At 39.3% G+C, this 72,089-nt stretch overlaps 4 protein-coding genes across 4 annotated transcripts; 1 reads left to right on the forward strand and 3 right to left on the reverse strand.

The window, feature by feature from the left end:
- Positions 1-20,271: 20,271 nt before the first annotated feature.
- On the reverse strand, positions 20,272-21,219 carry LOC122482489 (olfactory receptor 6M1-like). The gene has a single exon (XM_043578807.1). The coding sequence runs from the start codon at positions 21,217-21,219 to the stop codon at positions 20,272-20,274; it is 948 nt and encodes a 315-aa protein (XP_043434742.1).
- Positions 21,220-31,629: 10,410 nt separating this feature from the next.
- Positions 31,630-32,579, reverse strand: LOC122482490 (olfactory receptor 6M1-like). Its single transcript, XM_043578808.1, has one exon. The coding sequence runs from the start codon at positions 32,575-32,577 to the stop codon at positions 31,630-31,632; it is 948 nt and encodes a 315-aa protein (XP_043434743.1). The 5' UTR covers positions 32,578-32,579.
- A 12,874-nt stretch (positions 32,580-45,453) lies between these two features.
- On the reverse strand, positions 45,454-46,400 carry LOC122482491 (olfactory receptor 8D4). Its single transcript, XM_043578809.1, has one exon. The coding sequence runs from the start codon at positions 46,387-46,389 to the stop codon at positions 45,454-45,456; it is 936 nt and encodes a 311-aa protein (XP_043434744.1). The 5' UTR covers positions 46,390-46,400.
- Positions 46,401-64,194: 17,794 nt separating this feature from the next.
- Positions 64,195-68,709, forward strand: TMEM225 (transmembrane protein 225). Its single transcript, XM_043578810.1, has 4 exons — positions 64,195-65,930; positions 66,546-66,692; positions 67,180-67,314; positions 68,022-68,709. Exons 1-4 carry the CDS (start codon positions 65,753-65,755, stop codon positions 68,246-68,248), a joined length of 687 nt encoding a protein of 228 aa, XP_043434745.1. The 5' UTR covers positions 64,195-65,752; the 3' UTR covers positions 68,249-68,709.
- Positions 68,710-72,089: the final 3,380 nt, after the last annotated feature.

The following is a 72,089-nucleotide window of genomic DNA, read 5'->3' on the forward strand; positions in this document are numbered from 1 at the left end:
TCAAATGAAAGAGAACCTGTTTTGGTCTCTCCTCGCATTTGTGATTGGTATCGCATGAGTCTTAAGGTGATCTCTGGTTGTCCCTGAGTTGTTCTGATGTGATAATAATTGATCTCCATAAGGCTGCATTGCTTTCTTTGTTTTTATTTCTTATACTGATATAAAGGTTTTGATGTCTACACTGTTAAAGAACAAGTAGTTGCATGATATATGGTTCATCATTTGCATAACCTATTTCAGACATTTGAAAAACCTCTACTGGGAAAATGATCAGTGTGTTTCTTTTTTGTTCCCTGCAATGCCATGTGTATGGCAGGATCCAAAAGAATACCAAAGCTTTTCCCTTCCATTCCTTGACTGGGAATTCTTACAGGTTGTCTTAAATCGGTCTCTTATACCTCACATTCTTTTCAGCAATTTGAACAATCAGCTTGTTAACAGTAGTGAAAGAAAGATGATGGAGTTTGCAACGCTCATCTTGGAATACGGCTCAGGTTTGCTGAACATGTACTGCATGTCTGTATCCTTCAGTGAAGCTCTGCCTTTTGGTGTTTTATTTTGTAGCTAATCCTTTAGTTTTATGTGAAAATGACCAATTTATTAACTGAGCTAGGTTTTCTCTAGGTTTGGAACCCACTGAGTTCCTCTTGAAAGAAGGTCTTTTTCCTCGGGCGCTCTCTCTCTGAAAAGTAATTCCTAGGAGTCTTTCTTTGCCTTAAAGACTTTTTTGGGGGGAGTGGATTTCCATTTGAAAAGTTTGCTGTGACTTTTCTGGTCCTTGTAGTTGCTCATTATTTGTATTCACCATTCATTTATTTCAAGACCAAACTGCTTTTAAGTAATCACAGGACCTTAAAGGGTCTGATCTATTGAAATAGGGTCTTGGTACCAGCCGGTGCTTTTCCACCACTAATACGATAATATTGTTCCCTCCCCCCACTGCTGCTGCATCCAGGTAACAAACTTCCAGACTGATTTCTACAGCACAAGAAGGCATAACCATATCTGGGTGGACATGTGTTAATGTTACTAAGGTCTAATACAAAGACAGAATAGAGCATGGTACGTGTACAAGTAGAAGTGCTTTGAAATTCCCTTTCATTTCCCCCTTCCCGCCCTCCTTACTGACAACACCAGAGATGAGTGGGTGTTAAGACACACTGATGTGCATTCTCACGAACTGCCTGTCATCTACTCCATTGTTCCTTCCATTCATCTAGCCAATTGTTTCACAACATCTGTACTGTCATCGTTTTCCTTCTTGCCTCTGTAGTCTTTGATGAGCCTGATGGGAGCTTGATTCCTGTCTGGTATTGTAAGAGTCAGACAGTTTGGGATCTTCAAAAACACCGTGCCAGGTTTTAATAACAAGAATCTGGGAGGGTTGGACACAAATAGAATTGCTCTTTGCCGTGGTTGTCATTGGGTCATATAGGACTGGAAAAAAGGGGCCTGGAGAGCTTTCTGTTCTGCTGAATAAGGGTCAAATAAACTTCTCTGAGACGAACTAAAGCTGTAGCATTGCTCTCCTTTGGGCAGTCTCTTCAGTTCATGATAGTGGAAAAGAACTCAGCTTTGTGTGGGTCTTCTCTAGATGACCTCTGTGCTCTCCAGAGCCCCTCATGTCTAAGGGGAAATGGTTGTGGATTAGACCATCTGTGTCTGACAATTTAATCATAAGTTTGCCAACTTAAGGCTTTCATTGGGGGAGGGGAGATTTTTTTCTTCATTACCATTTGTGGATCCTTAAAAAATGGCATTGAATTGCATATTTGCATGTTTCAAGATGCCGGATTTAGTGAGATAAATGTGGACTAATGGAAAAATCATAGCAGATTTTCAGTCGGAGAACCTGTGTGGTTTGCTTTTTTCTCTTGTGGCCACTTGAGTGAGTGGCCTTTAATGAGACTCATAAGTACCCTTTCTTGACTGTTTTCTCTCTAACGTTAGGATGATGACACTCCAGGTTCAGGTCTTCAGCTAGGGCCCAGCCCAGTAATGTTTATATACTTGGCGTTCAGTACATGTTTGTTAAGAACATGGGGATGGGGAAGCAGAAACAGAAAAGAACTAAGATGTAGTGGGGAATGGGGGTGAGAGATAATTTGGGATCTTTGCTGCTGTCAGTAAAATGTGACAAAGTTTAATTGTAACTGAAGTACATTAAAAACTTTCATCTTCAGACTTAGGGTAGAGCTCTAATACTTGACGTCTGCTGACAGTAGAAGTTTTGGCAAAGCAGTAATTACACTTTAATTCGTCAAATATACATGTAAACAAACGTAGTGAGACCCAAACTGCTCAACATATAAATACGGATAATTGCATATTATAGGATACTTACATCACACGGATTGTGGCACAGTCGGTATTTTCTCCATTCAAGTATGTTAACAAACTCAAATCTGGGTATGTTTTTCCTCCTGCATCCCATCCGTTTTTCTTTAAATTCTGTTATTGCTTCAGTGTTGGATTCTGTGTAAATCTCAGTCTTAGCCTGAGTCTGTTTTCCCACGTGGTACTTAATCGCCCTTTCAGAACCACACCAAATGGTTATCGCTGTTTGCTGAAGTGTTCCATCCATCTTCCTCTGAATGGAAAACAGTCCTTTTTAGTAATTTCTATCAGTTTTTTTCAGTTCTTTTTTGTATTTCCACAGAAAAATTTAAATCTTGACTTACACCAGGATGAATGCAAGTGGTATATTATCATTTAATCTTTCATGTTACACGTCCAGTGAGTCTCCATCTCAGGTATTCCTCTGAGTTTCAAGTGATGTGGATTCTGAAGCACATTTTTGCCAAGAAGAGCAGAAGAGCGAGGTTTGGCGATGAGTGGGGGAGTCCCAGACAACCGAATCACGAGCAGGTCCTCTGACTTTTATTTTGGATCTCTGGCAAAAGTGACCAAAAGCTTCTCAAATTTCAGTTGGGTTTTTGTCTCTTTGTTTGGTTTTAGTTGCAGGAATGTAATTTCCTCTCTATTTAGTGAATTTCTCTTTCTTCTGTGGATGCACCCAGAAACGTGGAATTATTCAAACACAGGACGTTAGAGCAGAAGAGAACTCCACAGGCGGATGAGTCAGCTGGCCCCCAAATGTCTCCACCAGGGTACTGCCCAGTGATGCTAAACTCACTGTTTCTTGAGGCAACTCATTCTACCCTCATGGGCCTGACTGTCAGGAGAATTCATATTTGCTTTCACTGGAACATCTCTCTGAACTGTCACCCTTTGTTAGGTCACCCCTGTTCATTCACTGGGGATATTGTGACTTGACTGTAAATGTAACCGTCTGTATTTACTCTCTGCAGAAAATAACATTACTCTGCCTCTATTGAATATGAACTTTGATAGTTAATGAGATTCTGTGTTCACCTTCAGAGATTTGGTTTGCAATGGCACCTGGGATTATGGCATAAAAAAAGGTTAATTATGACTACTGCAATCACAGAACATGAGAATTGAAGTAACGAATCTGTTATAAAGTTAAGGTCTCCTGGGAGAATCTCTTGGTTGTTTATTTTATTTATTTAGGGAGAAATTTATAGAGCTGGTTTAAAGCCTTAGGGAACTAGAAACTTGGAAAACTTAAAGCATGTTTTTTCTGAAATGACCATAATGTACTGAAATAAGCTTTAAGTTGCTTTCCAAACAGATCATTTACATAGATTTTTATGTCTATGTACATATTTTAAATATATTTTATTTTGTGTGATGTACACATAATAGAAAATTCAAGTGTACAGTTGGTTGAGTTTTGACACGTAGATACACTCATTTAGCCACCAGTACCTTTATGATGGTTAACAGTATTTCATTCTCCTAGAAAGTTCCCTGTGCCCTTAGTAAATGCACTCCCCTACCCACCTCTGCTCCTGATAACCACTGATGCATTTTCTGTCAATGTAATGTTGAATTTTCTGGAAATTTCTCTAAATGCAGTCTTACTGCATATAGTTTTTTACGTTTGTTTTCTTTCACTTAATCAGATGCTTTGAGATTAATCCAAGTGTTTCTGGTATCAGAAGTTTCTTTCTTTGTATAACTGAGGATTATCTATAATATAGATTGTGTAGATATATCACAGTTTGTTTCTCTAGTCACTAGATGATGGATACTTGAGTTTTGTTAATTATTTGGCTATTATGAATAAAACATCTATAAAGAGTTCAGTTTTTAATGTCTATTTATGTATTTTCACAGCGAGAGAGAGAAAGAGAGAGTGAGAGAGAGTAAGCACACACACAAGAGCAGGGGGAGGGAGAGAGAGAGTCTCAAGCAGGGTCCCTGCTGTCAGCTCACGGACCACCCAATTTGAGGTTCGACCCCTTGAACTGTGAGATCATGACCTAAGCTGAAATCAAGGATTGGAAGTTTAACTGACTGAGACACTCAGCTGTCCAGAACAGTTCATGCATTATCTGAGCATCTGCTTTCACTTCTGTTAGATACATCCTAGAAGTAGGATTCCTATGTTTCATGGTAAGTAAATGCTTATTTATAAGAAACTGTCAAGATGTTCTCCAAAGACATTGTGCCATTTTCATTTGTACTGGTAATCTACCAGACTCTCCTAGTCCCATACCCTTGCGTGTTGGTGTCAGTCTTTTACATTTTAGCCATTTTAGTGCACATTTGGTGGCATAATCTAATGTATTACATTAAAAAAAATTTTAAGCTTTATTGATGTATGATTGATAAATGAAATGCATCTATTTGAAGTGTACATCATGAAGATTTGACATAAATATATATTTTGGAAAATTATTGTCACATCCTTCACCACATATAGTTTCCTTTCCTTTCCTTTCCTTTCCTTTCCTTTTTCTTTCTTCCTTCCTTCCTTCCTTCCTTCCTTCCTTCCTTCCTTCCTCCCTCTCTCTTTTCTTTCTTTCTTTCTTTCTTTCTTTCTTTCTTTCTTTCTTCTTTCTGCTTCTTTTTGGTGAGCATGTTTAAGGTCTACTGTGTTAGCAAATTTCAAGCACATTGTACAGCATTACTAACTGTGGTCCTCATGCTGTATGTTAGATATACAGAGCTTATTCATTTTATAACTGGGGGTTTTGTGTCTCTGCCTAGCACCTCTCCATCTTCCTTCATTCCTTAGCTTCTGATAACCACCATTCTACTCTCTGTTTCTGCAAGTTTGGCTTTTTTTTATTGCATGAAAAGGTGAGAGCACATATAGTATTCTTTTACATGTTCTATTTTCACTTAGCATAATATCCTCTAGGCTCATCCATGTTATTGTAAGTGGCAGGATTCTCTTCTTTTTTAGGCAGAATGATATTTTATTGTATATATACTGCATCTTCTTTATCTACTCATCCATCAATGGACACTGAGGATGTTTCCGTATCTTGGCTATTGTGAATCATGATATGATGAACATGAGAGTGAAGATATCTCTTTGAGACACCGATTTTGTTTCCTTTGGATATATACCCAGCAGCGGAATTGCTGAATCTTATGGGCTTTCTATTTTTATGTGTTTGAGGAACCTCCACAGTGTATTCCATAGTACCTGAACGATTCATATCACCAACAATAATGCTCAAAAATGCCATTTTCCCACATCCTTGCCGCCATGTTATCTGTTGTCTTTTTGATGACAGCCATTCTTTTTTTTTTAATGTTTATTTTTCTTTTGAGAGAGAGTACAAGCAGAGGAGGGGGAGGGAAGGAGAGACAGAGAGAGAGAGAGAGAGAGAGAGAGAGAGAGAGAGAGAGAATCCCAAGCAGGTTCTACCCTGTCAGCCCAGAGCCCAATGTGGGGTTGGATCCCACGAACCATGAGATTATGACCTGAGCCGAAATCAAGAGTCAGATGCTTAACCTACTGAGCCACCAGGAGACCCTTGATGACAGCCATTCTAACAGGTGTGGGTGATTTCTCATTGTGTTGTGATTTGCATTTCCCTGATTAGTGATATTGAACACTTTTTAGTGTATTGACCATTTGCAGGTCTTCTTTGGAGAAATGTCTATTCAAATACTTTGCCCATTTTTCAATGGGTTGTATGTTTTTGTTTTGTTTTGTTTGTTATTTGTTTGCTTCGCTATTTGAGTTGTATAAGTTCCTTATGTATTTTGAATATTGAACCCCTATCAAGATATATATAATTTTCAAAGATTTTTCCCATTCGGTAGGTTGCCTTGTCACTCTGTTGGTTGTTTCCTTTGCTGTGAAGAAGCTTTGTAGTCTGATGGTAGTCTCGTTTGTTTATTTTTTGCCTGTGCTTCTGATGTCAAATCCAAAAAAACAAAACAAAACAAAACAAAACAAAACAAAACAAGACAAAAAACAAACAAACAAACAAAAAAACCAAAAACCAAAAACACACTGCCAAGGCCAATGTCAAGGGGCTTTTTCTCTATGTTTGTTGTTTTGTTTTGTTTTGTTTTGTTTTCCCGGGAGTTTGATGATTTCAGGTCTTACACTGAAGTCTTTAATCAATTTTGAGGTACTTTTTGTGATTGGTGTAAGGTAAGGGTCCAGTTTCATTCTTTTTCATGTCGATGTCCAGTTTTCCTATTATCATTTTTTTGAAGAAGCTCTCCCCTTTGTGTGTTCTGGGCACTCTTGCAAAGGATGGATTGATGACATATGCATGGGTTTATATCTGGGCTTTGAATTCTCTTCCACTGGTCTATGTGTCTATTTTTATGTCAGTACTATATTGTTTTGATTACTAGAGCTATATTTATAAGATAGCTTGAAATAAGGAAGTGCGATGCCTCCAAATTTGTTCTTCTTTCTTAAAATTTCTTTCGCTTTTTGGGATCTTTTATGGTTTCACATAAATTTTAGGATTGTTTTCCTATGTTTGTGAAAAATGCCCGAAGAATTTTAAGAAAGATTGCATCGAATCTGCAGATCACTTTGGTTAGCATGAACATGTTTTCATATACATTCTTCTAATCCATAAACAGCTTTCCTCTAGTCACTGATTTCCACGTATTTGTAGTTTTTCAAGTTCTCTTCTTGTGATTGATTTCCAGTTTCATACCATTGTGGTTAGGAAATTCTGGTGCCTGGTACGATTTCAGTCTCCTTGAATTTCTTAGGACTTGTATCGTGACCTGACATAGTCTCTGTCCTGAGAATGTTCTATGTGTGCTTGAGAATAAGATGTGTTCTGTTGCTGTTGGATGCGATGTTTTGAAGCTGCTAGTTCTGTTCAGTCTAACGTATAGTTCAAGTCCAATGTTTTCTTACTGATTTTCTGTCTGAATGATCTTTCCATTGTTGAAAGTGGGAAATTGAAACCCTCTATTATTTTACTGTATTGTTGTCTAACTTCTTCCTTCAGATCTGCTAGTATTTGCTTAATTTATTTAAGTACTCTGATATTGGGTGCATTTATACTTATAATTGTTATATCCTCTTGATGAATTGACAGCTTTATCACTATTATCAACCACTCTTTCTAATCTCCCTCCTCCAACCATGTCAACACTGGTTATTGTCTTTATATTTTGAGATTATCTGAGTTGATCAGGGTAAGTTGTCTTGCTTCTCACGGAGATCTCTGTCTCTGAACACTTACATCTTAGCTTAGCTTAGCTCTGAGACAATAGTAAACAGTTCTTTATCCTCTAAATATTGTTATAATCTCTTATCACTTTAAAGAAGCCATTGCATCATATACTGGCCTTCTTTGTCTCTTTTTTAAAAAAAAATTTAATGTTGATTTGTATTTGAGAGAGAGAGAGAACAAGCAGGGGAGGGGCAGAGAGAGAGGAGACACAGAATCCAAAGCAGGCTCCAGGCTCTGAGCTGTCAGCACAGAGCCTGATGTGGGGCTTGAACTCATAAGCTGTGAGATTATGAGCTGAACCGAAGTTGATGCCTGAGCCACCCAGGTGCCCCATGGCCTCCATTATTTCTGATGAGAAGTGAAGCATAATGCTTTTTGTTGTCTATTTTTTAATATTGTCTCTTTGTTTTTGCATTTCGGCAATTTCTAGTGATTTCTTTTTTTTTGAATTTATCCTAATTGGGCTTCCTAAGGTTCTTAGACTTTTGGGCTGATATGTTTCATTACATTTGGAAAATGTTTTCTCTTCTCTCTTCTAATAGTCTTCTGTTTTTTTTTTTCTGTATTCTATTCTGGAACTCCACTTACACATGTGTAAAACCTTTTGCTATTAGCCCATATGTCTTGGATACCTTTAAAAACTCTTCTTTTTCTTTGTATTGTAGTTTGAATAGTTTATACTAAGTGCTATTTAAGGTTACTGATCCTTTCTTCTGTTAACACCATGGAATGACTTGTTGGGATGAGCATTGGGTGTTGTATGGAAACGAATTTGTCAATAAATTATATTTAAAAAAAACGCCATTGGATGGATTTGTTATTTTTCATAGTATAGCTTTTGCTTCCAGCCTTTCATTAAATTCATTTTATATTCTTTTTTTAAAGTTTATTTATCTTGAGAGAGAGTGTGAGTGGGGTGGGGGGCAGAGAGAGAATTTCAAGCAGGCTCCACACTTGAGCCTGACAAGAAGCTCCAACTCACAAACCTCGGGATCATGACCTGAGCAGAAACTGAGAGCTGGATGCTTAACCAATGGAGACACCCAGGTGCTCCCATTAAATTCATTTTAATATTGCCCATATCTCTGGGTAAATTTTACATCTTTTCATGGTTGTTTTCCACCCTTTTCACTAATTTCTTTAACAGATGAACTGTAGTGAGTTTGAAGTTCTTGTCTACAAATTCTAGCACCTGGGAATATGCTCTCATTGACTAATCTTTTCTCTCAATTTGGGATTATTTTCTTGCTTATTTGCATATCTCATACTTTAACATTTTATGTTCAACGTTATGATAAAAGATCATGACAGACCAAAGTAGATCACATGTATCCAAAAAAGACCATTTCCCTTTCTGTCAGGTCACCAGGAAAGACTTCTGGTTTATTGATTTTCTTTGTGATTTTTCTCTATTAATTTTACTGGTTCCTCGTTTTTGCGGTTTCTTTCCTTTTGAATTAATTTGTTCTTCTTTTGCCAGATTATTAAGGTGCAAGCTTAGATCATTGATATGAGACTTCACTTCTTTTTGAATCTAAGCTTTATATAAAAATCAATTGATTAATTCTTTTAATTTACATCCAAGTTAGTTATCATATAATGCAATAATGATTTCAGGAGTAGAGTCTAGTGATTCATCCCCTATGTATGACACCCAGTGCTCATTCATCCCAACAAGTGTCTTCCTTAATGCCCCTGACCCATTTAGACCATTCCACCAGCACAATCCCTCCAGCAACCCTCTGTTCTCTGTATTTAAGAGTCTCTTATGTTTTGTCCCCCTACCTGTTTCTATATTATTTTTCCTTCCCTTCCCTTGTGTTCATCTGTTTTGTATCTTAAATTCCTCATATGAATGAAGTTATTTGTCTTTCTCTGACTGATGATTTCATTTAGCATAATACCCTCTAGTTCCATCCACATTGCTCAAATGGCAAGATTCCATTCTTTTTGATTGCAGGCTAGTACTCCATTGTGTGTGTGTGTGTGTGTATATATATATATATATATATATATATATATATATACCACATCTTCTTTATTCATTCATCCATTGGTGGAAATTTATGCTCTTTCCATACTTTGGCTATTGTTGATACAATGTGGTGCTATAAACATTGTGGTGCATGTGTCCCTTCGAAACAGCACACCTGTATCCCTTGGATAAATATCTAGTAATGTGATTGCTGAGTTGTAGGGTAGTTCTATTTTTAATTTTTTGAGGAATGTCCATACTATTTTCCAGAGTGGCTGCACCAGTTTGCATTCCCACCAGCAGTGCAAAAATGATCCTACCAATCTAGGCTTTTAATGCTATATTTTTCTCTTTAAACTTTCCCTTCGTTGTCTGCTACTAATTTTGTTATATTGTGTTTTTATTTTCTTTGTCTTTTCCTTTGTCTTTTCTAAGATTTTGTTTTTCAAGTAATCTCTACACCCAACGTGGGTATTGAAATCACAACCCCGAGATCAAGAGTCACAGGCTCCCCCGACTGAGCCAGCCAGGTGCCCCTGTGTTTTTATTTACATTCAATTCAAAATATTTTAAAATTTCCCACCCGACCCCCTCTTTGGACCATAGATCATTTAATGTCTTTGTTTTATAATTTCCAAATATTTTGGGATTTCATACATACCCCTTTTATTAGTTTAACTCTGTTTTGGTCAGAGAATATATTTTGCACAATTTTGAATATATGATCTTTCTCCTTTTTAGTATGACTATTGCTATTTTAAGTTGAGTGTATTGCTGCCTGAAAAAAAAAAGAGACTATTTCCTTAATCTTTTTTTCACATAGGTGAAACTATGTGACTAATACTAGCCTAACAGATGCAAATAGAATTTTTGAGTGGCTCTACTACTAAGGTTTCTTAAAAGAGAGGGAATAATCCTTTTCTCCTTTATTCCTTCTTGCATGTTTGGGGGTTAACATGTAATAGCTAGAGTGACAAAAACCATTCAGGACCACAAGTTGACCTTGAGGATGGAAGTGGTTTGTAAGGGTGATAGAGAAAAAAGATAAGAGTTTTCCACTCATGTTGTGCTTGAATCTTGCAAAACAGTCTTACTTTTTATTCATTCCATATACCTTCTAATTTTTCTTTTTTCTTACTCCATAGGCTAGACTTTAATGGATGATATTTAATATTTAATAGAAATAGTGATATGTTTTCTCATTTGTTATTTTATTTGTTTGTTTGTTTAGTTATATTTATTTTATTTTATTAAGTAGGCTCCATGCCCAACGTGGAGCCCAATTCAGGACTTGAACTCACAACCCTGATATCAAGACCTGAGCTGAGATCAAGAGTTGGATGCTTAACTGACTGAGCCCCTCAGGCACCCCTCATTTGTTATTTTAAGGGGGAATATGTATCATTATTAAAAATGCTAATATTTGAATGTGTTACATATAGATACTGTTTATCAGATTAAGTCAATTTTCCTCTAGACTTAGTTTGCAAAGAAGTTTTATAATTAATGGAGGTTGAATATTATCAGCTATATTCTGCGTCTCTTACGAAGAAAATAGTTTGTGTTGGCATGGTAAATTGTGGCTTTTGATTTTTTGATGTCAAACTATTTTTGCATTCCTGGCATACACCCAACTCTTGCACATATCTGAATCCCGTTTGCTAGTATTTTCTTGAAGATTTTTTTCATCTGGATTCATGGGTGAGATTAGCCCATACTTTTTCTTTCTTATCTAATCTGATGTGGGATCTAAGTTAAAGTAGCCTTTAAAACTTTACATACTGCTTTGTCAGTCAAGTTAACAATAAATTATATTAAAAATTAGTAAGAGTTTTTACATTAAAAAGTTCTCTTGGTGAGTTATATATTTGATAAATTCACTTGTAAATTTATCTGAGCCTGGAATTTTCCTTATGTGGGGATATAAGAAAATTTTTTATTGAGGTTTAATTTATACATAAAAGGCACCATACTTTAAAATTTAGTTTGAGGGGCACCTGGGTGGCTCAGTCGGTTAAGCGGCCAACTTCGGCTCAGGTCATGATCTCACAGTTCATGAGTTCGAGCCCTGCATAGGGCTCTATGCTGATAGTTCGGAGCCTGGAGCCTGCTTTGAATTCTGTGTCTTCTTCTCTCTCTGGTCTTCCCCTACTCATGCTCTGTCTTTCTCTCCTTCAAAAATAAATAAATTAAAAAAAATTAAAAAAAAATTTAGTTTGAAAGCTTTGATGATGGTATATGACCATAAACCACCTACCCGTTCAAAGAAGATATAGAACATTTTATTTGTCCTAGAAAGTTCCTTCACATCCTTCCCAGTCATTGTATACCTTTCATTGCCTGCAATAATTTTCTGATTTCTATTAGCATAGGTCAGAATTGCCTGTTTGTGGACTTCACAAAATGTAATCATATGGTTCTTTTGCATTTGGGTGATTTTGTTCAACATAATATTTTTCAAAATTCATGCAGGTTATTGTATGCCTCAGTAGCTTCCTCCATATTAATGTTGAATAATATTCCATTGCCAAAACATACCACATCTGTCTATTCAGTATCCTGTGGATAGACATTTGGGTTATGTTTAGTGTTGAGCTATTATGAATAAATATGTTTTTCACACTTAAGTATTTTTTTTATAGACCTATGGTTTTTTATTTTTTATTTATTATTTTAAAAAAAAATTTTTTTTTCAACGTTTATTTATTTTTGGGACAGAGAGGGGCAGAGCATGAACGGGGGAGGGGCAGAGAGAGAGGGAGACAGAATCGGAAACAGGCTCCAGGCTCCGAGCCATCAGCCCAGAGCCTGACGCGGGGCTTGAACTCACGGACCGCGAGATCGTGACCTGGTTGAAGTCGGATGCTTAACCGACTGCGCCATCCAGGCGCCCCTATAGACCTATGTTTTCATTTCTCTTGGTTAAATTGGATACAGTACTAGATATAGTATTGTCAGCTCATAGGGTAGAGAGGTATGTTTAACTTTACCCAAAAAATGCTGAATTTCCAAAAGTGATTGTACTATTTTACACTCATGCCAGAATTTTATATTTCAGATTCTCGTTGCCAGCACTTAATGTTGCCTGCTTCAAAAAAAAAAAAAGTTTTAGCTAATTTAGTAGATGTAAAATGTCTCCATATGATGTTAATATGCATTTTCTTGATGCCCAATAATGCTGAGATTCTTTTCATGTTAGTAGTGGTCAAAAATAAGTCTTCTCTACAGTTCCTGTTCAAGTTTATTGTGCATTTAAAAAACTTTTTTATTGTTGATTTGTAGGAGTTCTTTGTACTGAAAACGAGATTGGTTTTAAAAATTGTGTTTTTATTGTTGATTTGTAGGAGTTTTCCATATAATCAAGATACGTATTTTTTGTTAAATGTGTGTATCGCAGATATTTTTCTAAGTCTTTATCTTACTGATTCATTTACTTAACTTTGTATTTGGACTAGAAGGAAATTTTAATGTTGATGGAATCTATTCTATAAATTGTTTTTTGAAGGTTAGCATTGATTTTTTTTTTCTTTTTTTCCTTTTCTAAGAAGTTTGTTACTCCAAGGTCACAGGTTTTTTTTTCCCTGTGTCTTCTCCTACGAACTTTGTGGTTTTAGCTTAGTTTATGTATGGACGGATGCAATTGTGATTTTTTTATATGAATATTTGGTTGTTACAGCACCATTTCTTGGAAAAGCTTGGATTTTTGATTAGGCTTGTCATCTTTGCAAGAATATCTGTGGGTTTATCTCTCAATTTTCTGTTTTGTTCACTGATTTTAACTTATCCTTATGCTGATCCCATGTACTCCGTATTTATAAAAAATCTGGAAATCTTGAAATCAGTTGTAAATGCCCTCAACTTTATTCTTTCTTTTTGATGATTTTGTCAGTTTTATTTTACTTATTTATTTTTTAATGTTTTTATTTATTTTTGAGAGAGAGGGAGAGAGAGAGAGAGAGAGAGAGAGAGAACATGAGCAGGGGAGGGGCAGAGAGAGACACACAGAATCTGAAGCAGGCTCCAGGCTCTGAGCTGTCAGTACAGACCTGATGCAGGCTCAAACTCGTAAACCAGGAGATCATGAGCTGAACTGAAATCAGAAGCTTAACTGACTGAGCCTCCCAGGTGCCCTGATTTTGTCAATAGATGTTTTAAAATTCTATTATCTGGAATATTTTCTATAAGATAGGAATTATTTGCTTACCCAAATTTGTCAGAAGTCATCTATATGGTTTTCTGCTCCTCATTTGCTGGGAGTTTTAAATGATTATTTTAATATACATAAACGCTAATTTGCCTGTTTATGTTTTCTATTTCTCTCAGTACACCTTTTGACATTTTGTATTCTTTTGGGAATTCGTGTATTGAATCTCAGGTTTTAATATCTTTATTTAAAACTCATCTGGATTTTAAAATTTATTCCATGCTTGTATCTGTATTTTCTACTTTTTATTCTATATTTCATTTATTTTTTTTATCTTTTCTCTCTTTACTTTCTCTCTACCACTGATAAATCTTGACAGGGGTGTACTTATGTTAGAAAGCTTTTCTCAGAACTGGGTTTTGGTTTGTGGGTTTTTGTTGTTGTTGTTGTCATTTGTATATAGTCCTATTTCATTTATATCTGAAATTATCTTTATAATTTCCACTTTTTTGTTGTTGTTTATTCGTTCTATCCCTCTTTTCCTATTCTGTTGAGTTTAATGTTCAGTTGTTTTATTTTAAAGTTTATAAAAAATTGTTGATAAATGAATTTAAATGTGGAAATTATCCCACAGGCAGTAATTAGCTGTGTTATATTTTCATTGTTACTCAATTTAAAATATTTCATACTTCCCTTTGAAATATCAGTAAAAAATTTCTTTTAAGTTTATTTATCTTTGAGAGACAAATTTAGACAGAACATGAGCAGGGGAGGGGCAGAGAGAGAGAGGAAGACACGGAATCCGAGGCAGGCTGCGGGCTCTGAGCTGTCAGCATAGAGCCCGACGCAGGGCTTGAACCCACAAGCCATGAGACCATGACCTGAGCTGAAGTCAGACGCTCAACCCACTGATCCACCCAGGTGCCCTGAAATACCATTTTAAATAAAAAGATGATTTAACATTATTTACTTCAAGGCTAGGAGATTTTGTTTCGTCACCTTTTATCATTGATTCGCAGTTTGCCCCTGCATGACAAGAGAATACAGGGACAAGTTGCTATAGCTTGTATTACCTACTCAAGAAAAGGGGGCAGTGAGGGTATACTGTATGCCAGGGTCTAGCAATCCCAGACAACTTTTTCCACCAAGCTGTTTCTTGTTTTTTATCATTTCATTTCCACCTCTTAATTCATTGCTATAACCATAGCAGAATAACCTCTTTCTTGGATTTAATGGGATGAACGTAGTAAGTGTAAGTACTAATGAGGGGAAACTAATTTCCAGGATTCATGCAGAATATAGCCTTGCCCAAATCAGTCGTATTCTCTGTGGCCTACATGGGATGAGACGTGTTTGCCTACACAAGTGAAATGATACACTGCACTTTTTATATACTCTCCTAAAGTTAGGTGATGACTCTGAGTTCAGTTCTACGTCAGGAGGGCGTATGCATGCATTTCAGCACATGAAGAGACTATATAATTATTAATAGCAATAGAATAACTTGATATTTTATCTACTGGTCATATATAGTGTTCTCTTATTTACCGTGTTATTTCAAGTTCCTCTTTTTTACAATAATTGATGGTTGGGGAGCCTGGGTGGCTCAGTTGGTTAAGCGTCCGACTTAAGCTCAGGTCATGATCTCATGGTCTGTGGGTTTGGGCCCCACGTCAGGCTCTGTGCTGACAGCTCAGAGCTTGGAGCCTGCTTCAGATTCTGTGTCTCCCTCTCTCTCTGCATCTCCTCTGCTTTTGGTCTCTCTCTCTCTCTCTCTCTCAAAACTAAATAAATGAACATTAAAGAAAATAAACAAAAAAAACCCAATAATTACATGGTTATATGATGGTCGTTTCTTTTCAAGGTCTGTGCTCAGAATGGCTAAAAAACCTAAAAGAAGGTAAGATTTAAAAAACTACTCATTACTATAAATTTTGTAACCAGAAAGAACTTACACATTATTATTTTTGACATTATCATATTTTAAAAAGAGGAGCCTTATTTAGTGCCAAATGCTGAAAATCAGAAAGCATCTTGGGGCCCGAGGGTGGCTCAGTAGGTTAAGAGTCTGACTTTGGCTCAGGTCATGATCTCATGGTTCATGAGTTTGAGACCTGTGTGGGGCTCTGTGGTGACAGCTCGGAGCCTGGAGCCTGCTTCAGATTCTGTGTTTCCCTCTCTCTGCCCCTCTCCCACTTACGCTCACTCTCTCTGTCTCTCTGTCTTTCTCAAAAATAAATAATAAATAAATAAATAAATAAATAAAACATTAAAAAAAGAAAGTGTGTTACTGAATGAATCCCTTGTTAATGTTAAAGAACATCCTTGGGATAAGCCAGCAATTCTAGATGATAAATAATTGTTTTTTATAAACAATAAACAATTGTTTTTTATAAATAATAAAGAGTTTTTAAAGATATCAGACAAAATACACAACTCTGAAATGTACCACGTGTGTACACACACACACACACACACACATTTTAGTATATTTCAAGAATGAAGCAAACACTCGTCTGTGGTTGTACCCCCCTGTTATTAATTTGTCAAGTTAACATTTCTTAAGTGGAGAAGAGGGTGCCTGCCGAGGGTGAGCTGCGGTCGAACAGACCACAAGAGGAGTTATGATAGAGTTTATTACTCACAGGTCTTGGAGGAGGCACCTGACATACCTTGGGGGGGCTTCTCTTGGAGGCAGAATGCAGACAGAGAGGAATCACCCGGGGCATATGCCTTCATTAGAACCTGGAGGGCTTTGGGGTTCCCGGGCTAAAGCCACATTGGTCAATTGTAACCAGAAGAGTGAGTTTTGGTAAGTTACACTGGGGCCTTATTGAAGGGGCGCATAAAGGGAAGGTGCTGGTGGATGGGGAAGACGGTTGAGCACAAGAACCGTGGGGGAGGTCGGGTCAGAAAGTGACCTATGTCTGTGACTCTGCAGACTGCTATCGAGGACGTGTGCTTACATGAGGGGACTAGTGTCAGTTTAAAGTCACAGCAGGCTGCTTGGCCAAATGGGTTGGCCAAATGGATGCTGGTTGGCCAAATGGTTGGCCAAATGGGTGCCAAACGGAGTAGTTTATCTAAACTCTTGACTACCGATGACAATAATTTGGTATGTTTTATCGCATTCTTGTGATGTGATTGAGGTGTATGTTCACAGTTGTTGTTGCTGAATATTGTATTACAACTGAGTCAGGAGGAAGGAGCACGTGAGAATTACCTGGCAAGTGGAAGGATCAATGAATTCATTAAACTCATTACATTTGACAGTGTTTCCTTGGTTGGGATGCCCTTCATCCATAGTTGGAGGAAGTTATCTAGCTTATCCAGCAAGTGGATGTGCTTTGAATTTTCTACTGGCTCTTTTGGTCTATTCCTCTTCCTTCTCTCATATTGAAAAAGGTAAAATGCCTTGTCATGGTTGAATATGGGAAAAGTAAGGGACTTTACAGGTGTCCCAAAATTTGGGACAGATCTTGAGCCAAAACTAACCCAAACAACCATAAATTCAACTAATATTAGACAGTAAAAGAAAACATTGTTACCCGACAAGAAACAATTATCTCAAACTGACATTGACTGTCAATCCAAACTCTTAAACTATCACTAAGTTTTAAACTAGACTACTTCTCAGTCATCTTTGTACTAACTTAACTTATTAGAATCAATGTAGAAACTGCTATTATTATCCTCTCTTATAACAACATTGATCATGGGGTGCTTGGGTGGCTTAGTTGGTTAAGTGTCCAACTCTGGTTTTGGCTCAGGTCATGATCTCACGGTTTGTGGGACTGGACCCTGTATCAGTCTCTGTGCTGACAGTGGTGAGTCTGCTTGGGATTCTCTCTCTCCCTCTTTCTCTGTCCCCCCCCTCCCCACGGATGCTCTCTCTCTCTCTCAAAATAAATAAACATTAAAGAAGTGTTGATCATAAGAATAATAATCAACATCAAAGTAAAACAGTATATTTGTGTTATTTTTCAGAGTTTATGAAGTCTTTTTATATTTGCAGTTGCAAGCCTGGCCAACCTGGGGCCAGCCCCAGGTGGGGACCAAACTTATGCTTCATTTCCCTTATGCACTCCAGTTTTTCTTTTCTGTATTAATGATACTAGAATAGGGGTATTGAGTAACATGGGAACTCATGAAAACCAGGAAAACAGCACAAAGGGACACTATATCATCTCTGCCTAACAATAATTTAAAGAAAAACAAACATGGTTAATTTAAAATATGCATTTCCCAGATATTTTGCTGATTTTTTTCTAGTCTGTCATTATCTGGGGTTTATAAATACTTCTGGTTTTAAGTGATGACAATGAGAGAGTTTAGGATTTAATATTGGCTTTAAAAAATCCTACTGTGCTCTGTTCTTTATTTTTCCTTTCTTGGATCATGACCACTAGCAACATAATGCTGGCAAGCAGAATAATGACACATAAAGATATTCATGTCCTAATTCCCAGAATCTGTGAATATGTTACTTTACTTGGCAGAAAGGATTTTGTAAATGTAATGCAGGAAAAGGACCTTGAGTTGGTGATATTATTCTGGATATTAGGGTGGGCCCACTCCTACCCAATGAGTCCTTAAAAGTGGAGAACTTTGTCAGCCAAGTCATAGGGGAGATGGAAGAAGGAGAGATTTGAGACTTGAGAGGTACATGTCCTGCTATTGTTGGCTTTGAAGGTAGAGGAAGGGGGGCCATGAGTCAAGAACTGAAGCATCTTCTAGAAACTGGGAACGGCCCTTGGGTGATAGCCAGCAAGAAAACAGGACCTTGGTCCCACAGCTTCAAGGAAGGGAATTCTGTCAATGAGTCAGATGGATAGGGAATGGATTTTCCCCTAGAGCCCCTGGAAAGGAATGCAGCCTTCTGAATTTGGGCTGGGGAGGCTTGTATTGAACTTGTGACCCACCGAACAGTCAGATGATAAATCTGTGTTATTTTAAGCTGCTAACTTTGTTATGGCAGCATTAGGAAGCTAATATAGTAACTTTCTAAATCCCATCTCATTTAGTGTCTGGTAATGAGTGCATAGCAGATCGTTATATGAGTGCTTCATTCCTGGTGATATTGTTCTAGTTTCTTCTGATCTTTAGACATTTGCTTGTTGCAATCTCTTAGGATGGATGGTGTTCCTTTATGACATTCTGAATCATCCTTAAGGCAGCACTTTCTCTGCCTGTTTTCCCAAGATAGAGTCACGTCAGTTCTTAAGGTGTCAGTCATTGTTCATGCAGCTAGAAGGTTAATGACCACTCTAGTCATAACCTATTTTGATCTCACAGATGCTTATTGTCTTATTCCTATATTTACACTGTCTTTCATTGTACTTGTCCCATAGCACCTGTTCAGTGATGGTAAGGACAGAAGGCAATGTAACTCTTCGCCAATCTTTCCTCTTACAAAGAACCGAATCAGGGGAGGACATCTCACTTCGATTGGGCCAATTGCATCCTCTTTCCAGGAATTTGGATTTTGAACTGAGAGGAGTTATAATATATATTCTTATAAATTCCATGTATATCGATACATAAGTTCCTATTTAGGCACGGTATAGAAACCCTGGGATATGTTACAGCTCTTCCTTATTTTTGTATTACTACTCCTACTATATTTTTCTACAGTATTTAGCTGTCAAGAATGAAGCCAATCATCTTTAATCATCTTAAATACTGAGAGGGAGCATTATTTTATATTTACCTGTGTTTGGTTTTCTTTTTTTTTTTTTAATTTTTTTTTCAATGTTTATTTATTTTTGGGACAGAGAGAGACAGAGCATGAATGGGGGAGGCGCAGAGAGAGAGGGAGACACAGAATTGGAAACAGGCTCCAGGCTCCGAGCCATCAGCCCAGAGCCTGACGCGGGGCTCGAACTCCGGACCACGAGATCGTGACCTGGCTGAATTCGGACGCTTAACCGACTGCGCCACCCAGGCGCCCCTGGTTTTCTTTTTTAAAAAAATTTTTTTTAATGTTTATTTATTTTTGAGACAGAGAGAGACAGAGCATGAATGGGGGAGGGGCAGAGAGACAGGGAGACACAGGATCGGAAGCAGGCTCCAGGCTCTGAGCCATCAGCCCAGAGCCTGACTCAGGGCTCGAACTCACGAACCATGAGATCGTGACCTGAGCTGAAGTCAGACGCTCAACCGACTGAGCCATCCAGGCGCCCCTGTGTTTGGTTTTCTTAGGCTATCTTGGTTAAGCCTATAGTAAAAAGTAAAAAAAAAAAAAAAAAGAGACAGGAAAGGCATAAACTATTTCCTACTTTACTGATGAGTAAACTAAGGTTCAGATAGGCTAAGTTTCACGGGATAAAAAAATAATAGAGCCAGGCTTAAATTTCAGATTTTTGACATAAGTATTTGTCATTAATTTATGTTATCCTGTGCATGAATTGCCCCAAAAAGGGCTCAAACATATTATTTTCTCTATGGTTGAATTGTCTGCTCTGCACCTTGACTACAATACTTTGTATCTGATGTGACATGAAGCCTTTTTATATCTTCCCACAAATCTGTGATTTTATGGTCTTCGAGCATGCTTTTCTCCACATAGAGTCCAAGAGTTGAAAAAAAAGCCATTCTTAACAAACAAACGTTCAGGTTCTCTTGTGTAATAAGGATATAATTTTGTTGATTGCTTCTCTCAAAACTTCTTTTACCTTTTCATTTCTCAGACTGTAAATGAAAGGGTTCAGAAGAGGGGTCACCATTACAGTCATGACAGCAGTCACTTTGTCAAAATCCAGCGAACGGCTCTGGCTGGGCCTCACATACATGAAGATGTTGCTCCCATAGGCAATGGAGACGACCGTGATGTGAGAAGCACAGGTGGAAAATGCCTTCTGACGTCCTTGGGCTGAGGGGATGCGCAAAATGGTAGAAATGATATAGGTGTAAGACACAATGGTGAGTACCAGTGAGGTCAGGAGGACGAGGGAAGATAAGAGGAAGTTGATCATCTCAATGAAATGAGTGTCTATGCAGGCCGCCTGTAGCAGAGGGGCAATGTCACAGAAAAAATGACTGATTTCTTTATAACAGTAGGGCAGTCTGGACACCACAATAATTGGGCACAGCACTGAGAAGAAGGCTCCTACCCAGCATCCCAGAACCAGTAGGAGACAGACGTTGCTGTTCATGATGATGGTATAGCGCAGGGGGTTACAGATGGCCACGTAGCGGTCAAAGGACATCACCGCTAGGAGGATAAACTCCACTGTCCCCAAGAAAAAGAAAAAGTATATTTGAATCATGCAGGCAGCAAAAGATATGGTCTTCCTGTCCTCTAGAAGACAAGCTAATAGCTTTGGGGTAACTGAGGTAGTGTATAAAATGTCCAGAAATGACAAATTACTGAGGAAGAAGTACATTGGGGTTTGGAGGCGATTATCAGCCCATATTAGGGAAATGATGACAATATTTCCTGTGAGAGTTAACATGTAAATAAACAAGAGGACCACAAAGAGGGAGATCTGAAGCTTCCAGATAACAGGGAAGGCAGTCAGGGTGAATTCAGTCACTGTGGTCTGATTTTGCATATCCATGGCATGCAATACTTAGTGGGCAGTGCTTCTCTGAAAAAAAATTATGGAAATGAAAATCAGCTTAAATGAGTTTTCAACCCTCAGTATCAGTGATAAATGTAAAGTAGTAAAAGCTTTGAATGAAGCGTAGATTGATTTCATCCTACCACTCACTCTAATATAGAACCTTGGATAAGTTACATGACATCTTCTAACCTTGGTATTCTCACATTTAACGTTTTTGGTTGAATGACATTTTCTCCATGGTCTCATTAAGCTCTAGCCTTTATGATGGTCATCTCTTGGACCCCATGCTCCTTCCCTTCTCTCTTTCATTCTTCCTGATCTACTGTTTTCCTAGCTAAGTTCTGTGCCTGAGAAGAGAGAATCCTTAATCCTCATCAGTCCATTTGCAAAATGGTAAAAAGGAATGTTAATAAAAGTTGAGTTACTTTTCTCCAAGTCATTTCAACACTTCAAGTATCATCTACATAAAAGAGCAGAAACTAAGAAACTGACCAAGAGAGTCAAATGAAAGGGAACCTGTATTTGTCTCTCCTCACTTTTGTAATTGGTATTGCATTGGTCTCGAGGTGATATCTGGTTGTCCCCAAGTTGTTCTATGTGATAATAATTGATCTCCATAAGGCCACATAGTTTTTCTTTGTTTTTATTTTTTATATCGGTATACGGTTTTGATGTCTACACCGTTACAGAGCAAGTAGGTGCATGATATATGGTTCATCATTGGCATAACCTATTTCAGACATTCGAAAAACCTCTACTGGGAAAATGATCAGTGTGTTTCTCTTCTGTTCCCTGCAATGCCATGTGTATGGCAGGATCCAAAAGAATACCAAAGCTTTTCCCTTCCATTCCTTGACTGGGAATTCTTACAGGTTGTCTTAAATCGGTCTCTTATACCTCACATTGTTTTCAGCAATTTGGACAATCAGCTTGTTAATAGTAGTGAAAGAAAGTGAACGCAGATGATGTTGTTGGAAATGCTCATCTTGGAATACGGCTCAGGGGTGCTGAACATGTACTACGCATCTGTATAGTTCAGTGAAGCTGAATTTATCTTGTAGCTAATCCTTTAGTTTTGTGTTTTTTTTTTTAATTTTTTTTTTCAACGTTTATTTATTTTTGGGACAGAGAGAGACAGAGCATGAACGGGGGAGGGGCAGAGAGAGAGGGAGACACAGAATCGGAAACAGGCTCCAGGCTCTGAGCCATCAGCCCAGGGCCTGATGTGGGGCTCGAACTCACGGACCGTGAGATCGTGACCTGGCTGAAGTCGGACGCTTAACCGACTGCACCACCCAGGTGCCCTGCTAATCCTTTAGTTTTATGTTAAAATGAAATTGGTTCAAATGGCCAATAATGAACCTGAACTAGGTTGTCTCTCGGTGTGGAACCCACTGAGTTCGTCTTGAAAGAAGGTCACTTTCTTTTTCTGAAATGTAATTCCTAGGAGTATTTTTTCTTTTTTTCTTTTTTCTTTTTTGTTTTGAACTTGTTTTATTTTTTATTTTTTTAAATGTACATCCAAATTAGTTAGCATACAGTGCAACAGTGATTTCAGGAGTAGATTCCTTAGTGCCCCTTCCCCACTTAGCCCACCCCTCCTCCCACAACCCTTCCTGTAACCCTCAGTTTGTTCTCCATATTTATGAGTCTTTTCTGTTTTGTCCCCCTCCCTGTTTTTATATTATTTTTGTTTCCCTTCCCTTATGTTCATCAGTTTTGTCTCTTAAAGTCCTCATATGAGTGAGGTCATATGATTTTGGGCTTTCTCTGACCAATTTCACTTAGCATAATACTCTCCAGTTCCATCCAGGTAGTTGCAAATGGCAAGATTTCATTCTTTTCATTGCTGAGTAATACTCCACTGCATATATATACCACATATTCTTTATCCATTCATCCATCAATGGTCATTTGGGCTCTTTCCATACTTTGGCTGTTGTTAATAGTGCTGCTATAAACATGGGGGTGCATGTGTCCCTTTGCAACAGCACACCTGTATCCCGTGGATAAATGCCTAGTAGTGTAATTGCTGGGTCGTAAGGTAGTTCTATGTTTAGTTTTTTGAGGAACCTTCACACTGTTTTCCAGAATGGCTGCACCGGCTTGCATTCCTGTAGGAGTATTTTTCCTTGAAGACTTTTGTTTTTGATGGATTTCCATTTGAAAAGTTTGCTGTGACTTTTCTGGTCCTTGTAGTTGCTCATTATTTGTATTCACCATTCATTTATTTCAAGACCAAACTGCTTTTAAGTAATCACAGGACCTTAAAGGGTCTGATCTATTGAAATAGGGTCTTGGTACCAGCCGGTGTGTTTCCACCACTAATACGATAATATTGATCCCTCCCCCCACTGCTGCTGCATCCAGGTAACAAACTTCCAGACTGATTTCTACAGCACAAGAAGGCATAACCATATCTGGGTGGACATGTGTTAATGTTACTAAGGTCTAATACAAAGACAGAATAGAGCATGGTACGTGTACAAGTAGAAGTGCTTTGAAATTCCCTTTCATTTCCCCCTTCCCGCCCTCCTTACTGACAACACCAGAGATGAGTGGGTGTTAAGACACACTGATGTGCATTCTCACGAACTGCCTGTCATCTACTCCATTGTTCCTTCCATTCATCTAGCCAATTGTTTCACAACATCTGTACTGTCATCGTTTTCCTTCTTGCCTCTGTAGTCGTTGATGAGCCTGATGGGAGCTTGATTCCTGTCTGGTATTGTAAGAGTCAGACAGTTTGGGATCTTCAAAAACACTGTGCCGGGTTTTAATAACAAGAATCTGGGAGGGTTGGACACAAATAGAATTGCTCTTTGCTGTGGTTGTCATTGGGTCATATAGGACTGGAAAAAAGGGGCCTGGAGAGCTTTCTGTTCTGCTGAATAAGGGTCAAATAAACTTCTCTGAGATGAACTAAAGCTGTAGCATTGCTCTCCTTTGGGCAGTCTCTTCAGTTCATGATAGTGGAAAAGAACTTGGCTTCTCTAGAAGCCAAGTTGGTCTTCTCTAGATGACCTCTGTGCTCTCCAGAGCCCCTCATGTCTAAGGGGAAATGGTTGTGGATTAGACCATCTGTGTCTGACAATTTAATTATAAGTTTGCCAACTTAAGGCTTTCATTGGGGGAGGGGAGATTTTTTTCTTCATTACCATTTGTGGATCCTTAAAAAATGGCATTGAATTGCATATTTGCATGTTTCAAGATGCCGGATTTAGTGAGATAAATGTGGACTAATGGAAAAATCATAGCAGATTTTCAGTCGGAGAACCTGTGTGGTTTGCTTTTTTCTCTTGTGGCCACTTGAGTGAGTGGCCTTTAATGAGACTCATAAGTACCCTTTCTTGACTGTTTTCTCTCTAAGGTGAGGATGATGACACTCCAGGTTCAGGTCCTCAGGTAGGGCCCAGCCCAGTAATGTTTATATACTTGGCGTTCAGTACATGTTTGCTAAGAACATGGGGATGGGGAAGCAGAAACAGAAAAGAACTAAGATGTAGTGGGGAATGGGGGTGAGAGATAATTGGGGATCTTTGCTGCTGTCAGTAAAATGTGACAAAGTTTAATTGTAACTGAAGTACATTAAAAACTTTCATCTTCAGACTTAGGGTAGAGCTCTAATACTTGACGTCTGCTGACAGTAGAAGTTTTGGGAAAGCAGTAATTACACTTTAATTCGTCAAATATACATGTAAACAAACGTAGTGAGACCCAAACTGCTTAACATATAAATACGGATAATTGCATATTACAGGATACTTACATCACGCGGATTGTGGCACAGTCGATATTTTCTCCATTCAAGTATGTTAACAAACTCAAATCTGGGTATGTTTTTCCTCCTGCATCCCATCCGTTTTTCTTTAAATTCTGTTATTGCTTCAGTGTTGGATTCTGTGTAAATCTCAGTCTTAGCCTGAGTCTGTTTTCCCACGTGGTACTTAACCGCCCTTTCAGAACCACACCAAATGGTTATTCGCTGTTTGCTGAAGTGTTCCATCCATCTTCCTCTGAATGGAAAACAGTCCTTTTTAGTAATTTCTATCAGTTTTTTTCAGTTCTTTTTTGTATTTCCACAGAAAAATTTAAATCTTGACTTACACCAGGATGAATGCAAGTGGTATATTATCATTTAATCTTTCATGTTACACGTCCAGTGAGTCTCCATCTCAGGTATTCCTCTGAGTTTCAAGTGATGTGGATTCTGAAGCACATTTTTGCCAAGAAGAGCAGAAGAGCGAGGTTTGGCGATGAGTGGGGGAGTCCCAGACAACCGAATCACGAGCAGGTCCTCTGACTTTTATTTTGGATTTCTGGCAAAAGTGACCAAAAGCTTCTCAAATTTCAGTTGGGTTTTTGTCTCTTTGTTTGGTTTTAGTTGCAGGAATGTAATTTCCTCTCTATTTAGTGAATTTCTCTTTCTTCTGTGGATGCACCCAGAAACGTGGAATTATTCAAACACAGGACGTTAGAGCAGAAGAGAACTCCACAGGCGGATGAGTCAGCCGGCCCCCAAATATCCTGCAATGTCTCCACCAAGGTACCGTCCAGTGATGCTAAACTCACTGTTTCTTGAGGCAACTCATTCTACCCTCATGGGCCTGATTGTCAGGATAATTCATATTTGCTTTCACTGGAACATCTCTCTGAACTGTCACCCTTTGTTAGGTCACCCCTGTTCATTCATTGGGGATATTGTGACTTGACTGTAAATGTAACTGTCTTTATTTACTCTCTGCAGAAAATAACATTACTCTGCCTCTATTGAATATGAACTTTGATAGTTAATGAGATTCTGTGTTCACCTTCAGAGATTTGGTTTACAATGGCACCTGGGATTATGGCATAAAAAAAGGTTAATTATGACTACTGCAATCACAGAACATGAGAATTGAAGTAACGAATCAGTTATAAAGTTAAGGTCTCCTGGGAGAATCTCTTGGTTGTTTATTTTATTTATTTAAAGAGAAACTTATACAGCTGCTTTAAAACCTCAGGGAACTAGAAACTTGGAAAACTTCAAACACATTTTTTTTTCTGAAATGATCGTAGTGTATTAAAATAAGCTGTAAGAGCGATGAACCATTGGAATCTACCCTAACAGCCAAGAGTACACTTTACTCACTGTGTGTTAGCTAATATGAAAATAGATTATATTTAAAAAATAAAGATTATGCAACAAAAATAAATTGAAATTGACAAAAAAGCTTGCGGTTGCTTTCCAAACATAGATTATTTATGTAGATTTTATGTCTATGTACATATTTCAATTGATGTGTGATGTACAAATAATAACCAGTTTAAGGGTACAGTGGTTGAGGTTTGGCACATCTTCACCAGAAGATACCACCAGTGCCATTATGATGGTTTACAATATTTCCATTATCTTAGAAACACTCCTGTACCCTTTTTTTTTTTTTTAATTTTTTTTTTCAACGTTTATTTATTTTTGGGACAGAGAGAGACAGAGCATGAACGGGGGAGGGGCAGAGAGAGAGGGAGACACAGAATCGGAAACAGGCTCCAGGCTCTGAGCCATCAGCCCAGAGCCCGACGCGGGGCTCGAACTCACGGACCGCGAGATCGTGACCTGGCTGAAGTCGGACGCTTAACCGACTGCGCCACCCAGGCGCCCCCCCTTTTGCAGCAAAAATGTTCCCCTCCCCACCTCTGCCCCTGATAACTACCAACGCATTTCCTGCCAATGTAATTTTGAATTTTCTAGAATTTTATCTAAATGCAGTCTTACTGTGTATAGTCTTTTGTGTTTCTTTCCTTCACTTAATCAGATGCTTTGAGATTAATCCATGTGTTTCTGGTATCACAAGTTTCTTTTTTTGTATTCCTGGAGGATTATCTATTATATAGATTGTGTAGATATATCACAGTTTGTTTACCTAGTCACCAGATGATGGACACTTGGGTGGTTTTCAGTATTTGTCCATTTTGAATCAAGCCCCTCTGAGCAGTGGGTCCATGTTTTTATGTGAATATTTATTTTCATTTTTCTTGGAAACATTCCTAGGAGTAGAATTGCTATGTTTTATGGTAAGTATATGTTTAACTATATAAGAAACTGCCATGGTGTTTTCCAATTTTATTTTCATTTCCTTTTCATCTTATTAGTTGTTTTCGGCTTTCTAAAAAACATTTTTTAACATTTATTTATTTTTGTGAGAGACAGACTGCAGGCGGGGAGGGACAGAGAGAGAGGAGACACAGAATCTGAAGCAGGCTCTAGGCTCTGTTAGCACAGAGCCCGACACGGGACTCGAACTCACAAACCATGATATCATGACCTGAGCTGAAGTAGGACGCTCATCTGACTGAGCCACCCAGGCTTCTCTGTTTTGGCTTTTTATGGTTCCCTTATGCCTTTCTTCCTCCCTTGGTGTCTTACTTTGTGAACTGATGGTTTTCCATAGCGGTATGCTTTGATTTCCTTCTCTTTGTGTTTTGGATATCCACTGTTGGTTTTTGCTTGGTGGTTACAATGAAGTGTATGTAAAATGTCTTATAGTTAGATCCAACTATTTGATGCTGATAACATCTTAACTTTGATCACATACAGAAACTCTACCCTTTTATTCCCTACCTCCTCCCTGATATTTTATGGTTTTGATGTCACAATGGACAGTTGATCCTTGAACAATGTGGGAGTTGGGGGTGCTGACCTCCCACACAGTTGAAAATTTATGTAAAACTTTTGACTTCCCCAAAAGTTAACTACTAATAGCCTACAGTTGACCAGAAGCCTTACCATTAACATAAAGCCATTTAATACACATTTTGCTTATGTATTATATATTGTGTTTGTATAGACTTGAAACTAGGTAACATTGTGTGTCAACTGTATTTCAATTAAAATAAAAGTCATTTAAAATATCAATCAGTTAATCAGCATTAACTATTTGGGACATTTCCTTATAGCCTTTAAGAGATTCTGAAGTGTAAAATAACTATGAATAGATTCAGAATTGTTGAAAATCCCTTTTCTAAATACTTACATATTTACCTTATATAGACTTTCCTTTGTATACCAGTGAAAGCATTTCACTTCTCATGTGAACATAATTTTGCCTCCTCCAGACCTCCACTGTGTAAGCTGAATAGAATGTAGGTCTTCTTAAAGCAAATCCTGGAAATTTAAATACTTGGCTGAAATCAGTTACCGCTACTTAAATCCAATCTTTACCAGGATGTCAAAAATGTGTGGATAAATAGAAAAAACATTATTAACATATAAATAATTTCAACTTAGCCTTTTAGTTTATAGGCTATAAACTTGTGTTTAAAGAACAGTTCTCCAAGGGATTTGGGGGTGGTTGTCAGTCTGCTTCCTCTTAGACCAATGATAATGGCGAAAAGAAAACAGAATGAAAAAGACATTCAAAAAGTAGTAACTGATTTTATAACTGGCAAGTTTAGGTAACGGTACCTTCCAATTGTCGCAAAATTGTATGAGATCTAGTGAATGAAAGCAATTTAGTAAGTTGGGTTCATAAATGAATTCAAACAGATCTCTTTGGGTGTAGGGTCTGGACCCATGAGCAAAAGACAATAGGGTTTAAAAAGTGGGCTGTTCCAAAGGAAAAAAATCAAAATCAAAATAGGGTTTGGGGAAGATGTAATGAAAAGATGGCTCTTCTGATTACAAAGTGTGACTCAGACAGATCTGTCTGCAGTTGTATATGGGGCCATTTGTTTTGCATATTGTCTGGGTTGCAAGTGTTCCTGTACCTGACGCCTTCATAGGCATCTGACACAAAAACCATAAATGAATACTGGTTGTGCTCACTTATATTTGGATGTTTCGCATGAACAACACCTGAATGGAGTTCTTTAACCCAGGGATTTAATAACATAGGTATTATTGATAACTGACAGCACAAAACCAATTTTATGGGTAAACAAAACCCAGCTTTGTATACCCTTTATTTAGGCATGCAAAGACATAACAAAATCTAACTCTGGTCTCATTTAATCACCTATCTCTTCTCGTCAGGGACTGTTAGACTCATTGGGTGATGAAGTGCCTGAGGTACATTCTTGGTCCTTTTCCTGGTCCCTTTTTGCATCTTACTGTTTTTGTCCACTGTTTCTTATTTTTGGGTTTCTCAGATATCCTGGAAACTGGATTGTTCTGCTTTTCATCAGGGCCTTATGACCCACTCTGCATCATTGCCCTTACCCCAAAGTCTACTGGGAGTATATCTATAGTTGAAGAAATTGGGTTTATCATTCATTGCAGTGAGGGAAAACCCAAACTGTGGAGAGAGTGAAATGTCTCACTAAGTGTACTTATTATAGGACTTAGGCTTTCTTTGGGAACTTTTGGGGAGGGTCTAAGGAAGCAGCAGCCTGTTCTGGATTGAGTGCTCTCAGAAGGATGGGGACAGAGTAAGGTAAAGCTGTAATTAGTAAAGAGGTAACAGCTATTCAATTTCGTAAGGCAGGGGATTGTTTGGTATTTTGTGTTGCACAGTGATCCTGTATGAAATGGATGTTCAGTGAAACTGTTTACGTCCAATGGGAGAAAAACATGACTTATCTGTAAGTATCACATCAGTTTGTAATAATATCAAGAAATATCTGTGAATACCAGATCCATTCTGGAAGTTAGGGGCTCTCTTCTTTGGGCTGAATCCTGCTTTATTTCTTAAGATTATAGTTCATTGTTGAACACCTCATCCCCCTTTGATGTAAATCAGGCTTTCTTATTCTCTCAGGCAACAAGATCGGAATTCCATGGTTACTCCCCTCTTTGTAATCTTGCTTCCTAATAACCCTCTCCTTCCTACCTCTTCCTGGATATGCTGGGTATAGAGTTCGGTTGTCCTTTGTCACCTGGGAAGACCCAGCAGAATATAAAAGTTTGAAGAACTAAGCTATGCACATAGTTATAGAAATGATAATAACACTAAGAGATTCTAGGGCACCTGGATGGATGGTGTCCAACTCCTGATTTCATCTCAGGTCATGATCCCAGGGTGGTAGGATCGAGCCCTGAATTGGGCTCTGCGTTGAGCGTGGAGCCTGCCTGAGGTTCTCTCTTTCTTTCTCTCTCTCTCACTCCCCCACCTCCTCCCCCCGTGCTCATGCTCTCTCTAAAATAAACAAACAAATAAATAAGTAAATAAAAATAAAAGGTGATGCTGCCTTCTAGATATATACCTTGTAGGGTCATATTATGTTGATAAATTCAGCACATTTCTATTTATCATCACAATGAATCTGAGATGAGATTCACATTAATCAAAAAGATAATAGTAATTAATTTACAAGAACAAAGACAGTATTTCATGGCTAGACAACCTTTGCCATGAGTATTTTCTCCAACTAGGCAAGCTAGATGGGAAGGCAAAAACAGATACAAAGGTGCTTGGTGAACTTAGAGTCAGAACATGGAAAAGTTAGTAATTCAAATAAAATGCTTAATGGGATCAGATAAAGATAAAGGTAGCCTGACTCTGCCAGTGCCACAGCAGGCACAATACTAATTTGTGTGCAGGATAGACCTTCTTCCTAGAGCAACATTTGATAGTCTTTGCATTTGCCAGTCTTTTAAACTTTTTTCGTCCATATTGACTAACAGAATTAAAACTCTTGCCTCTTAATCTAGTCAAGATCATCAAAGGAGAAGCATCTCGGTGGGGGCAGGCTGGTGAAAATGCCTCACTTTCTACTTACCAATATCTATGTGTGATGACAATATTACTTTCATACAGATGATCTCATTTTATTAATTTATTTTAAGTTTTTTCTTTTTTATGTTTATTTATTTTTGAGAGAAAGAGAGAGACAAAGTGCGAGTGGGGGGAGGCGCAGAGAGAGAGGGAGACACAGAATCCGAAGCAGGCTCCAGGCTCCAAGAAGTCAGCACAGAGCCCAACGTGGGGCTCAAACTCTCGAAACGTGAGATCATGACCTGAACCAAAGTCGGACACTTAACCTACTGAGCCACCCAGGCGCCCCTTAATGATCTCATTTTATAGCCACAAGTGCCCTGGAAAATAATCAGAGCAGACATTCCTGCCACCATTTTGCATATGGGCAGGTGGAATCTTGGAGAAATCATGTAACCTAAGTAACTAAGTTCCCAAGTCCATTGAAGTTAGTGCCTAAACAAATATTAGACATTAGCTCTTGTGACTCAGGGCCTGGAGTGTTTCCATGATCCTATGTTACTATTTGAAAAATATTTCAAAGACTGAACAGACATAGAATTCTTTTTTTTTTTCCTTCTGGTTTTCCATACTTCACTGTTGATGATGTGTGATGGTTAATCATCCTGCTGACAGATTCTGAGACTTCAGTTGTACTTTGGTGTCAGTCTTCATACGGCACAAGGTGCTATAGAGAGAAAGCATAGCTTACATGTCCTGAAATTGCTTAGTGTTATGTTCCCTTGGAATGTGGTGGAACTATCCTGCTAACTGACTCTTTCAAGACTTCCTTTACCTTTTCATTCCTCAAGCTATAAATGAAAGGATTCAGAAGAGGGGTCACCATTGTAGTGAGGACAGCCGTCACTTTATCAAAATCCAGTGAATGGCTCTGGTTGGGCCTCACGTATGTGAAGATGGAGCTTCCATAGGCAATGGAGACGACTGTGATGTGAGAAGCACAGGTGGAAAAGGCCTTCTGACGTCCTTGGGCTGAGGGGATGCACATGATGGTAGAAATGATGTAGGTGTAGGATGTGGTGGTGAGCACCAGTGAACTCAGGACCACAAGGGAAGATAAGAGGAAGTTTATCATCTCAATGAAGTGGGTATCAATGCAGGCCACCTGTAGTAAAGGGGCAATGTCACAGAAGAAATGACTAATTTCTCTATGACAGTAGGGCAATCTGGACACCACAATAGTTGGGCATAGCACTGAGAGAAAGGCTCCCACCCAGCAGCCCAGAACCAGCAGGAGACAGACCCTACTGTTCATGATGATGGTATAGCGCAGGGGGTTACAGATGGCCACGTAGCGGTCAAAGGACATCACCGCTAGGAAGATAAACTCCACAGTCCCCAGAAAGAAGTAGAAATAAACTTGAGTGATGCAGCCAGCAAAGGATATGGTTTTCTTCTTTTCTAAGAGACAAGCTAGCAACTTTGGGGCAATAGTAGTTGTGAACAAAATGTCCAAAAATGACAAATTACTAAGGAAGAAATACATTGGTGTCTGGAGACGATTATCAGTCCATATTAAGGAAATGATGACAATGTTTCCCGTTATGATGAGCATATAAACCAGCAGGAGAATGACAAACAGCAAGACTTGAAGCTCCTGGATGACAGGAAGGGAGACCAATGTGAATTCACTCAATGTACTCTGGTTTCTCATAGCCATTTCAACTGGAAGGGGGAAGAAACAAAGAAAAGCAGAATAGTTGAAGACATCTTTCAGGTTTTTCTATGATCTTATTAAATATAGATTTAATATAAATATCAAATATAGAGGGTGTGGTCCTAGTGTTTTCTCTGACCATATCATGTGGCCTCAGGCAAATCACATGAGCCTCTTGGCCTCAGTTCTCATCTTCATAGTTGATGGGTTGGAAAAAAAAAAGTCTATGTTTCCTTTAAACTTTAACTTTTCAACTTCAATGACATGCATATATTTCTTCTCTTTCCTTCCTTAAATCCAAATCTGTTCAAGTTAACTGAAGTGTATAATTAACTGAAATTCACTCAAGTCATTTTGATCATGTTATACTTTAATCTTTAATAATATGGGTATCTTAGCTGATAACGTCATATCATACTATATTGGGGAAAGAGAAGTCATCAGACAAAAATTCTATTATCATTCCTGTATCAAGGCTGACCAGCATATTATGATCTGAAATGAAGAATCCTCTTAAGCCACAACAAGAATTGGATAAGACACACTCTCTGAGACATTGCTGGTTGCATCAAAAGTTAGGAGAGTATCTGGATCCATTTGATAAATAACTAATAAAGAAACAGTAGGAGGGGCTGAGGCCAGGCAGTCAGGTGTCAAAGCTTCAGTGGCTGGAGTTGGAGCGCCAAGAGCCAGTAGCCAAGATCAGGGTGGCTGGCATCAGAATCAGCCAAAACAGAGAATTGGTAAGGGAAACACAGAGAACTGAAGGGGCAGGGAACCAAAGCAGATTTGTACCAACAAGCGTCAGGGAGAAGGGTTGCCCTGTGATCATACCTTTATGGAGACATTTCTACGGGACATCTGGCACTGGAGTATCAGTGAAGCTGGAAAAGCAAATCCTGAGACTTTCTCTCTGAACCAAATCTTTGAGAAGGTGAAGTGTTCCTGGGTGAGGCATGCTGAATAGGAGAAGCAAATCCCTTCCAGAAGAAAAATTCCCCAACTTAGGCACCAAGAACTCCCAGATATTAAGAAGAAACAAAGAATTTTTGGACAAAGATTTCCAAACATGATAACATGGAGTGGAAGAAAAGAAATGATGCAATAAGAGATTTAGCACAAGGACAACAGAATTTGGAATGGTTAGAGGTGTTATATAGTACACTTATATATGGAATATTTCAAGAAGTAAAGGATGCAATTTTAAAAGTGAGAATGCCACAAAAATCAAGTCTTTTAAAAACTACCAAATTGACTTTTTTTTTTTTTTTTCAATGTTTATTTATTTTTGGGACAGAGAGAGACAGAGCATGAACGGGGGAGGGGCAGAGAGAGAGGGAGACACAGAATCAGAAACAGGCTCCAGGCTCTGAGCCATCAGGCCAGAGCCCGACGCGGGGCTCAAACTCACGGACCGTGAGATCGTGACCTGGCTGAAGTCGGACGCTTAACCGACTGCGCCACCCAGGCGCCCCCAAATTGACTTTTAAAAAGACCCAGTGTTGGGAGCCTGGGTGGCTCAGTCCACTGAGCATCTGACTCTCGATTTCAGCTCCCACGATTGTGGGATCGAGCCTGGGCATCAACCTGCTTCAGATTCTGTGTCTTTCTCTCTCTCTCTCTGCCCCTCCCCCATTCACTCTCTGTCTCTGTCTCTCTTTCTCTCAAAAATAAACATTAAATAAATAAATAAATAAATAATAAAAATAAAAAAGCCCAGTGGACCTTACAGAACTAAAAAAGAAAAAAGATTATTGTTGAAGTAACAACTCAGTTGTTTCAAGTGAGGTGAGAGGAGACAAACAATGGATTAGATAGAATTTAAAACACCATGTTAGGGCGCCTGGGTGGCGCAGTCGGTTAAGCGTCCGACTTCAGCTCAGGTCACGATCTCACGGTCCATGAGTTCGAGCCCCACGTCGGGCTCTGGGCTGATGGCTCAGAGCCTGGAGCCTGCTTCCGATTCTGTGTCTCCCTCTCTCTCTGTCCCTCCCCCGTTCATGCTCTGTCTCTCTCTGTCCCAAAAATAAATAAACGTTGAAAAAAAAATTAAAAAAAAACCCACCATGTTATACACCTAAAACTAACATAATATTGTGTGCCAACTGCACTCAAAATAGAACAAAACAAAACAAAAACCCCTCTTACTAGGTTATCTCATGCACCCTAAAATTAAAAAAAAAACGGATTAGTAAATAGGAAGATCTATCTAAAGAATTCCTCTGTAATGAAACAGAGATAAGCTTGCAAAGTATGTTCAAAGGAATGGAATTTTGTTAAAAAAATAGAAACGATGGAATGGGAGCATTTATATGTGTATTCTGTGTCCTGCAGGAGAGAACACAGGAAGTGACGCTGGATGGTATTTACAGAGAAACAGAGCACCAAAGGGAGGATATGAAAAACAGCAAGAAAGCGTAGATCACTTTCACGGGAACAGCAGTGAGAATGACCCATTGGCTTCTCCACAGCAGCAATGAAAGCCAAGAATTAGTTAAATAATATCTCTAAAGTGTGGCAAGAAAGTAACTGCCAACGCAGAATTAGATATCCAGTAAAATTCTCTTCCATCGTAAAATAAATATAGTTCAGATAAAAACTTCAGGAGTTTACTGTCAAGGGACAAATGATAAAGTAATTTCTAAATATAATTCAAGAATAAAGAAAATAATGGAGATCATTTAAGACATGAAGAGGAATAATAAAGAAATGAAATGGTAAACATGTACATAAATCTAAGTAGAAATTCTCTGTAAAAGATACTAACAGTGTTGGGGCGCCTGGGTGGTTCAGTGGGTTAAACGTCCGACTTCTGCTCAGGTCATGAGCTTGTGGTTCGCAGGTTTGAGTCCTGCATTGGGCTCTGCGCTGACAGCTCAGGGTTTGGAGCTTTCTTCAGATTCTGTGTCTCTGTCTCTCTCTGCCCCTCCCCCTGCTTGTTCTCGTTTTCTCTCTCTCTCTCTCTCAAAAATAAACAAACATTAAAAAAATTGTTTTAAATGTAATCACTGTTGAATTTCTGGAGTTAATCTAGAATTGGCATATGGATGATGACAGGAAAAAAATGTGGAGAAGAAAGTTGGAGCCAAAGACTTCTTGTATCATTTGTGAGGGGATGAAACATTGTTTTCTTTAGTTTTTGTTTGTTTGTTTGTTTGTTTTGTTTTAGTAGGCTCCATGCCCAGTGCTGATCCCAAAGTAGGGCTCGAACTCACCACTCTCAGCTCAAGGCCTGAGCTGAGATCAAGAGTTGGACGCTTAACCACTGAGCCACTCAGACACCTGTCTTTTAGGTTTTAAGTTAAAAAACCCCAATAAATTTTCTAGGATACTCACTGAAAGGATAGTAATAGAATAGATAATTTTCAAATTTATAGAAGGGAAAAAGTGATATAAGGGAAGCAAAACTCAACTATAACAAAGATATAAATAAATACCAACAGTCAAAGCAGTCCATCAATTCCAAAAAAAAAAAAAAAAAAAAAGAAAGAAAGAAAGAAAGAATAAGAAATTGTGGAAAAAGAAACAGAAAAATAGGAAATTGGGACAAATAGAAATAAAAAGCTGTATACATCAGTTCTAATATATCAATTTTCACAATAAAGAAAAACTAAATTGTTTAAAGACATACATTTGTAATATTGTACTAAAAACCAATTCCTGGTGTATTCTATTTATAAGAGATATAAAAGGCAAGAACATGGAAAAATTGAAAATAAAAGGATTTTTAAAAAAGTATATGCCAAACATATACTAATCCCCAAGAAAGATAATGTGGCTGTGCAAGTAACTCCTGCTGTTTGAAAGTTCCCATTTTGGGGGCGCCTGGGTGGCACAGTCGGTTAAGCCTCCGACTTCAGCCAGGTCATGATCTCGCGGTCCGTGAGTTCGAGTCCCGCCTCGGGCTCTGGGCTGATGGCTCGGAGCCTGGAGCCTGCTTCTGATTCTGTGTCTCCCTCTCTCTCTGCCCCTCCCCCGTTCATGCTCTGTCTCTCTCTGTCTCAAAAATAAATAAAAAGTTAAAAAAAAAAATTAAAAAAAAAAAAAGAAAGTTCCCATTTTGCCACTTCATTTTCATGGACAATGTATTGTTACCTGTTTTTGCTGTCTTAGAGGAGCCAAGAAATCCCGTGAGAATTTCCGTGTGTGTTTTGCAGGGAGCCAAGCCATTGCAGAGGCAGCACCCAGCCCGAGCAGAGCGTTTTTTCCCAAGGAACTACGCTCAGTATGTCCGCATTGAGCTCAGCTTTGAACTGGGTCTGCCAGTATCTGTGTTTTATCTTGATTTATTTTGTGCATCTATCAGCAAGATGTGTCCTGAAGGCATCAAAGAAGCCTAAGAGAGATTATTTTTGGCGTCCTGGAATGCTCAAAAAGTTTTCCGTATAAATTAATGGCAATCGCATCTTCATTTTCTGCCATTTTGGCTTACGAAACGTTTCATAGGAATGTTCTATTTCTGCATAGTAGAGAAATCTGTATTAATAACTGGTAAAGCAGACAGTAAGACAAAATCATTAGGGATTGACAGGGCCGCTGTTGGATTTTAAAAATTTCAATTCATCATTATCGTCTAAATATGTATATACCTAATAACCAGCTTCAACACATATAAAGAAAAAAAAATCACAGAACTGTAAGATCAAAGTATCATCATAGTGGAAGAATTCAGTACATAAACGTATTTTATCATATTTTTAGAGGTTTATTTATTTTGAGAGAGCGAGCGTGAGTGAGCGGGGGAGGGGCAGAGAGAGAGGGAGACAGAGAATCCCAAACAGGCTTCATGCTGTCAGCACAGAGCTCCATGTGGGTCTCGAACTTATGAACTGTGATATCATGACTTGAGCTGAAATCAAGTCAGATGCTTAACCAATTGAGCCACCCATGCGCCCCTATTTTATAACATTTTAGATTCTAAAATATGTGTGTGTGTGTGTGTGTGTGTGTAACAAGCTCAACAAATCACTGTTTATGTGAACAATTCATCAAAGACACAAAGAATTTTATATGACCTCTTTTGCTAGTTACTAAGGCCTACCTCTTTCAAAGGTTAGCCAAGGTTCCTGTGCATGTGTCAGTATTCCTTCTAGCCAAATAAATTTGTTCCCTGCTGACTGGACTATAAACAAAACAGGTCACTGAACTTGAACTGAAATCCAAAAATAATTACGTATTTTATCTTTTAACAATCTCTTTTAAATTCCAGGTCTCAGTCTCCTTCCTAATGTTTATATTTCCCTTCATTTATGTGGGTCAGTTCATGTAAATACAAATTACTCTGAAATCCTTTCACAAATCCTAAACATCCGAGATTGTGGATGAGTCTTTCAAAAGGCAAATAATTTCTCACTTCAAGTTTTATGTATAAGCTGAGCGATACGGTGCAGTTGTAAGTGTGCTTGCAGTTTGAGACTGTAGTATGAGCTCTGGTGCCATGATTTCTAGATGTGGCTTTAGTATTCTCACTTGTAAATGGAAATGCCTTAAATATCTTCTGTTTAGGATGATAGTAAGGGCTGGAACGACATAAGGTTCTTATCAGCAAGCAACTAACAGTACTTGATACAAATGTTCAATAAATGTCTTGCTAACAAGCAAACAAATTAGATAGGACTGGGAGTAGCGGATGGAAGTGAAGGAGGCACCTATAAGGATAAAACACGAAGAGAAAAATACTGACAATTCCATTTCCATGAGTAATAAAAATGTAAAATTTTTTTTTTCGGTTTATTTATTTTTGACAGAGACAGAGTGCAAGCATGAGCTGGGGAGGTGCAGAGTGAGAGAGGGAGACACAGAATCTGAAGCATGTTCCAGGCTCCGAGCTGTCAGCACAGAGCCCGATGCGGGGCTTGAACTCACGAACCGTGAGATCATGACCTGGGCTGAAGTCAGACGCTTAACCTGCTGAGCCACCCAGGTGCCCCAAAATATTTTTAAGTTTATTTATTTTGAGAGAGAGACAGAGAGAGCAAGTGGGGGAGGGGTAGAGAGACAGGGAGACAGAGAATCCCAAGCAGACTCCATGCTGTCAGCACAGAGACCGATGTGGGACTCGAACTCACAAACCGCGAGCTCATGACCTGAGCTGAAACCAAGAGTCGCACGCTTAACAGACTGAGCTACTCAGGTGCCCCAACATGTAAAAATATTAATATGCAGTGGATATGTGATAACACAGATCTCTACTAAACCTGCTTGACTTCTGTCCACAATAAAATTTGTGTGAAGATCCTAAAACCACTTGACCTTGTAAACCACACTTCTTCCTGCATATGCATGTGTTTTTAGCATATGCTTCCATCAGAACAATAAAATGGAAGATATTCTTATACCCTGAAGACAACTAAAAACTGACCCCACAATTCTCAGCATCTGTTTTTCACATTTAAACATAAAAAGATGGGGCACACGGGTGACTCAGTCCGTTAAGCGCTGACTCTTGATTTCGGCTGGGGTCATGATCTCACGGTTGGTGAGTGTGAGCTCCACATTGGGCTCTGTGCTGACAGCGTGGAGCCTGCTTGGGATTCTCTCTCTCTCTGTGTCTCTCTTCTTCTTCTTCTTCTTCTTCTCTCTGTACCTTCCCCTCTCATGCTCTCTCTCGAAATAAATAAAAAACCGTAAAAAGAACCTTAATTTTTCAGAATTGCATTTGTTTGATTCCCTCTAAATGTTGTATGATGAAAAAAATTTTCCCTCTTCTGACTTGGATTTCTTGGAAAATTTCACAGTATTGGTTGCCCAGGGGTCATTGTACAAACTTACTGCTTCTTCTACAGCAAACGTCAAACCATCTATGCTTAGAATCTGTAGTTGTGGGAAACTCACTGCTAATTCATGTATCATATTTTATTGTCTCTGACCCTTTGAAAATCCTTTATTAACTTGGGGTAGTACCTTTTTTCCCATTTACTGCCACCTGTTGTTCCTAGTACTGGACTGAGGCTTATTCAGGCAAAGTCACTCTTCTCATCATCTCCTCAAGATGCCTTGATTTCTAGTTTTAGGGTTCAAGTCATACTGTGATACTGGCTAACATACACTGAGTTCTTGGCATTTTGTTCCAAGAACTCTGTTAGCCGCTTAAGAACTTTAAGTGGCATCAGAAAAAATGTGTATCATCTATTCCTTAAATGCAGTTTTTTGTTGCTAATTTTTAGATTTGCAGCTTTTGGTTCCATACAACCTTTTTGGTTTGAGTTGTTTCTGATAGATGAATATTAAATCATCTCAATGATTGATTTTGAGTTTGTCATATTCTCCTGGTAGTTGTTTTAATTTATTCAAGGCTCTGCTCTTTCATATGTATAAATTCAAAAACCTTCTGAAGTAGGAAGTAGGTGTGGCTGTGATCTACATTTTGCACATGAAAAAACTGAAATTTACAGAGGTTGAATAACTTACCCAAAGTCCCATAGCTAGTGTGTTCACAGAGCCAGATTCAAATATAGTTCTGTCTGACTCCAAAGCCTGTGTTCTTCAGAGATAAGCATAATATAAACTCTTACCCAACTTTTGTAGAGAGAAAAAACAAGGTCAGAGTGGTTTAAGTGAGTGGTAAGACACATAAAGCTGAATTAAGGCTCAGCTCTCTAGTTCAGCCAGAACAGAAATGTTACTGTCACCTCACGTTACAAGTCTGGAAATGCTAGCCTTGCTATGTTGAGTAATTGAATAGTCAGAATGTTTTAGATTCAGAAAAATCCCAGGATTGGAAGAGATTTTTAGGATCGTGCAGTTCTATCAAAGTCTAAATGTCAATATCCTTCCCAAATAGTTCTGTCCCTTGAGAGACTTACTATATATAGATGGCCTGTTGTATCTTTGTACAGTTCTGTACAAAATCCATCATCACATTGACCTGGAAGCTGATTACCACTTGTTTTCTGCGTTTATTCTGAAAACTCAGAATCCTTTATAAGATAAATGGAACTTTGAATCTCTACCTCTTTTTTTCTGTATCTGGGTTGTGATGAGTCCTTTCCTCTGTGAAAATAGGCCACGAATCAACAGTAATATTTGAAGCTCTTGCTTGCTCTCAAGGATTTAATTGAGAGTAGCTCTTGGGAATATGAGGTGAAAGAGGTTAATTACTACTTTGTAATTAAAGAATCTTAATCATGAAAAACCAATCACAATCACAAAGTTTAGTTGGAGATGCCAAATAGACATATTCAGGACTCCAGGGCAATTATCCCAGGGGTGTTGCTTCATTCTGTTAATCAAAGCTTGGTGGCCTGCTTTCAAGCTTTAGGGTAGCAAAACAGAAAACTTTTGATGTTCCCCAACTGACAAAATGATGTTGGTTTTCCTTTCCCAGGAATGCTGGCAGTAATAATCCTTCCAATGCTCTGAAAATGATAAATTTTCCTATTTTTCCTCTGTTAAAATGAAGAAAAATTCTCCTATTGCCAAAACCTATAAAAGGTGACTTTCTTTTCATTTATTATACTAGGCTATACCTAATCCTTATAGTAGCCTAAAAATCCTTAGGTTGGTGAATTGGGGTAATGGTTAAGCTCCAGGAAGTGAATACAGACATTTTCTAAATTTACTGAATGCAATCTTCAAAAATATGGGGTAGACACCTTCCCAAGCAGCCAGACACATAATGGAGAAGGGTCCAATTGATACTACTCTCTGGCAGTGACCTCCTGTGCATATTGCTTCCATGGTGGCTCTTGTCTATTTAATTCTACAACACAACATCCCTTAGTTTCTAGGGCCCATCAATTCCTCCTATCAAAGCCTTGAAACTTTGACATATCTATTAAAAGCCAGAAATTTGGATTAGATTAAAAAATCCAACTATAGTCTGGTTACTGGAGACACATCTAAAACAGAAGCAGAAATAATGGTGGATAAAGAAAAGGATACAAAAGGGATATACAGGGCAAACATTTACCAACTTTGGTAGATTGTATTATTGTTCCCAACTCTTATGTACTTCTCTTCTTTAAAAAAATTTTTTTTACCGAAATATAGTTAACACAAAATATTACCTTAGTTTCAGGTGTACAATACAGTGATTCAACAAATCTATGTGTTATTGCTATGCTGACTGCAAGTGTAGCTACTATCTGTCACCATACGACACTATTGCAATACCATTGCCTGTATTCCCTGTGTTGTGCCTTCTGCTCCCTTGACTTATTCATTCGATCCCTGGAAGTCTTCTTTTTTTATATATTTTTTTACATTTATTTATTTTTGAGAGACAGAGAGAGACAAAGTGTGAGCAGGGGAGGGGCAGAGAGAGAGGAAGACACAGAATCCAAAGCAGGATCCAGGCTCTGAGCTGTCAACACAGAGCCTGATGTGGGGCTCGAACCCACGAACTGTGAGATTGTGGCCTGAGCTGAAGTCAGGCGCCCAGCTGACTGAGCCACCCAGGTGCCCCTCGATCCCTAGAAGTCTTTATCACCCTCTCCCCTTCACACATTTTGCCCATCTCCCCTACTCCCTTCCCCCCTTTCTCTATAAGATGATTACGTATTTCCACTTACACATCCCATTGTTTCACTTGACTATGTGACATGCCTAAAGTGAACAATGTTTGAGCTAAAATTTGCGGCATTCTTTTATTCCCTCTGTCACAAGAATGGGATGTTGCTGGTAGGCGGTGTCTTTAGTTTGAATTTAAAATGAAAATATACGTGGAACAGAGACTGAGCAGTTTGGGATCCACCAACATGCAATGTGAGGGGAAAAAAATCCTCCAAAATTTTTGTTAGCTATTGAAATTTGGGAGATTGCTTGTTAATGCAGATAACGTAACCAAGACATAATATAACATAACCTAGACTCTAAGTCCAGAAAAAAAAATCCATCAAAAATAAATACCGTGAGAAGGGAATCTGGCAAGAGCAAATAAAGGAGGCCAGCCAGATGTCCGAGGCTAGATACTCCCCTTGCATGCTTTGGGCTTCTGTAATCTTGCTTGCCTCTTGCATCAGGCAACTGCCCGTGAAGCACAAATGATAGTGTCCTCCCCCTTGTGCAGCCAACGGAATGTTTCCAAGTACGTGGAAGTTAGCCAAGCATAAAAGAAGGCCAGCACCAGGGCTCTGGGCTCAGCCTTTGGAGGTGACTTTGCTGGGCCAGCATTGGTGTGAAATAAACAATCTTTTCTGATTCCCTGAGTGTGTGTCTCTTGTCTCTTCCTGGGCACTGAGTATTTGCTGTAACATTTTTGGGGCTTTGGCCAGGAAGCTGTCTGGTAAAGTGGAACATATGAACCGGGTCCTTAAATCAGCCATGGCAAACTCCCTGGTAACCCTATAAGACCAGGTGGACACTTTAGCAGCAATATTGTTATGAAATAGAAGAGGGTTAGACCTGTTAACTGCTGAGAAGAGGGGGGAATATGTCTCTTCCTAAATGAGGAATGCCGCTTCTATGTTAACCAATCAGGGATAGTTAGAGATATGGCCCAACAACTAAAGGAACGGATCATCAAAGGGAGGCAAGAATTAGCAGACTCATGGAACTCTTGGAGCAACATATGGAATTGGGCATCCTGGCTCCTCCCTTTAGCTGGTCCTCTCCTAATGCTTTTCATAGCCCTACTGTTTGGTCTTTGTATTCTTAATATGCTAGACAGCTTTGTTTCCTCTTGCCTAGAAGCTACAAAACTCCAGGTGATGCTCCAGCTGGACCATTCTAGCTATCACTACTCTCCTTTGGTTGGTGAAAAACCCTAGCTGTCATACCCCTCCCTTTGACATCCTTGTCCAGCAGGAAAAAGCCAGAATGGTCTTTTCTCCTCCTCTTGTGATAGCAAGGGGTTTTCCAGCCCCTACAAACTGATTTTCTCTGAGGCTGCTATAGCAGCTTGAGAATCAAGAGTGGGGAATGAGAAGGTAAGCCAGTAAGAGCAGATGAAGGAGGCCAGCCAGATATCTGAGGCTGGATACTCCCCTTGCATGCTTTTGGCTTCTGTAATCTTGCTTGCCTCTTGCATTAGCCAATTGCCCACATAGCACAACTGATAGTGCCCCTCCACCCCCACTATGTGCAGCCAATAGAATATTTCCAAGTACCTGGAAGCTAACCAGGCATAAAAGAAGGCCAACACCAGGGTTCTGGGCTCCGCCTTTGGAGGTGACTCCATTGGGCTGGAACCAGTGCTAAATAAACAGTTTTCTGATTCCTCAAGTGCGTGTTGCTTGTCTCTTCCTGGGTGCAGACTATTTGCTGTAAAAACGGGCACCTGGGTGGCTCAATGGGTCAAGCATCCGACTTTGGCGTAGGTCACGATCTCGCCGTTCCTGAGTTTGAGCCCTGCATCAGGCTCTATGCTGACAGTTCAGAGCCTGGAGCCTGTTTCATATTCTGTGTCTCCTCCTCTCTCTCTGCCCCTTCCCCACCCATGCTCTGTGTCTCTCAAGAATAAATAAACATTAAAAAAAATTAAAAACACACAAAATAAAGTAATTTTTAGGTAAAAAAAAAATGGACACCTAAGAGTGACCATTATCAACACATTTGCACACACACAAAATACTAAAGGTAGTTATTAAAGTGGAAAAAAAAATAATCCCAAGGAGAAATTATAAAGAAAGAAACTAAGAATAACATAGAAGGTAAATACATGGATAATAAAAATTAATCTTGACTTTACAAAAAATACAATGATTTTATGAAGTTTAAAATATATTTATAATAAAAATTCATGATAATAAAGTACAATGGGGTTCAGGATCCTAAATTTCTAACACAATTGGGGAACTAATAAAAGAGCCATTTGTACACAATTTTAATAATTTGAAGATGTATTTTTAATTTCTGGTGTAACCACTAAAAATCCCATGTATGACTAAAAATTAACAGAAAAATAGAATAATTAAAAAACTTGCTCAATCCAAAAGAAAGCAGTCAATGAAAGAAAAACAAATAAAACTGGTTGATTAAGTAGAAAAAACAATGAGATGGAAAATATGTACACAAATATGTCAGTGTATACTACACGTAAATGTGTTAAAATTTCAAATTAAAAGAGCTACATCACCAGACTAGGTGCAAATCCCAACCATATAAAGACCTTAAATTTAAAAGCACAGACATGTTAAAGGTGAGAGAATTGAAAAAGACACACTATGTAAACTTTAACAAAACAGTTTTTAAAAGTATTTTGTTTTTCTAGTTGTTTATGGCAGGAAATTTACTCTGATCTCAATGATTTTATCGCAGAGTGTAGAAGCTTCTCATTTATTAGAGTTTTGTTTTCTTTTGACTCAGGAATTATTCTAAGGAGTTTGGTTGTTTTTAAATGTCCAAATATAAGACTTGTCATGCTTAAACAGCACCTACTAATTTCAGCTTTATTGTGTTGTGGTTAGTGACTTCTCTGCTACTTGAATTTATTGACTTTTCCTCCATAAAATTATATCTGCTTTATACATCATGGATTGAAATGAAGAGATATTCTCAGGGGAGTACAAATTTTAATAAACAGATATTAATTTAAATGTTTGTTTATTTACTTTTGAGAGAGAGAGAGAGCCTAGTTGAGGGTCAGAGAGAATGAGAGAGAGAGAGTCCCAAGCAACCTCCACACTATTAGCACAGGGCACAACGTGGGGATCAAACTCACAAACCATGAGATAATGACCTGAGCCAAAATTAAGAGTCAGACGCTGAACTGACTAAGTCACCCAGGCGCCCTTATATTAATTACATTTTAAATATTATCAACATACTAAATATATATATATATATATATATATATATATATATATATACTAATTTATAAAATTAGGTATATATTTTCACTTCACTTCAAATTACTTTTAAAGAGTCAGGGTATAAACACAAACACATGCATACTATGATTATAAATACATAAATAAACCTTACTAAAGAGCACATTCTTTATAAAGGTATTTTTCTTTTTAAGAGTTTTATCAGTGCATCTTTCACTTCCTTGTTCCTCAGACTATATATCAGGGGATTCAACATGGGAATCACGGTGGTGTAAAATACTGAGGATACTTTCTCCTGGATGAGTGAGCTGCGGGAAGCAGGTTTGAGATACATGGACATGAGAGTCCCATAAAATGTAAGAACAGCTGTCAAGTGGGAACTGCAGGTGCTGAAGGCTTTGGACCTGCCCTCTGTCGAGTGCATGCGGAGGATGCTGGAGAGAATAAAGACATAAGAAATGATGATTGTCAGGCTGGTGGCCATCATGTTAAATCCACCAATGACAAAAATCAAAAGCTCATCAATATAAGTGCTTGAACAAGAGAGTTTAATAAGTGGGATGATGTCACAGAAATAATGTTTAATGATGTTCGAGCCACAGAAATTCAGCCTTAATATACAACCGCCATGAATCATAGCATCGGTAAATCCTATTGAGAAGCCAGAAGCCACCAGCAGAGAACAGACTCGAGGGGACATGATGACATTGTAGAGCAGGGGGCTGCAGATGGCGACATAGCGATCATAGGCCATTGCAGCTAACATGTAGCACTCAGAAATGACAAACATACAGAAAAAAAATAGCTGAGTCATGCATCCAGAATAGGAGATAGCTGTATCCCTGCATAAAAGCTCTGCCAGCAACTTGGGAGTAATAACAGAAGAATAGCACAAATCTACCAAAGACAGACTACTGAGGAAATGGTACATAGGGGTGTGAAGTTGGGAACTGAACCTAATTATTGAGATCATTCCAAGATTTCCTACCACTGTGACTGTATAAATCCCTAAGAAGAGGCAGAAAAGAGGCAGCTGAAGCTCTGGTTGGTCAGTTAGTCCCAAAAGAAGAAACCCAGTCACTGTGGAATGATTTCTTGTGCCCATTCTCTCCTGAGAAATCTGTGGAAATGAGAGGAAGACAGGCAGGGTCCCAGCTTGCCTCCGATTCCCTGTAGCCAGGTATCTCTAGTATGGAAACATGCAACAAAGGTTATCTTATCCCCTTGACACCGAGCTTGTACCTTCCTTGATGTTCAGGGACTTTGACACCCCCATCCCACCCACCTGCCCAAAGCCGATAACATAGCAAGTAAGCATCTATTTAACTATGCTATGAATAAACTTTAGCAATCTCTCCAGTGTCTCAAATTCTTTTAGCCAAGTATAAAGCCTTTAACTCTAGAGTCAGAAGACAAAAGACATAGGAGAGGCTTTCTGAAGCAAATCAGCCAAAGGTGTTCATAAAAAAAGGGCCGTGGACTGAGAAAATACTTTTGTGAATGACACATTTGCCTAGAGCTGGCCTGCCCCTAGGATTTCCTACAGAGAAGATGTCCATTGTTAGGTCAACTATAGTTGCCACGTCAAGGTTTCCAAGGATGTTCAACAGAATTGTCAGGAGCTATTCATAGGTCTTACATGAAATAAGTAGCCCATGATTTCAGACACACAGAGTTACAGAAAGTTAAAAAGGTTTCTTAACTGAGGGATATTTCAGAATCTCCTAGTGAGCTCTGTAACATACAGTACTTTGCAAACTTATCTGATGATAGAGTCCCCCACCCACTGTTTAACAAAACCTATTTTAGACTCCGAAAACCTATTTTGGCTCAGAACCTTTTAAGAAACTGGTTTCATTTGCATGTGTGTTCCATTTTTAATCTGGTCCCAAGCTAATTTTCAGGTAGGAAGTTCATTCTTCATATACTTCAGTAAAGCAGAATGATGGTAGACTTCCCAAATGGTTTTTGCCTTCTGACTCTCTGGCCATCCTGTGGGCTAAGCCCACCTTTCTCATCAAGGCCCCTGAGCATGATTTAATGCCCTACGGCTGGCACTGATGCTTCTGGCAATGCCAACAACCAGATAGTGGTGCTTCCACTGGAAGTTCCCAGGTAGTGCATGCTATCTTCCACTCACACTTTTTCCATGAGGGGACAGGATGGCACATGGTCTGGCACTGCCTGCTCTGGGCCCAGCCAAGGCCTCATCTCTGAAAAACTGACCATTTTTCTTTAGTGTTGGGCTGTCATAAAGCCTTATCTAGACTCTCTCATGTTTACCCAGTTTATACGTAACTCTGCTCAAGACATCTGGTTTAGCATTTTCTCAACCTGCTTGGCCCAGCACCTACCTTTCTGCTTGGCTCTTCAAGAAGTTCTTCACACTGTCTTACTTTCAATCTGAGGACACATGAGGACAAGGCACAGCTCCCGTGGCTACTGGCCTTCCCGGGGATGCAGGTGCCTCCTTCTGATTTCCCAAACTAATTAAAAACAAAGAAGCTTCATAACACTGGATAGCTGTTTTCTGAGAAGGTTTCCAAATTCTTCAGAACACATGACTTTTGCAGCTGTCCTTCTCCCATCTTTCTAAATTAATTTAATTATTTTTTTAAAGGTTTTTACTTAAGCTTGAAGGACAGCGAGAGTGAGCAGAGGAGGGGGCAGAGATAGAGGGAGACAGAGGATCCAAAGCGGGCTCCGTGCTGACAGCAGAGAGCCCGATGCGGGGCTCGAACTGTGAGATCATGACCTGAGCGAAGTCAAACGCTTAACCAACGGAAACACCCAGGCGCCCCTCTTCTTCTCCCATCATGAGGGATGCAAATAGGAGAACCATGGGCAAAAGAGAGATTGTCCAATTGCTCTTAGCCTGATGTTGAAATACCCCGGAGTCTTCCTTCCCCTTTAGCCCTTACCAATCAGCAGGCACAGATGTAGTCTAGTCTCAGAGACAACACAGAGAGAAATGTCAAAGAATGTTCAAGAAGACACATTTGCTCAGTTTTGGCTTTTAATCTCTTCCCGTGTGTGCCTTCAGACCTTCCTGAGCATTGCAAACACACCAACCAGTCTGGCCATGTTCTAATTCTCCCACACTTCCCCTACCTCCTACTGGCCTCTATGGAAGTAACTTGTCCTCCACCCTGTTCCTGTTCGTTGCTCTGTTCCGGGGCCCTGAACCCGTCTGCCCTTTATTCAGGTGAGGATTCTCTCTCCCGTGTCTTTCCTACTCTTCACCCATTTCAGTGATTTAGGTCCTAGCTACTCGATGCAGAGTCAACAAACCCAGCACCAGCATCATTTGGAAATTTGTAAGAAAGGCACCATCTCAAAACCTCAACCATACCAACTGCATCAGGATCTAGATTTTAGCAAGATTCCCCACAGGATCGGTGTGCACATTAACTTGTGAGAAGCACTGTTGGAGGTTATTCTCTCCCGGAGCTGAAATCACCTTTCTTTGTTGTTTCTTCCCCTGAATCTCTTTTTTCTGCTTTTTTGATGTGCCAGAAAGCATCATGCCATCATGAAAAGCCCAGCTTTGAAGAACAGTTTTTTGGTTTTTTAGTGAAGAGGTTTCTTTAGTCTTTTTTGCTTGCTTGTTTATTCATTTGGTGGGGGAGGGGCAAGGGAGGAGGGGAGGGTATCTGAGGTGGGCTCTGGGCTGATAGCAGAGAGCCCGACGCAGGGCCTGAACCCACAAACTGTGAGAGTCATGACCTGAGCTGAAGCCAGATGCTCAACCGACTGAGCCACCCAGGCACCCCTGAGAACAGCTTCTTAAGAACAGCTTTCTTGGATGAAGGATAAAAAACTGTATTTTACATTTCAGTATTTTGCCATCTGTATGTAGACTCAGAGACTTCATGGCAGTGAAATGTGCATGTCCAATAGCTTATTATGACAAATTGTATTATGCTTTTGTGTTTGCAGGGAAGACATGTTATAAAATGATACCTTAATCCACATAGAACAATGCTAGCAATGTTACACATTAGCGTTGTTAACAATGTTAGCAACGTGAGCTAGCACACTGCAGAAAAATACTTTATTTAACCATCTACTAAACAGTAAGTTCCACCATTAAGGGGTTAAAACTTTTTATGTTGTTTTGGAACACTTTCCAAAGTGATCTGCTTACACTGACCCAGACCTGATTCAGATTCTCACATAATTTCAGGAGCTCGAAAGTAATCTGGTCGTGTCAAAGGTGTTTTTAAACATTTTAATGCACCACACGGTACTGTTAAAACTATGACAATTGAAACTATTTTACAAAGGTGGAGTCCAGATTAGCATTGCCGAGTAGAAATATATGCAGGCATATGGGTAATTTAAAATTCTAGAAGCCCATTTTTTTCCAAAAGTAAAAACAAGCAGCTGAAGTCAATTGTAATACTTCAGTTTACTTAACTTGATATATCCAAAATTTTCTCATTTCAACATGTTAAGATATGAAAATCCTAATGAACTATTTCATGGTTTTGTGTTTTTGGTGCAGATCTTTAAAGTTGTTAATGGATTTTATACCTACAGCACTTCTCAAATCAAATTAGCCACACTTTAAACGCTTAGTAGCTGCATATGGCTGGTGGCTACGATATTGGACAGCACAGGTCCAGAATATATATATTTTTAAATCTGACCTAATTGTCAAATCCCCATGACCCCCACCTTTTTTAAAAAAATTTTTTTGAAAGACAGAGAGCATGAGTGGGGAAGAGGTAGAGATAGAGGGAGAAAGAGAAGACCAAGCGGGCTCTGCACCATCAGTGTGGAGCGCGATGTGGGGCTCGAACTCACCAGCAGTGAGATCACGACCTGAGCCGAAATCAAGAGTTGGATGCTTAACTGACTGAGCCACCCCAGGCTCAAGAAGCAAACCATCAGCACAGAGGTGCAAAAAGAGCACTGAACTATGAGTCATAAGATTTAGTTCAACCACGGCTCTAAGACTTACTATATAATATTGGACTCCTCGTAAATTCTCTTAGAGGTTCATGTTTTAACCTGTAAAAGACAATAAATACTTTAATTTTTTGTGCCAATTAAACAAGACAATAAGTATAAACACATTCTGTGCATTGCAAGGTCTATATAAATGTATTTGTAAAATTCCTACTTTAGATGTTGTGATCTCACAGTTTTATTCACAGATTCGACTCTATTTGCCCCTTTTTGGATGAGGGGGCAACACACAGCTGTGTCCAAGATGAGTATCCACGGCCTCTGACAGCTATTGCTGTGGTTCAGTGGACTGCAAACGTTGGAACCTCCAGAGCTCCGGTGGATAATCAGGAGTTGATGTTAGAATCTGTTGCCATACTTCTCCAATATGACCATTGTGAGTGTGAAACTCCCTTTCCTCCTCGGGACATGCTTGCTGAGTGCCTCTTCCTCTTCCTATCCTTTTGACGTTAGGAATAAAGTCGGGTTAATTATACCTTTTCATCCTTAAGTGTCTACAAGACCACAGCGAAAACGAAGAGCAGATTTAAATGAATCTGTGACTTCTAGTCTCAGTTTACGTATTGTATGTCTGGAAAAATAAAGATCAGTAATTCTCAAGAGTTTCTTATCTCCTGGGGTTTACCGTATTTGTATATTTGTAAGAACTGTCCCTATCATCCTCTTTTTACATAAGTAAACTTCGCCGATTTACTGTGATCATGTTTCTAGAGTCATGCAATTAATATAACCCAACATTAGGAATCATTTAGGACACAATGCTAAAGAAATGGAATGGATTTAAAAAAAGTGTATTATTTTCTCATAGAAATTCTTTTAAACTATGGAAGTAGATTTCTAGTTTTGTGTATATATTTTAAAGTTTATTTATTTTGAGGGAAAAAGTGTGTGAGAGAGAGAGAGAGAGACAGAGAGAGAGAGAATGAGTTGGGGAGGGGCAAAGAGAGAGGGAGAGAGAGAGAATCCCAAGCAGGTTCCACACTATCAGTGCAGAGCTTGATGTGGGGCTTGAACTCACGAACTGTGGGATCATGCCCTGAGCTGAAACCAAGTTGGCTGCTTAACCAACTGAGCCACCCAGGCGCTCCTAGTTGTACATTTTTAAATGACAAATGATGAAGCCTTTTTATTTTTTTTAATTAAAAATTCTAGGGGCACCTGGGTGGCTCAGTCGGTTAAGTGTCTGACTTTGGCTCAGGTCATGATCTAGCAGTTCATGCGTTTGAACTCCATGTGGGGCTCTGTGCTGACAGCTCAGAGACTGGAGCCTGCTTCGAATTCTGTGTCTCCCTCTCTCTCTGCCCCTCCTCCACTCATGCTCTGTCTTTGTCCCTGTCTCTCTCTCTGTCTCTTGAAAATAAACAAAAACATTAAAAAATGTTTCTAAGTTAAAAGAAATTTAAATTTTTATTTAAATTCCCATTAACTCACATACAGTGTAATATTAGTTTCAGCTGTACATTATAGTGATTCAACATTTCCATACAACCCCTGGTGTTCATCACATGATGAAATCTTTTTGATTTGTTTATTAAGCATACTTAAGCCCTCTATCATAGATTAGGCATACTGAAAGAGGCTTTAACATGAATCCCTTCAGAACTTTGCAATCTAGTGAGGCAGAGTATATTGTTCAACACACGACTAGCCTGACAAATGATTGTATGAAGGATCGTATACAGTCCTCCGTGTACTAAGCAGTGGGTAGTGTTTGAGCTCAGAGAGTAGCAGAGCACTACTGTCTATAGTGATAAAGATAATCTTTATGGAAGGGTAGATTACATTTTTTAAAAATGTTTATTCATTTTTGAGAGACAGAAAGAGAGAACATGAGTGGAGAAGGGGCAGAAAGAGAGGGAGACACAGAATCGGAAGCAGGCTCCAGGCTCTGAGCTGTCAGCATAGAGCTTGATGTGGGGCTCGAGCCCATGAACCATGAGATCGTGACCTGAACTGAAGTCAGACACCCACCCGACTGAGCCACCCAGGCATGGCTGGGAGGGTAGATTTTACACTGAGCCTTCAAAAGTGGGGACACTTTGCTCAAACTGAGTGAATACAAAAGGATATTCAAGGAGTAGAAAGGTCCTAAGCAGAAAAAGTCTAGGGAGCAGAAAGTGGAAGGTGTATGTAAAGAACCTTGGGATAAAGGCAGCAGGGTCAATGCTTCCTCTTTTTGATTATGGGCAACTCATGTCAGGGATGGCTCTGGGGCCAGCCAGGCAGTCCCTAGCAGTGGCTTTCCGGGACGGTGAGCACCATGTGCTCGGTGACCTCCAGACGAGCCCCTAGTGGCACCCTTAACTGACAAATGCACTTGAAAACTCCAAACTTTCAGAACAAACTACTGAAAACAAACACAGGTCCAGCTGTGGCAGAAATTATGACATGATTTGTTTTCAATGACTTCACAATTAATTAGTATCTGCTACAGTAAGACATATGCTAAATTTTTGGAAGTGGCGTAAAGGTGGATCAAACCTAGTACTTGCCGTGAAACAATTTCTGTTCTTAGGTAAGAGCGCTTTTGGTGCCAGTCATATTTCCCCAGCTATTTTTCTTGTTTTTAAATTTTTTTTGAAGTGTGTTTGTTTGGTTTATTTATTTATTTATTTATTTATTTGAGATTGAGAGAGAGAGAGAGAGCAAGGGAGGAGCAGAGAGAGAGGGAGAGAGAGAATCCCAGGCAGGCTCTGCGCTGTCAGCACGGAGCCTGATGCGGGGCTCGAACCCACAAACCGTGAGATCATGACCCAAGCCAAAACCAAAAGCCACACATTTAACTCACTGTGCCACCCAGGCACCTCCCCCCCATCTATCTTTCTTCTGTGCTGACCACCACTTTGGCACCTTCTTCCACCACACGTATGCACATGTACGCAGGTCTCCTTACTGTTTGGGAACTTGTTGAAAGAGGGATAATTTCTCATTCATTACTGTGTTCCTAGAACCTAACACGATGCCTGGAATATAGTTGAATTTGCTCTTTTCACCATCTTATCCCCACCAGGCATCTAATTCAATCAATATACTTTGTTTTTGGGTGCCTGGGTGGCTCAGTAGGTTAAGCATCTGACTCTTGGTTCGGCTCTCGCTGCTACCTCTCTGTCTCTCTCCGAATCTCACACGCTTATTCTCTCTCTCTCTCTCTGTGTCAAAACAAATGAATAAACTTAAAAAAAAACTTTGTTTTCTCCTATCTAGAAAATCATGATCTGAGAAACCTGAAAATAGGCCAACTTAGAGGGGAGGATTTCCTTTTACCAGAAAAATTGCAAAATGAGATCAACTTTTTCATCCAGCTTTATTGAGATATAGTTGGCAAATAAAAAGGGCATATATTTAAGTCGTATAATGTTATGATTTGATATACACACATGCACACACACATTGTGAGTGGTTTCCACAATCAAGCTAATTAATGCATCCAAAACCTTACATACTCACAATTTTAAAAAGCTTTCATTTTTAAGATGAATAAGTTTTGGGGATCTAATACACAGCTTGGTGCCTCTAGTTCAGAATATCATATTGTATACTCAAAATTTGGTATGAGATTAACTCTTAACCAAAAGAAATCAGTCATGAATGATAAATTTTATGGTATTAGAAAAGCAGATACTTATACACAATATTCTTCCTTATTCTTAAAATCAAATATTATCTATTTTATTTATACTTGTTCTAGCAATATTATTTCATAGGGGTCTACTGGAAGTGTATTTTAATTTTTTTTTCAACATTTATTTATTTTTGGGACAGAGAGAGACAGGGCATGAACGGGGGAGGGGCAGAGAGAGAGAGGGAGACACAGATTCGGAAACAGGCTCCAGGCTCCGAGCCATCAGCCCAGAGCCTGACGCGGGGCTCGAACTCACGGACCGCGAGATCGTGACCTGGCTGAAGTCGGACGCTTAACCGACTGCGCCACGAAAGTGTATTTTAAACACAACACTTTAAGTGTAGTAAAGATACCCACTGACAGCCCATGAATCATACATATTGTGAATAATGTTTAGTAAAATAAATCTCAGATCGCCCTATTATGGTGTGTGTGTGTGTGTGTGTGTGTGTGTGTGTGTGTGCATGTGTGTGCGCGCACGTGTGTGTGACTGCCTTGCCATGAAAGTAGTTTATTTCGGAACAAAAAGCTATTTGTGGGGTGCTTGGCTGGCTCAGTCACTAGAGCCTGTGACTCCTGATCTCAGGGTTGTAACTTTCAGCCCTGCATTGGGTGTAGAGATTACTTAAATAAGAAATTATATTTTGAAAAAGCAATTTGTAATTTGTTATGTAAATATGTGGGGTTGTCTGATTGTAAAATGCAATATGATCCAAAGGCCAAGAGAAATGTTCAGATTACCTGATATACTTCATTGTAATATGGATAAGTCAAAGTTGAGTCAACAAAAGCAATGTCTTAATAGTTATAGCCAGAGTTCCTTCCAATGTGCAATGTTATTCTGTGTTCTACTTTATTACTATTGAATCGAAGGTGAGCTGAGACCCTACATATAACTGTTAATGTGTTGTTTGACTTAGAGTAATCATTCTTGATAGATCAAACCCTTTCTCTGATGACCCCAGTAAGTCATTGATCCTCATTCCCACACACATAATTACGTGATTTATTTTCCACCACTGGCATGGTAGAATCAACTGAAAAAATGCTAGGGTATATGTTGCCTAGGAGGGCATTCTCTTTAATTCTTAGGCAAAGGGTATAGGATTTGAGATGTTGGATCAAGTGCAATAACTAATATAAAAACCAACTTAGATACTACTTTGGATATAAAATTATAGAAGATTGATCTGACTTTACACCTAGTTACTCTCCCATGCCTCATCTGGGGAAGTTTCTATAATGAAATCGAACATGGAGATCAAGAAGTCACGCAGAGATAGAAATATAAAGATAGAGAATGGTTTGGATGAAGTTCTCTTCCTTGTCTCACTCGTCTACACTCAAACACAAAGATTCAGGATGCTGTCACTAGGCAGAGAAATGAGAAAATTATAAAGTCAGGTGAACTGGTATAAGGCCAGGATGCTAGAGGTGGTTTTGTGTTTTTGTTTTTGTCTTTGCTTTTGTTGTTGTATGGTTTTGTTTGTTTGTTGTTCTGCTTTTTAACCCCTTTAAAACCCAGAGCCTTCCGAGGCTTTTAGTTAGCGCACTTAGGTTTGGGCCAAACTGTAAGATCCACACACAGCCTCAGATGCTCTCATTGTCACTGTCATCAGTACTGGAAACACCCCCTTTGGGAGAGTCTACCCAAGAGTGTGGGGCAGCCTCCACCAGACGTTGCTAGCTATTCTAGTTCTAACAGAGTAGAGGTCCACCACTGAAGGTCGTAAGTGGAGACACGTTTTTACATTTGGCCTGCGTGTTGTATTTTGCTAGGTGTTGATCCAAGAAATGCTAATGGTGCAGCCACAGCTTACAGAGACTTCCACTAAAGTTAGATTTTTGTTTTTTTTTCCCTCCAATGCCACGAAAAGGCAAAGAGAGAAGGTGCAGAGTCAAATCTCAGTGACAGCTCCGTACTGTTCTCAGATTCTATACCTCTCTGAGGGTGGATGTTGTTTATTTTACTAGGTCAAACTCATCATCAAGTTCCTGCTTTGTCTTCATTTAAATTCTTCAAGAGATCTTGGCCTTGATGTAAATGGAAACTTGAAGGTGGCCCCCATTATATCATCTGATATGTCCAGATGTGTCTGTACTGCCCACTGCCCACAGACACACCACGTACACACACACACACACACACACACACACACACAGGGAAGATAAGGGGAAAGGACTTGATATTTTTTGAGTACTGATCCAAACATTTGGAAAACATTATCCCAGTTGCTAGCAGTAACTACTCAATGAGCTAAACATGGGACTCCATTTTACCCTTGAGATTACCCAAGCTCAGAGTGATTGCAAAATCTACTCAAGGCCACACAGCTGGCAAGTGGCAGATCCGCAAAGAAGCAAATCCACAAAGCCTCAGACCAGAGCCCATGCCCTGCCGCCCCAAGAGGAGAATGAGCAAGAAGATGGCTGCTTATATTTGGAGAGAGAAAGAGGACGTTTCGTGTCTCCTAGGGGATTTAGCCCACATCACCAAATCTGAAAAGCAAACCGATTTGGAGCAAATATTTTCCCCAATAATAGAGCTGGTGAACTTGGCTAGAGAAGTATCTGCTAATCTTTTGCTCACTGACCTCTCCAAAATATGCACCAGACCCATAATCCACATAGGTATTCAGGTGATTCATGAAAAGAAGCCCCAGAAGCAAAGCCCCTCTTGTTTCAGGATTCTTGGACTCCATCTCAAAGACCCTGGGCGCTGTGGAAAGGGGCCTAGAGAATAAGGAACACATCCAAAGACCAAGCACCACAACATTCCCAGGTGGTCAGTGCTATGACTGCAAGAGATTCTTAAATGTTAGTGGGCTGAAAAATCTTTGAGCGCATCTGGAAAAAGTTGGTCCCCCCCCCCCCCCGCCAAGTTCTGATTCCATAAATCTGGGGTTGGAAAAAACGATCTTCAACTTCCGTAAGCATTCCAGAGAGGTACTGAATCAAGAAATCCTGGGTGTGGCAAAATGTCATCACCCAGTTTTGTCCTTCAGGGAATCCTTTCTGCAAGCCCAGGCCCAACCTCAGGAAGGCATCCCGAGGAAGAAGAGAACAGGGCAGCCAAGTGACAGGAAAAATCATCTGGGTGGTGGTTTAGACACAGACCACAAACATATGCTGTGTTAGACAGTATCTGCCCATAAACACCACAGTTAACCACCATCGCTGAGGCCAACAGGTGGAAGGGGAAATTCCAGTTTTATGTACGTGCCCCAGGGTTTCACGTTGATTCTTTATGTCTTTCTCTTCGGGAGATGTCAGGAATAGCTGTTTCAGCACAGGGAATAGGATACAGTCTTGCCTTGAATACATGTTCCTCGGGCAGGAATCAGACAAGGCAGGTCTCAGATTGTGAGGTCTGTTAGCGGATGGTCTCTCAGTCCCAAACTGGAGTATTTCTGGGGGGAGCACAGGGAGGTAGCCACCTTTCCCTTTATTTTTTTATTTATTAAAAAAATTTTTTTAATGTTTATTTATTTTTGAGACAGAGAGAGACAGATCATGAACGGGGGAGGGTCAGAGAGAGAGGGAAACACAGAATCTGAAACAGGCTCCAGGCTCTGAGCAGTCAGCACAGAGCCCGACGCGGGGCTTGAACTCACGGACCGTGAGATCATGACCTGAGCTGAAGTCGGACACTCAACCGACTGAGCCACCCAGGCGCCCCTCCACTTTTCCCTTTAAAGTGAAGGAAAACACTTTATCCAGGTGAGAGTCCCAGAACAGTACAGTTAATGAATTGCCCATTAATTCCCAGCCCTTGGAGACAGAGCCTCACAACGCCCTCATTCTTGAAATAATTGTTGAGATCATGGAGGTACCTAATCAAGCGAATAAGTGATGGAGATACTGATTTAGGGGAATAGTTATTCCATTTTCCTTTATGGTCTCTGGAGTTTGTTTCATTTAGGAAAAGTTTTAATTGCCCCAGATGGGACTATATTCAATTACGTACAAGGGAATCTTGTAATTGGGGATGCTACAGTATTACAGTTTCTACTTTCCACGATACCTTCAGGCGAGAGAACATTCGTACGTATGTACACAGTCCTCAGTGGATGCCAATGTTTATAGCTGGACTTTCCATGGTTATCTGTCTTAAGAGTGACATGATTCATGACTTGTGCTCTACAGTTCTTTTGCAGATCCTAGTAAATGGCCAAATGTGTGCGTGGAGTGGATATTCAGAGAGAGAGAAAGAGAGAACACACATGGGTTTCTCATTTTGAAGATATTTTGAGATCCTTTCCTGCTATTTACTAGCTACTGTGTGGCCTTTGGGCGAATTATCTCCTCTTTCTAAGTAAAGTTTCTCATTGATAAGATAGATATAATTCCAACGTGTTCTAACTGAACGTTAATGTTTTTTGAAGGTCAAATAAGAAATACACGCAGAAGTGTTTTATAAGATATAAAGAGATTTGGGGTGCCTGAGTGGCTCAGTCGGTTAAGTGGCCAACTTCATTTCAGGACATAATCTTGCAGTCTGTGAGTTTGAGCCCCGTGTCGGGCTCTGTGCTGGCAGCTCAGAGCCTGGAGCCGGCTTTCGATTCTGTGTCTCCCTCCCTCTCTGCCCCTCCCCTGCTTGCTCTCTCTCTCTGTCTCAAAAATATAAACATTAAAAAAAATTAAAAAATATAAAGAGATTATACTAATGTATCTATGGAGTACTTGGGGAGGAAGAAGGGGGGCAGGGAAGAAAGACACAGTGAGCGAGTCACCGATGTGACCCCCTGACTCCTCTGATTCCACCCATTTTTCTGGATGGGTGCCTGTAGAATTCATGAAAACCAACTTTTACAAAAAAAAAAAAAGAAAGCAAACTATTTCAGGAGAATGTTATACTTTTGTATATCAACCCAATGGACTTTTGTGTGCTCATTGAAGTTATTTTAGAGATTCTAACTGCCCATGCTATTAGCTGCATATAGTACCTTTTGTTGCAACCATGTAGAACCATGAACATGTGTCATATAACCAGAAACTGGAGGGTAACAAGCAAAAGGAAATTAGCTGTTGTTGTAGGATAGTAGGATTTATGACTTTTCCCCCTAAATATTCTGTCACGTGTTGTTCTCTTTTCTTTTTTGATTTTAATTTTTTTCTTTTCTTTAAAAAAATTTTTTTTAAAGATTTATTTATTTTTGAGAGACAGAGCATGAGCAAAAGAGGAGCAGAGAGAGAGGGAGACATAGAATCTGAAGCAGGCTCCAGGCTCCGGAGCTGTCAGCCCAGACCCTGATGGGGGCTTGAACTTACAAACCGTGAGATCATGATCTGAGCTAAAGTCGGATGCTTATCTGACAGAGCCCCCCATGCGTCACTTTTCTTTTCTTTTTAATAATGATGCAAAATGCTTTGTTTCTCACCAGTTAGATCTCTCTTTGCCTTTTTTTAAACAGATATTTTCTAACTTTGTCAGTTTCTAAGTCATCAGAGACTAAAAACTTCTGCCTTTCCAAGATTTCTCTCTTTAGCTCTTGCTGTTAGAGGTAGAAGGGAATGAAACTTCATTGCAATACAAGTCCGTGGTGAGAGAAAATTATATCACCCTTAGGGCCTCTTCTACATTTCCTCTGCAGCAACAACCTGGGAAAGAAAGCCCGGAGTTTTTTAACCCTCAAGAGAACCAAATGATGGGGCAAAAAAAAATCACAGTACAGGGATTGGAATGGAGGACAGAAGACAAAATGGATGAAATAAAGAAAGCATGTGTACTAATAACTGAGGGGAGAAAACATCTCACAGGTAAAACATGAAATACTCTGGTGACTATATACATAGAAATCCTATATCTGGGGGTAGAGATGAGGAACATAAATCGCTAAGCCCTCCTTTTCCAACACTTTTCTAACACCATAGGTCAGATCCTTGAGGTACTGCTTCCCTTATTCACATGTCCCCTCCTAGTGCATTTTGGGGTGGGGAAAGGTGGACGCTAGGGTGTGTGGTCAATGTCAGGGCGGTGGAAATTCATCTCCCCAACAAATGTTGTATAACGGGAGACAGGCACTATTTCAGACACTGAGGATACGATTATAAACCAAAAAATATGCCTTCTAAGAGCATATGGTCTATGAAAATACACATGCCTACAAAATATTTTAACATTTTGTAACAGATAATTCCAGAAGTATGGATAGGGTGAAGCAGAAGTACAGAAAGGAGACATTTATTGTTATGTATAATATGTGTTGAAAGGTTTGTTCCTATCAAAAAATGAGACTTGGGGTGCCTGGGTGGCCCAGTCGGTTGAGCATCCAACTCTTGATTTCGGTTCAGGTCATGATCAGGCCATGATTTTGGCTCAGGTTGTGGGATGCAGCCCTGTAGGAGGCTCTGTGCTGAGCGTGGAGATTGCTTAAGATTCTCCCTCTCTTCCTTTACCCCTCTCTCCCACTTGCACGCTCTCTCTCTAAAATTAAAAATTAAAAAAAAAAATGCAACCTGAAAGTGAATGATTGAATGAATAATTAGATTCCTTTTCCAATACCAAAACCACAAAGACATTGTCCGGTCATAGCGAGAAAGAAGGTACTTGACCTACTCTTTGGTTGGATTTCAGCTATGCAAATCCCAAACACTGAATGAAAACAAAGACATCTCATTTCCCTTTTCTACAGAGATTTAATACCCACACAGAGGTTTAATACCCCACATATTAAAGTTACTGCTTGAGACAGTGAGCAAGATTAAATAAAATCACCTCATTTAAACTTGAAGTTCAAAAGAAAGAAATCACTTGCCCACTAACCAAAAGGCCAGTTAGTGGCAGAATGGGGACTAGAGTGCAGGGTTTTTTTTGTTTTTTTTGTTTTTTTCCCTGCTCGATAGCACCCTTTACATCGATTCACACAGATTGTTAAAGAGATACCTCTTGGATATGCATGGAAATGTTTTACATTCTTCATAACTATTCATAGCTATATCTTAGAGGATATTCTATTCTCAAAGGCCCTAAAACTGCTCTGAGCATTTGGAAATTGCTTAAGTATTACAGGTAGTAATAAATCATCTTTGTTCCATAATTCTTCATTTTGAGACTGTTTCCTATGACACTGCTCAACATTTCTGTACTTTCTTCAATTTCTTGATGACAAATGAGGCAGAGAACCTTTACAATATGTTTTTATTTACCATTTGGATATTCTCTTGTGATGTGTCTGGTTCATGTGTTTTGCACATGTTTCTACTAGAAAATTTTTCTTTCTCTTATTTATTTATAGCAATTCCTATATATTCTGGATACCAGCCCTATGTCAGAGATGTGTATTTCAAATGTATTCTTTTACCCAACTATAGGCTTTCCTTTTGACATGAATACAACTAAGGATCTCTGGTGAAACTAAGGCTCTTTACTGGAACAATCTAGTGAATACTTCTGGAGGTCATGAAGGGTACCTCCTTACCACATAGTCCACAAATGCAGGAGCAGAATCCTACTGTGGTCTTGTCAGAAGGAAATAACAACATAGCAGTCTAATAGAAAGTGAAATTTGTTACAAAGATGGTGAAAAAAAAGCCTTAACACTCAGGTTTGAGTACTTAGATCCCGTGGAGCAGAAACTGAAAGGGCTCTACATAGGCCAAAGGAAAGACCATATCAAATGAGGCAAAATTCTGAAACTAGGTCTCTGTCACATGAAGTGAATTATATACTCAATTTTTCAAATCTTTGCTTCCTCTTTTCTCCTCACCAATTCTGAGAAGCCTGGTTTCAGGTCTAGAGTACGTTCCATAGATTCCAGTGGACCTGGGGTCGATCAATGGATACACTTTTATATGAGTGCTTTAAGTTTGGTAATACTTACCAATATCACAGGATGTAATATACCCTTATTGCAACTTATTACACCAATGGTGAAGCATATTGCCTTGTGATGCTGGGTTTCTTCATTAGCAATTAATCCTCTTGGAGGAACATGGATGATAGATGTTAGTGCTCCCCATTAGAAGGGAAGAATCTCCTTCTGAGCAAGCAATCCTGAGAAGAGGTCTGATGGAGAAAAAGTCATATGAAAATGTCAAACTTAACCAACAGTGAACCCTAATGTAAACTATAGACTGGGGGTTAAAACGTTGTATCAATGAGGGTTTATTAATTGTTAACAAATGTACCACTCTGGTGGGGGATGTTGATAATGGATGAGGCTGTGCATGTGTGGGGGCAGAGAATTGTCTGTGCTCAATTTTGATGTGACTCTAAAATACTCTTAAAATGTCTATTTTAAAAAATGTAGAAAAAATTCCTAAGACATAGAAAGCAGTGCAGAGAAAAAAAAAATAACCTTAAATCCTGGCATATTAAAAAAGAATTTTAAGCTATCTTAAGAAATTCAAGGGGATAAAAGCAAAAAAAAAAAAATGGGGGGGAATAAGGTAACAGCCTAAAGTAGTGAATATATTAAAAATAATGTTTTCGGGATACCTGGGTGGCTCAGTCAGTTAAGTGTCTGGGTCTTATTTTCGGCTTAGGTCATGCATGATCTCACAGTTTGTGGGTTTGAGCCCTGCATTGGGCTCTGCTCTGGCATCGTGGAGCCTACTTGGGATTCTTTCTCTCCCTCTCTCTTGGTCTGTACCCTGTTTGCACGCTCTCTCTCAAAATAAATAAATAAACTCTAAAAAATGAAAATAAAAGACAAATATCCTACGATTTCACTTATATGTGCAATTTAAGAAACACAACAGATGAACACAGGGGAAGGGAAGGAAAAACAAGATAAAAATGGAGATGGAGGCAAACCATAAGAGTCTCAAATACAGAGAACAAACTGAGGGTTGCTGGAGGGGTTTTGGGAGGGGATGGGCTTTGTGGGTGATGGGCATTAAGGAGGGCACTTGTTGGGTTGAACAGTGGGTGTTCTATGCAAGTGATGAATCACTGGGCTCTACTCCTGAAACCAATCCTACACTTTATGTGAACTAACTTGACTTTAAATAAATTAAAAATAAATAAATAAAAAGCTACAACCTGTAAAATAAATAAAATTAAAAAATGAAATTACCTTTTAAAAAATAAAAATAATGTTTTCAAATGGATAAATACCTAAGGACCTGTTGAAATGATGAACAAAAGTGATAACCTCCTAATAAACCAGATTAAGGTGGGGAGGGAGAGGGAGGAAGTAAATCTACAGGAAAAAAATCAATCCTTATCTTTTTGTGACACAAACAAATATTTCAAGATGAAATTGTCTGCGATTGTTTCAGAATAATTCAGGGGAGGGCCATTGAAATTGGATGAAGGGTACCTGGGAATCATTATGTTATTCTCTATTTTTTCCAATATTGCACATTTCCCTCTTGAAACTACAATTCTACTTTTCTTTTTCCCTTTTTTTGCTATTTATTTCATCTAGCTTCCTGTTAAAAACAAAACAACAACAAAAACTGCCTGTCTCTCTTCTGCCTCCACTCCCGCCCTAATTTTACTGAAAATGCTGTGACCCAAACCACCAATGACATTCTGATTGTCCATAAAGTGATATTTGTTCAGCTCCTACAAAATATGATTTCCTTACAGCATTAGCTATCATTGCCCAATCTCTCCTCAAAACTCCAGCCTCTTTTTACTTCCTCAGCAACACTTGTATTTCTCTACCTTCTCTCTGACTGGTCCTCCTTTGCTCTTTATCATAAATATTGACGTTCTCCAGAATTTCCTTCTCTGTCTCTTGTTACATCCCTACATAAGGATATGCACACATGTTTCAACTGCCATTCCTAGACTGATTGATGACCCTTAATCTGTTGTCAAGTTCCAGAACAAAATTCTGTCTATCATGTGCCCTGTAGACACCTTAAACTGAACCCAAACCAGTATTTACTAGCTTCTTCAACAGGCTTGTGTTTCCAGCCATATTTTACATCTTACTTAATGGCATCGTTGACTACTGCTCTCCTTAGCTGAAAACATGATTTCCTCCTTGACCCGTCTCTCGCAAATCCCTCACATCCTACCAGTTTCTCTAATCTGGCTACATCTTTGTATCCTTAGTTCCATCATCTATAAGTTTAAAGGAGGCTTAAGTCTTTCAGCCCAGGAATCCTACTCTTAAGGATCTATTGCATAGAAATAAAAGCATCAATACATAAGAGCATAATAATATAAGTTGCCATAGTGTGTTCTTATGCTATGACCCTCCTTCCACTACACTAGTCCCCAAGGGTCAAGGGTCAAACAAATAGGTGATTCTATGGCAGTTGGCAGCCCTAACAGCAAACTGGCCCTGATAAAGAAAGGAAAGGGGAAGGGGGGAGCTCATTTTCAAGACTACCTGAGGTGCTGGCTGCTGAGGCTCGCAGTTCCTGAGAGATAAAGGAATTGCCCTGGACGCAGAAGGGAGTTACCAGCCCAGGAACAGCCTGCATTCCAGGGCAAACTGAGCTCTCTTGCTGCACTCAGGATGACTCCAAAAGCCACACCAGGTCCAAATCTCCTGGTGGTGTTGGCTAACATTTCTTTTCTTGCAACTACATCTCAGCTCAACCTCTCCTCAAATCTGCTTCCTTAAACACTGGCAGATGTGACTCTTGGCTAAGTAGTCCCCAATAAACTCTCCACACACAATTCTCTGCCTCAGAGGTGTTTTTCCAAGGAGTCCAAATTAATACTATGGTAATTGCCTACATGTCATTTGTTATGTGCCAAGAACGCTTTTTGAGTGCTTTACATTCCTAAACTCATGCAATCTTTTTACAAAATTCTTGTGTAGTAGGAAGCATTATTATCTCTAAGATCACAAAACTGCTCAGCGGTAGAGCCAGGATGTAAAGCCAGGATCGTGAGTCCATTTTCTTAACCACGGAGTCTCCCTTGTGAGATTAAATATATTGAGCATTGTTTTTTATTAAAAAAATTTAGAATAAAATATACCAAGATATGTACAGAGGTCTGGAAGAAAGAAAGCACAGCATGTTTGAAGCAATGAAAGAAATCCAGTTGGCCCATGGAAAGGTCAAAGAAATAGGCAGAGAGAAGCCATTAGATATGACTTTTATCTTAGTTCAGTAAAAGGCTTTTTTTTCGGGGTAGGGGGAGGATTTTAATACAAGTCCTTTGACTCTGAGCTTACTGAATACCATAGTGGCCTACTCAAGGATCCATAAATGTTTTCTCTGCCAAGTTACAAAGACAATTGTCAAGAAATAATGGTCTGGCCTTATAAATGATATTGGAGTGCAATGCTTTGGTGTATCAAGCCAGCTTTTGTGGTTTCAAGGTGCTGGTCTACTTCCCAGATGCCTACCTAACTAAACTTCTTTAGGAGTTCCAAATGAGGACACAAGTTTCTCTAAAACATCCTATATTCTGAATGGTCATTCCCTTTTGTGGTACTAGCTGGCTGACTATTCCTGTCAACGATCTTGAATGCCTTTTTCTCTTCACTGATCCCTACCTAATGTCAAGTAATCCTGGAACATATAATCCTAGCTCTAAAATTGGACCTATTTAGTCAGGCATGCCTAACCTCTTTCAAGGCCTCTAATTATCACTAAAGCTGGCAGCTCTCTCTAATATGTGATATTTTATCTCCCTCTATATTGGGTAGCTCTCTCATGACCTGTAGTCAGCCATGGTCCTCCTACTGCACCAGCCATCAGGGTCAAGGGTCAAGTCAATAGATGATTCCATGGCAGTTAGCAGCCCTGACAGCTGGGCAGGCCACATATAGGAGTAGTGGGGGGTGGGATTTATCTTCTTTGGTCCACAGGCTTTATCAGCTCTGCCCCTGCCAATACCTCAGCAATCACTAAACGTTTAGATTTTGCTCTTCCTCTTGTGAAGAAATAATCAAATCAGAGAAGAGCCATCTGAGATATTGGTGGTGGTCTCGGCTTGAAATCCCCACTCACAATGGGGAACATATCACCCAGAGGTATCCAGGCCACCAACATGGTCTTCTCCTCCTGGGCCTTAGTCTTCTTGGCCATAGGAATCATCATGGAAGAATGGGTTGAACTGACATTGGAAACAAAGAAAAATACAGTAAGCCACAGTCCCTGGATATGTTGCACTACTCTTTGGCCAGAAGGTCAGAACTGCGCTATGGAAAGAGACGGGTGGAGAGGGAGGGTTCATCTTTCCTTGACTTCCATTTATCTCACCGGCTTACTCATTATTATTCTCTGGGGCAACTTCTGCTGGCTGCATTGCACCCAGCTCCATAATCAAGAGTCAAGGCTGACTCTAAAATCTCGCCATTTTGAATATTTTGGAGAAAAGTTTAGAAGCTCACAGACTTCACTGCTGGACATTTGAGAGACATTGGCAGTAGCAGCAGGGTGGTCAGCACATCTAGAACACGAAGGAATAAAAGAAAGGTAACTGGCAACAAGGACAATAGCTTGTTTTGCCACTGGAGGAGGGCAGGATGAATTATATTTAACAAGAAATCTGTTCTGTGAAAAGAATAGAAGAGAAAGAAACTTACAGAAACACTAAGAGAACAGTTTCTTCTGGTTCTCTTTCCCACTCAGCTTAAGGCCCCCTACCTCTTTATTCTTTCCCCTTGTTCCTCTTTATTATTTAAAGAAATATTTTTACCTCATTCTGATTTTTACCTAGAGAATTGTGGAAATTTCCAGGTGGAAATGAGCCTAGAAAAAATATCTGTCCCTCTTTCAACATAGCGTCTGCTTTCCAACAGATGGCCTGGAAGTGGTCAGGACCATGATGATTTTGGTTCTCATCCTTTCCTTCATCCATAACTTGTTCCTGGGTTTGGAATCCACCTACCTGATTCCTCAAACTAAACATACCCTCTTCATCGCTGTCTTCCTCAGTTTCTTTACAGGTAACCTCTTGGCTCCCCTAACACAGGCTTGGAGATAAATTTGGTTGAAGGATCTAGGCTGCAACCATCCTAGTTCTTTGGCTCAGATACGCAGCTTCTGAATTGAATGTACCACTTAGAAAGGTTGGGTTTTTTTTTTTTAATGTCTGTTTATTTTTGAGAGAGAGAGAGAGAGAGAGAGAGAGAGCACAAATTGGGGAGGGGCAAAGAGAGAGGGAGACTGAATCCAAAGCAGGCTCCAGGTTCTGAACTGTCAGCACAGAGTGCAAGGTGAGGCTTGAACTCACGAACCATGAGATCATGACCTGAGCTGAAGTCAGACGCTTAACCGACCAAGCTACCCAGGGCCCCGATTTTTGAACATAGTGCAGTTGTATGTAGGAGGTTTGGAAGTCAGGCATATCTTGGGTTAAGACTTGAGTAGAAGAGCCAAAGTTCCTTAGAAGGGATTCCCCCCCCCCACCGCCTTCTTTTGTCTGGACATTAGGTCTCCTTCTGCTCTGTGCACTCCTAATGTATCACCAAAAGCTAAGTCAAGGTAAATCCGTGTACTACTCCAGTTACAAGATCACCTGGATCATTTTCACTGCCTACTTAAATGTCTCCCTCTTTGTGGCCTCTGGTGAGTGTTTTCAGGGCCCCTGATAGGTTATTAGAACCAGTCTATCCCCGTTAGAGGAGAGTAAAAGGATGGGAAAGCAAGATGGGGAAAAGTGCCAATCCTTACATTTTAAAGGGCTAAAGTTCAGGTGACTCACTCTCTGAGGGCAGTTCCTTCAAGGGCAGAGTTGGAGATGAGGGCTGTGTGAAATATTCAATAAGCTTGCCTCAAGGGCAGCTCTCATTTCTGCCCTTTCTACTGTCTTTCACACCATCCCCACTTCAGGACAGAGATAACCATCCAAGTCATGACTAAGGAGAGTTGCTGATGGGGAATGTTTATTGATGTGGCAAGGGACAGTATACCCTGGGTGTCCTGTGTAGTGTTGAGGCACTTGGAGATCAGAGACAAGCAATATCTGATGTTACGTGGTCACCTGACAAGCCTGGAGACCCTCATTTTCTTAAAAAGTCTTGAAAATTTCATTTGGAATTGCACTCACAACCCAGAAGCATGTCTTCTTTCAAAATGACATGAACAGCATTTAAGCTATTGTGGATACACTTCTGGTCTCTTCCACTAAAGCATCCTCCTCTCCAGTGGCCTGGGGCAGTTCAAAGGGACCCACAGGGCTTTGGGTTGGAGTATCTCTGCTGACATAGAGGGAAGTATTTCTGTAACTCTCCATTGACCCCTCATCACCCTTCCCTGGCTTCTCTTTTCCCCAGGAGTCCTCTCTCTCCTACAGTACAAACAATCCATCAAGAGCTTTGCCTGCCTGACCATCCTCCGCACATCCAGCAGAGAAATTAAGGACAGACAGGAGTCTGAGAGTTCTATCAAAGTTATTTCCTTACCAGAACAGCCCGCAATGCTTCGTAGTATTGTTCACACAAAGGAAGATTTTCCAAACAGAGCACACATCCAAACACGTCGTGTAACCTGGGCTGTATGATTTGACAATGTATCTTTCAGTGTGTGCTTGTCTTAATAGAAACAACGTTGTGTGTATGTGCATTGTGTCTCTACAGCCGTGGTGTCTTTGTTTGGCATTATTTAATGCATGTGACTGGGTTAGGGTCTGTAAGAAGATCCGGAAGGTGGTTTTTTTATTTTTATTTATTGTTTTTCGATCCTGACCTGCTGAACAGTTTCTTTTATTTGTTCTCACCATTTAAGAACATTTGTTATTCATTTAATAAATATTATCATTAACTAATACTTGCTGTATTGTTAACTCTATACATCACACTTATTTTATTGTGAAATATTTCAGACATTCAGAAAGAATACAAAACATAATAAACATCTGTGCACACATCACTCAGCCTTATGAAATTTTACAATTATGCCCTATTTGCTTTAGATGTTTTCAAATTAAATTTATAGACAAAACGGATGTTCCTCTAAAAAGTTCCCTAATCTCATTTCCCTCCCTTGCTGCTCGTCACAAAACACTTTCAATGATGCATCGCTGATCATTTTACATTCACATTGTCATTTTTTAGAACTTAATGCATCTTTAAAAATTATATAGATTAGCTTTCCAAATCTTCAAAGATCATTAAAAGTCAGACTGTACAGATCATTTTTGCAGCTTGTTTTTTTTCACTCAACTGCGTGTATGGTTTTGGGATTCATTACGTTTTGTTTGACTTCACTCATTGAAACTACTGCTAAGTTTTCCATTGTAGAGATATAATGTAAAATATTCATTCTCCAGTTGATGAAAATCTAGTTGTTTTCTTTTCTTCTGTTATAAATAGTGCTGTTATGAACTTTCTTATACACAACTCCCTCTGTCCATGAGCTAGAGTTTCTTTTAGGGTATTTATCTAGGACTAGAAGAGCAGAAACTATCTTTATTGGGGCGCCTGGGTGGCTCAATCAGTTGGGTGTTGGACTTCGACTCCAGATTTGTGAGTTTGAGCACCGCATTGGGCTCTCTGCTGTCAGCACAGAGCCCACTTTGGATCCTCTGTCCATCCCCCCTTCTGCCCCTCCCCCCTCTGCCCCTCCCCCATTTGCATGCGCGTGCGCACTCGCTCTCTCTCAAAAGTAAACATTAAAAAAAAGAAAGTATCTTCATTTTCAAGTTAACTAAATATTGACAAAGTGATGCAAAAAATGGCTGTTATAATTTACACTTCTGCCAGCAATGTATGAAAATTCTAGTTTCTTTGTACCTTGCCAGTCCTTCAGTGATCAGTCTTTTTAATCTCTGAACTATCACTGAGTTTGCTCACTTTTTAAGAAAATGAGGGTCTCCAGGCTTGTCAGGTGACCACGTAACATCAGATATTGCTTGTCTCTGACCTCCAAGTGCCTCAACATTACACTGGACACTCAGGGTATACTGTCCCTTGCCACATCAATAAACATTCCCTCTCAGCAACTCTCCTTTTCATTTCATTATTGAGCTTTTGGATTTCCTCTTCTCTGAATTACTGTGTTTGACCATTTTTAAAATGAATGATTTGTCTATTTCTTATTGATTTGTAGTTCTTATATATTGGAAACTAATACTAACTGGTTGTGCCTTGGCTTTTAACCTTGTTTATGAGGTCTTTTTGTTTTACAGAGGTATTCAAATGAAATGTAATACAATAGATCAACCTTTTCCTTTTAGTTGGTGCTTTATTGTGTCTTTTTTTTTTTAATTTTTTCTTTAACGTTTATTTATTTTTGAGACAGAGAGAGACAGAGCATGAACAGGGGAGGGGCAGAGAGAGAGGGAGACACAGAATCTGAAACAGGCTCCGGGCTCCGAGCTGTCAGCACAGAGCCCAACGCGGGGCTCGAACTCACGGACCGTGAGATCATGACCTGAGCCGAAGTTGGACGCCTAACCGACCAAGCCACCCAGGCGCCCCTATTGTGTCTTATTTAACAATTCCTTCCTTGCTCTCTTTACTCTTATTGGGAATAATCTCTGCGTATTATATAAGGTAAAGATCCAATTTTACCTACTTTCCATGTGGATAACTATCTATTCAGAATATTTTTATGGCTTAATTCCTTATCTTACTGCGTTGTAACATAATCTCCTACATATACCAAATATACATAAAAGTCAGTCTGTTTCTGATCTCCATAGCTTATTCCATTGGTCTATTTTTATATCCCTGCATGGCACAACGGTCTTAATTACTATGTAGAGAAAGAAAGTGTTGATGTTCAATATGCCCAAGTCCTTATTCTTGTTCAAAATTATCTTGACTTGTTCTTGGTCTGTGGTCTACATATACATAGCAAGATTAGCTTGTATAGTTCCAGAAAAATCCTACTTATGATTTGATTCAGAATCATATTAATTTATTAACTAATTTGGGGATAATTAACAATGCTAATAATATTTTTTCATCCAATGCCAAAATATGATGCTATTTATTTAGGTCTTCTTTCATGTCCTTCAATAATGTTTTGTGATTTATTTTTTCCACACACATCTTTTTGTTAAGGTTGATTCATAGGTAACTTTGCAGTTTTATGCTTTTCTGAATTGAAATATTTTATAACATTTTCTAGTTGCCTATTACTGGTGTAAAGTTGTTGATTTTTTGTCTCTAGAAACTTTACTGAATTCTTATTTTAGTACTTATAATTTTACCTGTATGCTCTCTTAGGTTATCCTTGGAGGAAAACAAATTGTCCGCAGAAAAGATGTTCACTTCATTCCAATACTTATATCACTTACTTCTTTTGTGTTGTCTTATTCATTGGCTCAGATCTCCAAGATAAGGTTGAGTGGGAAAAAAGATAGTAAGCATCCTTTCTATGTTCCTTATTTTAATAAGAATGCCTCCATAATCCTAATAGTTGATATTATATGCACTGTAGAATTTGTCATATTTGCCTCATCAAGTTAAAGGACTTCTTGGGGCACCTGGGTGGCTCAGTGGGTTAAGCATCTGACTTTGGCTCAGGTCATGATCTCACAGTTCGTGGGTTCAAGCCCTGTGTCAGGCTCTGTGCTGACAGCTCAGAGCCTGGAGCCTGCTTCAGATTCTGTGTCTTCCTCTCTCTCTGCCCCTCCCCCGCTCATGCTCTGTCTCTCTCTGTCTCTCAAAAATGAATAAGCATTAAAAAAATTAAAAAAAAATAAAGGACTTCTTCTATATCTAATTTGCAGAGTGAGTTTACCAAAAGTAAATGATTAATTTTATTGAAAATTTCTATGCGTCTATTGAGATCAGTTGATTTTTTTCCTATTCCAATAATAGGATGTATCTTTTATATAAATTATAATTTGTGAAAATTTTCTCTGTATTTTATTGTGAAATATTTTAAACCTACAGAACAAAGTAGAAAGCAATGTGATAATCACTTATGTACCTATTGCCTAACTTTTTAAAACTTTAACGCTGTGCCCCATTTGTTTTAGATTGTTTTAAATTAAATTTGCAGACTCATCTGATGTGTCTGTACAAATTTTACCACACCAACTTTCCTCTCTTGTTTCTCATTGTTAAACAGTTTGCATACCTGGGAAAATTCCCGTTTAGTCATGTTTCTCTTAATAAATTGCTGAAATAAATTTTCTAATTATTTTAGAATTCTTGAATCTATGTAAGTCAAGTTTGGCTATGATTTCTCTTCTCGTACTCTCTTTGCCCCCTTTATTTTATTTTCATGTGTTATTTTGATTTGGTTTTGGAAGAAAGTTTGAGTAACCTTTTTTGACATATGACATGCATATATACAAGTTTGCAAATGGTAAGTGTGTAGCTCTTTAAATGTTCACAAAGAGAACACACCTGTGTAATGAACACTCAAATAAAGAAACAGAATCTGAA

Source organism: Prionailurus bengalensis, chromosome D1 (assembly GCF_016509475.1).
Source record: "Prionailurus bengalensis isolate Pbe53 chromosome D1, Fcat_Pben_1.1_paternal_pri, whole genome shotgun sequence".
NCBI classification, from domain to species: Eukaryota; Metazoa; Chordata; class Mammalia; order Carnivora; family Felidae; genus Prionailurus; species Prionailurus bengalensis.

Excerpts from the sequence above, each read along its gene's own strand:
- TMEM225 (XM_043578810.1), top strand. The coding sequence starts at position 65,753 with ATGGGGAACATATCACCCAGAGGTATCCAGGCCACCAACATGGTCTTC. Across the intron at positions 65,931-66,545 it reads CACTACTCTTTGGCCAGAAG|ATGGCCTGGAAGTGGTCAGG; the intron begins GTCAGAACTGCG and ends GCTTTCCAACAG. Across the intron at positions 67,315-68,021 it reads CTCCCTCTTTGTGGCCTCTG|GAGTCCTCTCTCTCCTACAG; the intron begins GTGAGTGTTTTC and ends TCTTTTCCCCAG.
- LOC122482490 (XM_043578808.1), bottom strand. The coding sequence starts at position 32,577 with ATGGCTATGAGAAACCAGAGTACATTGAGTGAATTCACATTGGTCTCC.
- LOC122482489 (XM_043578807.1), bottom strand. The coding sequence starts at position 21,219 with ATGGATATGCAAAATCAGACCACAGTGACTGAATTCACCCTGACTGCC.
- LOC122482491 (XM_043578809.1), bottom strand. The coding sequence starts at position 46,389 with ATGGGCACAAGAAATCATTCCACAGTGACTGGGTTTCTTCTTTTGGGA.